This window comes from Pogoniulus pusillus, chromosome 39, assembly GCF_015220805.1.
Source record: "Pogoniulus pusillus isolate bPogPus1 chromosome 39, bPogPus1.pri, whole genome shotgun sequence".
Classification (NCBI taxonomy): Eukaryota; Metazoa; Chordata; class Aves; order Piciformes; family Lybiidae; genus Pogoniulus; species Pogoniulus pusillus.
The window spans coordinates 6457181-6526762 of record NC_087302.1 but is presented as its reverse complement, the minus strand read 5'-3'; the positions used below and the strand labels follow the sequence as shown (position 1 = coordinate 6526762).

At 54.2% G+C, this 69582-nt stretch overlaps 1 protein-coding gene across 2 annotated transcripts; it reads right to left on the bottom strand.

Annotated features, from left to right (window-relative positions):
• Window positions 1-25679: 25679 nt before the first annotated feature.
• Window positions 25680-55416, bottom strand: CTTNBP2NL (CTTNBP2 N-terminal like). 2 transcript variants are annotated; one of them, XM_064173765.1, is made up of 5 exons: window positions 55334-55416; window positions 44796-44903; window positions 34297-34527; window positions 31426-31533; window positions 25680-29729 (listed from the first exon to the last, which is right to left on the bottom strand). In XM_064173765.1, exons 2-5 carry the CDS (start codon window positions 44892-44894, stop codon window positions 28263-28265), a joined length of 1905 nt encoding a protein of 634 aa, XP_064029835.1. In that variant the 5' UTR covers window positions 44895-44903; window positions 55334-55416; the 3' UTR covers window positions 25680-28262. The 2 variants fall into 2 exon arrangements, with proteins under 2 accessions (XP_064029835.1, XP_064029834.1); XM_064173764.1 differs by lacking the exon at window positions 55334-55416 and adding an exon at window positions 51789-51890.
• Between the last annotated feature and the right edge of the window lie 14166 nt (window positions 55417-69582).

The following is a 69582-nucleotide window of genomic DNA, read 5'->3' as shown; positions in this document are numbered from 1 at the left end:
CTGGACCGCAGCAGCTTCCTGGTGCTGCCTGGGGAGATGCTTCGGGGGCAGCTGGAAAGCCGGGATCAGCAGGAAAGCCGGGATCAGCAGGAAGCCCAGAGGAGCCCAGATCCCCGCAGCGGATGGAGAGCTCAGCCCGCTCCCTGCACAGGCGTGAGGGGTTCATCCCCGACACTTTACCATGCCATTCCAAAGGGAAGAGGAGCATCTCCCAGCCCGTGCGGCCCCTGGGGCTGCTGTGTGAGCTGGGGGGGGGCCTGCAGGCAGCGGAGCCGCTCCGCGGGAGGGTGTCCGGATTTTCACTGGAGTTCCCGGGAGCCTAATCCTGTTAAGGGCTGAGCGTCTGATTCAGCTGTCCTGCTCTATGGCTAATCCTGCCAGCAGGAGCCTGCATTATCCCATTGCTGGGGGAGGCAGCGTGGCCCCTCCAGGCGCTGGGGTCACTGGGGGGTCTCTAGCCCCTTCACCTTCCCTGCAGGCAGCCCAGGAGCCCCCCCCACCGGCTCTGCTCCCCTCCTTTTGGGAAGCGAGCCCCCGGAAAGCCTGGGAATTGACTACAGTCCCGGGAGCCCTGCAAGGCTGTGTGGGCTCCTTTGAACCTCCCTGAGCAGCTTATGCCCACGGGCGTCCCGGGGGGCACCAGCCTGGCACCCAGCAGGCACTCCATTGAAGCTGAGCCCGGAGCGTGGGCAAATCCCAACTTTGATCCCATTGTCCACTTCGGGGCTGCAGCCTTCAATAGCTTCACAGACAGGGGAGTTAATTTCACTCATTACCTGCACACTGCCAGGCTCCCAGTGCCGCTCTGGCTCACTTCTGTGACCTCCCCTTATTTTGGGGGGGGGTGGTTTCAGCCTGCTGCTCTTGCTGGCAGGATGCAGGCTGCTGGGGTTTGTGTCAGCAGAGGCTGCCTGGGTTGCTCGAAGGATTGAAAATGCTCTTTAAAAAGAGGATTTCTACAGAGCAGTCCATTTGAGTTGAAAACCCCTTTGGGCAAAATGTGGCTTCACCTCTCTCTCCTCTGCAAACAGGGAAGAAAATGAATCCCAGAGCTGGTGAAGAGAGCTGGTGAGAAAGGTGTGGATCCTTCAGCAGCTCTGAGAGGAGGTGAGGAGACTCTGGGGAGCCCCCAGCACCAAGGCACAGCCCATTTCAGTGTGCAGCTGCCCTCCTTCTGGTCCACTTTGGACCATTTCCTTACTTCAGTTTCGGCCACAACCCATCCCCTGAGCAGATGCCAGCGTTCAGCCCCAGCCATACCCATTTCATCACTCTCTGCTCTAACCTGAGACAGTGAATCTGGGGTTAAAAGCCTGAAGGAAAGCTGATAAATGTGTATAACATAAACTAGTGAAGAGGAAGAAATTCTGAAAACACTGCAGAAAGTAAATACAATAAATTTGGGGTGACATTTCTCTCCCTAACTCAGGTTTTCCAGCAGCAGCTGCCCAGCCCTCTAACAGCTCAGAACTCCACATCACCTCCAAAACATCAAGGAAAGAGAGACTTTGGTGAAACAGTTTTTGCTTGACCTAACTAAGCATAGGCAACCACAGCTCCTTCCTCACCTGGCTGCCTCACAGAGCCTGGCAATGGTGTTGGTGGGGGCTGAGAGCTGTGAGTTCCTTCCCAGGACCTCCTCTTAGAATCATAGAATGAAGCAGATTGGAAGAGGTCTCCAAGCTCATCCAGCCCAACCTAGCACCCAGCCCTGCCCAACCAACCAGACCATGGCACTAAGTGCCCCAGCCAGGCTTGGCTTCAACACCTCCAGCCACAGCCACTCCACCACCTCCCTGGGCAGCCCATTCCAGTGCCAATCACTCTCTCTGGCAGGAGCTTCCTCCTCACATCCAGCCTAGACCTGCCCTGGCACAGCTTGAGGCTGTGTCCCCTTCTTCTGTTGCTGCTTGCCTGGCAGCAGAGCCCAACCCCACCTGGCTACAGCCTCCCTGCAGGGAGCTGCAGACAGCAATGAGCTCTGCCCTGAGCCTCCTCTGCTGCAGGCTGCACACCCCCAGCTCCCTCAGCCTCTCTCATAGGGTTTGTGTTCCAGGCCTTTTGTTATGGGCTGGCTGCCTGCCCAGGCTCAGTGCCCTGTTTATTTCTTGTCTCTTCCAGTTTGGCTCTTGAAGAACCTTGCCCATCACATCCACATGCCCCTGAACCAGCTGCTTGGTCAGGAGGGTTGGAGATTGTAGCCAGACAGGAGTTAATCTTTTCTCCCAGGCACCCAGGGACAAAGCAAGAGGACACAAACTGCCCCAGGGCAGGTTTAGGCTGGATGTTAGGAAGAAGTTCTTCACAGCAAGAGTGATTGGCACTGGAATGGTCTGCCTGGGGAGGTGGTGGAGCCACCGTCCCTGGAGGGGTTTAACAGGAGGTTGTGTGAGGCACTTAGTGCCATGGGTTAGTTAATTAGGAGGGTTAGGTGCTAGGTTGGACTTGATGATCTCAGCTCTTTTCTAGCCTGATTAATTCTGTGATTCTGTGATTTCCAAAGGGAGAGGTAGGTTGAGCAGGAGCCAGAAGTGTGCACTCTTGGCCAGGAGGGACAATGTCATTTTGAGGTGTATTAGAAGGGCTGTGGTTAGTAGGTCAAGAGAGGTTCTCCTGCCCCTCTACTCTGCCCTGGTGAGACCACATCTGGAGTACTATGTCCAGTTCTGGCTCCCCCAATTCAAGAGGGACATTGAACTGCTGGAGAGAGTCCAGCACAGAGCCACAGAGATGCTGAAGGGAATGGAACAGCTCTGTTAGGAGGAGAGCCTGAGGGAGCTGGGGCTGGGAGCTTGGAGCAGAGGAGACTGAGAGGTGTGCTCCAGGTGCTCTCTGATGGTGGGTCACTTGCAGGGCACAGGAGAGCATGCTGAGGTGCCCACAGAGCATGCATTCAGGGCCCTGTTTATCTAACAGCGCCAAGGCACTTAAGCCCTTGATGAGGGTGAGAGCTGTGCCATGTTTACTGGCTGCTGTGTGACAGAGTCTGCTGAGGTGACACTGGAATGGGTGCCCACAGTGCCCAGGCTGAGCTCCCCAGGGCCATGGGGTGAGCATGTACCACCCATGTGACCCATGAGAGCACAACTCCTGCCCAGATCCAGCTGATGGCTCCTCAGGATTTTGCCTACACATTTTGCAGATCAGGCAGGGACCAACTCATCCCCTGAGCCTTCTGGAGATGGCACTGCCAGGATGCTGCTGGCACCTGGTGCCCGAGGTCCTGTGTGCTGGAGGATGCCTGGTGTGTGGTGGGGGGCTTCTAGGGACAGTGATTTAGGCATGGTAAGGTACCTTGGCTGTCAGACCCTGCTTACCCCCAGTACCAACTGGGGGAGAGCCTGAGCTGGTGAGGATTTTGTGCTTCAAACTTGGCTTTGAGTGGGGCTGGTGAGCCCCCATGTGTCCCCTCCCCCAGCAGAAGTAGGGCTGCTTATTGGAGCTGACAGCAACAACACAAGCAGTTGTCAGTGGCTCCTGCAAGAGTGGTGGCTACCAGCAGTGGAATGAAGACGATGGAGCCAATGACTCAAGCATTGGCTTTGGACCTCATATGCTCCCAGCTAACAGCTCCCAGATGTTGCACCGCTGCAGCCTCAGCTGGGTCCGTGTGGTGCTGGGCCCCAGGGTCCTGCTGGCTCTGGGACCTGGCTCTGAGGAGCTGACTGTGGAGCAGGGACAGGATCCATGACCATGCCAATGCCCAGCTCTGCATCTGCCAGGGCAGGGGTGGTGAAGGGGCTCCTGGTCCGTGGCTGACTCAGAGCTCACATCAGAGCACATCCTCCTTGCTCAGCAGCTGGAGCCCTGCTGTGGATGTGTTGGTGTGGCCCAAGCCTTGGGGGCTATCGGGAGGTTGTAGCTGCGGGGCTGGAGCTACCGGCAAGCTTTGCAGGCAGCGCTGAGCCAGACTCAATAGCTTTATGAAGAGATCAAAGCTAACCTGGATCTCTCTCTCTGCAGGAGGCTGTCATGAGCAAATGGTTGCCCCTGGCTTGGAGCTCTCTCTGGTAGCCTGCTGGGAGGACCAAGCAGGAGGGGAAGTGTTTCCTCAGCAGGCTGCAGGCTCTCTAAAGCAGCCCAGCTCTTGCAAATTGTGCACAGTGCAAACGTCTGCAGCTGCACTGCAAGAGGTGTGACAAGAGCCCAGGGTGGTGGGTACCAGGGCGCTCTGGGATCATGAAGTGGGAATGGGTCACAGCGCAGGGTGCTGGGGGAAAAACCTGTGCTGGGAAAGTCCCAGGCTGATTCCCACTGGCTGCAGAGATCCTTGGGTGGGGGCTGGGGGGATGCCTTGGCTGGCAAGAAGGGTACCCAGCCAGGGTGGAAACGACCCTGCTCGGCTGTCGCAGCTCGGACTTCGCTGCAGATGGGTTCGGGGGATGCGGGAAGGGGACGGAGCCGCAGCGCGACCTGCTGGTACCGGTCGCTGCTGGAGCGGGGACACCGGGGACAGCCAGCGCCGGGGACAGCCAGCACCGGAGACAGCCAGCACCGGGGACCGCCAGCACCGGAGACAGCCAGCACCAGAAGGAGGGGACAGAAAAGGGCAATGAAGCTGGTGAAGGGCCTGGAGAACTTGTAAGGGGCAGCTGAGTGACCTGGGGTTGTTCTCCTGGAGAAAAAGTAGGTGGAGGGAAGACCTTCTGGCTCTCTGCAGCTCTCTGAGAGGAGGCTGGAGCCAGGCTGGGGTTGGTCTCTTCATAGGATCAACCAGGTTGGAAGAGACATCCAAGATCATCCAGTCCAACCTATCACCCAGCCCTGTCTAATCAACTAGCCCCTGGCACTAAGTGCCTCATTCAGTCTTGAACACCTCCAGGGACTGCAACTCCACTTCCTTAGGTGGAATATATTAAATAGAGAAGTACAAAAGAAATGTTAAAGTCCTTTCAACATCAACATTCAAAACAGCTTTAAAGTTAGAAGCTAGAACAAAAAAAACTTGAGCAATTATTCATTCAAACTCAACACAGAGCAAACCTATCAGTGACAAAGGCACAAGGTATGCTGTGAGGATGCAGATCATAGAATCATAGATCCATAGAATAAAGGAATCAACCAGGTTGGAAGAGAGCTCCAAGCTCATCCAGCCCAACCTAGCCCCCAGCCCTGCCCAACCAACCAGACCATGGCACTAAGTGCCCCAGCCAGGCTTGGCTTCAACACCTCCAGCCACAGCCACTCCACCACCTCCCTGGGCAGCCCATTCCAATGCCAATCACTCTCTCTGGCAGGAGCTTCCTCCTAACAGCCAGCCTAGACCTGCCCTGGCACAGCTTCAGGCTGTGTCCCCTTCTTCTGTTGCTGGCTGTCTGGCAGCAGAGCCCAACCCCACCTGGCTACAGCCTCCCTTCAGGTAGTTGATGCCCATGGCTGTGAAGGAGCTGCTTGTGCCAACCCAAATATCTGCTAATGCCCATGACCAGAAGGGTCCCAGGGTTCTGTTGCCATATGCAGCTCTTGACTCCTTCAAAGGCAAGGAGAAGATGTTGCAGCTTCTCCTGCTGCAGGCTCCATGGGGACTGTGCTGGCTTAGTGTCCCTGCCTGGAGTGAGGATGCTCCAGGGATCAAGTCCCTGTACAAGGTACTTTTCAAGACAGCCTTTATTTTTTTCCTCCCTAGAGCAGCTGTGGCACATTTCAATGCATCAAACATTCCCACCCCACATCCCAACCCCCCCCAGCTTTTTTGGCAAAGAGAAGTCTTTACTATAGGTTCCCTTCGCAACATTGAAGAGCTTTTCTCTTTCCCCCCTCCCCTTTCAGTGGAAGCAAAGTTACTTCCTGCTCTGGCACTCGGTCCTCAGAGCCTGGTTCCAGCTGGGATGGCTCTCCCACACCCAGCTCCATCCCCTGTCAGCAAACTGTCCTCTGCTTGATCTTCCCAGGGCCTTTCCCAGCCATAATCTGTGTTTACTCAGCGGTGCAGCATTCACCGTTCCTTGCTGGTAGGCTCATGTCTGCAGGAGATAAAACCTGCCCCAGCACAGCCAGGACACTGCATGTGGCTGCTCCTCCAGCTGCCCAAGGCTCCATCCCAAGCTATCCAGGAGTTAATGTGGGTATTTTTCTCCCCATTCTTACCCTTCCAGGATGGCTTCCCAGGTGGGTGCCCAGGATGGCTTCCCAGGTGGGTGCCCAGGACTGGGTGCTGTGCCAGGATGTGCACCCTCCTCCAGCCTCACTGCTGCTTCTCCTTCACCTCTTGCCTGCAGAGAGAGTGATTTGCCATTGGAATGGGCTGCCCAGGGAGGTGGTGGAGTCACCATCCCTGGAGGTGTTTAAGAAAAGCCTGTCTGGGGCACTTGGTGCCATGGTCTGGTTGACTGGCTAGGGCTGGTGCTAGGTGGGACTGGATGATCTCGGAGGTCTCTTCCAACCTGCTTGATTCTATGATTTTGGGAAATGGTGAGAGGTGAGGAGAGCCCAGAGGAGGTGTCTCCAGGGGCTCTGCTCTCACACAGCAGTGCTACACTCCCACAGCACATGGGAAGGTGTAAGCAGGGGGCAGGATCCCATCAGGGCGGCGGGCTGGAGGCGCAGCAGTCCGCAGCCGTCACCGCCGGGCGTGAGCTTTGTGTTTGTTTTTGTTATCCCTCCCCACACTCCCCTCTCTCTTTCCCCCCCCCCCCCCTTCTTTAATTGTGATTTTAGTGGTGGTGAAAGGTGCTGGATTGACAAGCCCTGGAGACGGAAGGGCCTCTGGACTCCACTGAAGTTTACATTTACAAAGGACACAGAGAATAAATAGAAGACAGTGTTTAGAGTCCTCTGTAGACACTTCAGACTTGCTTATAATTCTGCAGCAATTCCATCACCTCCAGGGTGATTGATGCTCTCTATAAAGTCTTTGCCTTAAAACATTTTCCTATGTGTCAGGGGAAGGAGTTTATTACACTTTAGGAAAGGGCAGGATTTGTGTTGTGCTGAGTCCTTCCCAACCTCATCCTGGGGAGAAAAAAATAATAATCAAGAGTGCTGGGGAAAAGGAAACACAAAGAGAGTGACCTGAAGCAGGTTTGGGGGCTCATGGCCAGCCAGGTCTGGTGCTGGGTGCTGAGCTCTCTCCCTGGGTGCTGCAGACAAGGTGGGTTGAAGAGGTTGTCATCCAATTGGCTTTCCCCTGAACGTTTTGCCTTTTCATGCAGTGGCAGCACAAAGTTCAGCTGCTCTCAACACAGAGGCTCTCAGGTTTGTCATTGAGTCACCCAAAATATTGACATGCTGGAGCTGCTCATGCTCTGGCCTAAACACAGCAGACCACAGGCTCCAGGGGGAGCTTCCTACAGAGAAAATGGTTTGGTTTGGTTCTAGTTAGAAAATTCAGGCCAATGGCATCCTGGGCTGGCTCAGGAGCAGTGTGGGCAGCAGGACAAGGGAGGTTCTTTTGCCTCTGTGCTCAGCACTGCTCAGGCCACACCTTGAGTGCTGTGTCCAGTTCTGGGCTCCTCAATTCAAGAGAGATGTTGAGGTGCTGGAAGGTGCCCAGAGAAGGGCAGCAAGGCTGGGGAGGGGCCTGGAGCACAGCCCTGAGAGGAGAGGCTGAGGGAGCTGGGGGTGTGCAGCCTGCAGCAGAGGAGGCTCAGGGCAGAGCTCATTGCTGCCTGCAGCTCCCTGCAGGGAGGCTGTAGCCAGGTGGGGTTGGGCTCTTCTGCCAGGCAAGCAGCAACAGAAGAAGGGGACACAGCCTGAAGCTGTGCCAGGGCAGGTCTAGGCTGGATGTTAGGAGGAAGTTGTTGTCAGAGAGAGTGATTGGCATTGGAATGGGCTGCCCAGGGAGGTGGTGGAGTGGCAGTGCCTGGAGATGTTGAAGCCAAGCCTGGCTGGGGCACTTAGTGCCATGGTCTGGTTGATTGGCCAGGGCTGGGTGCTAGGTTGGACTGGCTGAGCCTGGAGCTCTCTTCCCACCTGCTTGATTCTGTGACTCTATGATTCCAAGTTCATGCTTTTTCTCCCCAGGGTGGGATGTCTCTAGGCACTGTGAGGCTCTAGGGGGACAAGTGCAAACAGTGGTGTGGAGGCAGCTCAGACTGCTGCAAACACTGGGTGCCCTTCTATTTGCCCTCTGCCAAGTGGTTTCACCGTAAGGGACATGCACTCCTCCAAAGGCTGAGCCTAAACCCACCCCTGCTTGCCCTACCAGTGCACTCTGTGTATCCTCCTAGTAAACATTTCCAGTCAGGCACGCTCCTCGTGTGCCTCCACCCAGCCTGCTCCACCGAGCTGTGAGAAGCAGCTTTTGGTGGTGGTGGTGTTTAAAGTGGGGAGAAGCAGTGGGAAGGGTTCCTGGGTCTAGTCTGGGTTGCACGGAAAGGTGCACTTGCTGCCAGGGCTCAGGGACTGCTGGAAGGTCTTCCACGGGCATTAACACCTTGGCAAGTGCCAGGTGGTCCTGGGTATACAAAGAGGGTTGTAGAGCTCCGAGCTGGACCGATGTGAGCGGCGGAAAGGGAGGAGGTGACAGGCAGCGTGAGCTGCAGGCAGCTGCCAGCTGCCCCGCGGTGCCAACCTTCCCCAAGCTGGGGCTTCGGCTTGGGCACAGAAGCCTCTGAAACCCCTGGGGGCTGTCAGGAGCTGCTGAGCAAAGCCAGCCCACCCTGCGCAGACAAAGCCTTTTGTCAGGGGCTGTGGAAGCAGGGAGCAGATGCTCTAATGAGGCTTCCTCTGCTCAGCTCTGCTGCCCCAGACCTGCTCGGTGGCTCCGGGTGGTGGCACAGCCCTCGCCCTCTGCCTGCCTGTTTGCTGTGCTGCCAGTTTACGTCGTGTCCCTTCCTTGGCCTTAGAAAGTAAACTGGGATGGTACTGAGGTGAGGCTGGTGGTGCTGGTGGGAGCTGGGGGCTCTCCTGTCCTGCTCCTGTCCTCTAGCATCGCTGGGATCAGAGCTGTTCCCCCGCGGGCTTCTGGCGCGCAGCCACAGGCACTGATTTATCACCAGAGCCACCGGTAAGGACTCTGCCTACATTTGATCTCCACGTAGAGGCTTTAGCGAGTGTCTGAAGTTACTTCAGCTAATTGTCTGCTAAAGACTCTGCTCCTTCCCTGCTTTCGTGCTCGATTCACCTTTTCCCCCTACCCCTTCCTTTCCACAGTGCCCTCAGGTAAAAGACAAATGGCAGCGTATAAAAAATGACCCCAGTCGCTTAATTTGAACCAGAGGAGATAAACTCAGGCTGGATGTGGAGCTGGATTTATGCTTTTCTCTCTGAAGGATCTCCCCCCCCCAGCGATGGCTGCCGAAGGGGGCGAGCAGCATCTGAAGCAAATTGAGGGGAACCTCTGGTGCCGCATGGATCTTCCTGCAGGGTTTGCTGGTCCCAGGGACATCTGCGAGCCTCATGTTGGGTTTTGGCAGCTGCCGAGCCCATTGTCAGCCACTTCCATCGCATGAGCTGGTGGGAACGGGTGGGAAGCTGCCTGCCAGGTCAGCCACGCGTGGCTGGGAGCATCTCCCCCCACACCCCCCAGCTCTGCCCATGGCAGTGGGAGCAGGGATGGAGATCAGAGCTTTTTCAGCTGCATCTTTGCGTCCTGCTCATCCACTCTGAAGTGCAGCAGTGCTCCTCGCCCCACCTGTCGAGCTCCTGGGCTGAGCAGGGGTGTGCAGGTCCCTGGGCAGCCATTTGGACCTGACATGGGGAGGAGAAGGGAAGGCAATTAGAGTCTCACCCTAATTCAAAGAGATTTCTTTAGGTCTGTTCCCCCCCACCCCAGTGCCCAACAACATGGAAAAATGTGAATGATGCAGATCAAAAAGAGGAACTGGGAGGCTTAACCTCTGGCTTGAGAGCTGTTGGACCAGCAGCTCAGGGATGAGAAGCCAAATGTCAGCCACGTGATGCCTGTGCTGCACTTAGGGGTTTTTAATTAGCTTTTCCAAGCTTGGAGGTATTTGGCTGTGCCTCAGCCACGGCTGGGGGCCACTGTCACAAGCTGCCCCTTACACCCACTCCGTGCTCCTGGGGTTGAAGACAGACCTCCAGTGCTCGGTGCCAGGGCTTGCAGGTTCTTCTCCAGCAAAGCAGAGGGTTTGGTTTCCTGGGTAAGGTGAGAGGCAGAGTCCCAGTGCTGGCCACTGTGGCTGGGAGGATACAGCTCAGACTGCCGCGATCAGCTCTTGGCCAGCCCTGCAGCAGCTGTCCTGGCCCCTGGTAAACACCGACCACGGCTGCTGCTGTGAGGCAGTGAGCTGCAGCCTGAGCTGGTCCCTGAACCACACTCCTCAGTGTGCTTCCATGTCCACCCCTTACTGCTCACTTCTCTTCTGTGGCCAACCTCCCTCTGCTGCTCGCTGGGTGCCAGGGGCTGGCTGTTTGTCACAGCCGTGTGCCCAGCTGCCACCGTGCCAGCGCCACGGAGCCACTACGGGTGATGGAGCTGTTGTGCTTGGTGTGCTCCTGCAGGGGAGGTGCCAGTGGGGTACCCTCAGCCCTTGCTGCCCACTCAGCCCCTTCACATCCTGCAGGTTACCTAAAGGGTGACAGCCTGAAAGGCTGTACAGTAACCAAGCAGCCCCGGGCAGGGCTGGGGCTGCTGAGCTGTGGGGACCATCAGCACCTCCCAGGAGATCCTCTCCTACTTGGAACTGATTCCCCCTGAGGTACTTCCCAAAGCACGAAGGTCGCAGCAGCAGAACAAGTGCTGAAGAGACCTCCAGGTTGCTCCGTGTCTCCCCTGCTCATCCCATCCTCCAGGGCTCCAGCAGCAGCTCATTTGCTGATTTATGATCAAAATCATCCAGTGACCCAGGAGTTCAATCAGGACACTTTATAAAACATTTAATTGCATTTCATAACCTCCTTCCATAAACCATCCCCAGGCTGTTTATAAACTTCCCAGCTCTTCTTTCCCTGCTCTCGCAGCAAGCGCCGGCGGAGCCCTGCGGCTGTGGTACCTGGGGGCAGCAGTGGCTGGAGCAAGCCTGGGCTGCTCTTGCTGGGGCTCAGGGCTGGGATGGTCTTTCCAAGGGCAGGAGGAGCTGCAGCAGCAGCATGGATGACAAAGTAAGAAGATCCTCTAAGTTTAAATTCCTGTTTTCTAAAGATACAGACCTGTGAGGTGCAAAGGAATGGTCAGCTGAGGGAGCTGGGGGGGTGCAGGCTGCAGCAGAGGAGGCTCAGGGCAGAGCTCATTGCTGTCTGCAGATACCTGAAGGGAGGTTGTAGCCAGGTGGGGTTGGGCTCTTCTGCCAGGCAAGCAGCAACAGAACAAGAGGACAGAGTCTCAAGGTGTGCCAGGGCAGCTTTAGACTGGATGTTAGGAAGAAGTTCTTCACACAAAGACTGATTGGCATTGGAATGGGCTGCCCGGGGAGGTGGTGGAGTCCCCATCCCTGGAGGTGTTTCAGAGGAGGCTGCATGAGGCACTTAGTGCCATGGGGTAGTTAATTAGAAGGGTCAAGTGCTAGGTTGGACTTGATGATCCTGGAGGTCTTTTCCAACCTGGTTAATTCTGTGACTCTGTGATTCTGTGAACTGTGGAATGGTTTGGGATAGAAGGGACCTTTAAAGCTCATCCAGTCCAACTCTCCTTGCAGTCAGCAGGAACATCCCCGACTAGAGCAGGTTGTTCAGAGACCCAAACAACCTGACCTGGAATGGTTCCAGGAATGGAGCATCTCTCTGTGCAACCTGGTCCAGCATTTCACCACCCTCAGTGTCAAACATTTCTTCCTTCTCTCCAGTCTGAAGCTCTTTTGGTTTCAAACCATCACCTCTTGTCCTGTCACAATAGATCCTGCTCAAAACTCTGTCCCCATCTTTCTTACAGTCCCCCTTTAAGCAGTGACCTCCATCATCCTGTCCATCCAACCATGACTGTCCCTTGTCCTCTGTGCACCCCTTGCACTTAGAGGTGTCCCTCAGCCAGCTCAATGACCTTGCAGGAGCTGTGCTGTGTCCTGTGCTGAGGCCCTGATAGATCCTTGCTCCTTTCCTCAGCTCAGCAGATTGCTGTAGCTCTCCAGGGCTTTTCAGGGTCTGTTTGTTTGGTTTTTAGCACAACATAAGCAAGCTGGAGATTGCAGCATCCTCAGCAGAGCGCCTGACTCCCCAGGAGGAGGTTTTCCACACAGAAAGTAATGACAAAGTAATGGCTTCATTCCCTGGGATGTGAAATGTGCACAGAGCAGGGGTTTTTTTTGCCCAGAAGGTCAACAACTTTTAACTTTCAGCCATTCAAACCCAAGTTGCTTTCCCAAGGAAGTTCAGGAGGCTGCAGGCACTTTGGCCAAGGAGCTGCCAGAGGCTGCTCTGTGCTCCAGAGTATGTGCTCTGTTCTCTGCTCTGCTGCTCCATGCTCCATACTCTTTATTTCCTGTTCCATACTCTTTGTTTCCTGCTCCATGCTCCATATTATTTGTTTCCTGCTCCATACTCTTTGTTTCCTGCTCCATGCTCCATATTCTTTGTTTCCTGCTCCATACTCTTTATTTCCTGCTCCATACTCTTTGTTTCCTGCTCCATGCTCCATATTCTTTGTTTCCTGCTCCATACTCTTTATTTCCTGCTCCATACTCTTTGTTTCCTGCTCCATGCTCCATACTCTTTATTTCCTGCTCCATACTCTTTGTTTCCTGCCCCATGCTCCATACTCTTTGTTTCCTGCTCCATACTCCACGCTCTGTTTCCTGCTCCATTCTTCATATTCTTTGTTTCCTTCTCCATGTTCCATACTCTTTGTCTCCTGCTCCATGCTCCATACTCTGTTTCCTGCTCTATACTCTGTGTTTCCTGCTCCATGCTCCATTGCTCCAAGTTCCTTACTCCATATTCCACACCCCACTGTTCCATGCTCCATTATTCTATGCTTCATCTCCACTGCCCTGCTGCTCTATTGTTCTCTGCCCCATAGCTGCACTGCTCCCTGCTCCATGCTCTCTACTCCACAACCTTTGCTCTCTACTCATGCTCCATTGCTGCCTTTCTCCACTCTCCTTACTCCATGATTCCTGCTCCACTGGCTGCAGGGTTGGCACAGCTGCATCCCCTGGGCACCGCGCTCTGATACTGCTCTTGCTCCTTGCTCTACAAACGTCCCCTGTGCTGCCTCTCTGGGGCAGCCTCAGCTCAGGGCAGTGGGCACAGGTAGATGGGGTGGCTGGTGGGGCTGGAGGGAGGGCAGTGAAAGCCTCAGCCCCAGGGTTTTGGCTGCTGGCACCAAGTCCTGGCAGGCTGCCTGCTTGCCCAGCTGAGCCCCAGCACATCTCAGCGCTACTGGCGCTGCAGCAAGGCTGTAACATTATCAGCAGCAAATGGCTCTCAGTGTGTCACTTGTAGGAAGCAGAAAAACAAACAAACCCTGAATGAGAGCCAAAACATCTTCTGGGGAACTTGCAGCTTTTGGACTTGAGTTGGAGGGGAAGAAAAAAAAAAAAAAAGGGAAAAAAAAAAGAGGAAGGAAAAAAGTAAATTTGCCTGCCAGAGACTCCCTGGCAGCAGGCAGTGGCACTTAGCAAGGTTATCAACTGCTCGGGCAGGTGATGGGCTGCAGCTCACACAGCAACTCTCTCCTCTCCTCTCCTCTCCTCTCCTCTCCTCTCCTCTCCTCTCCTCTCCTCTCCTCTCCTCTCCTCTCCTCTCCTCTCCTCTCCTCTCCTCTCCTCTCCTCTCCTCTCCTCTCCTCTCCTCTCCTCTCCTCTCCTCTCCTCTCCTCTCCTCTCCTCTCCTCTCCTCTCCTCTCCTCTCCTCTCCTCTCCTCTCCTCTCCTCTCCTCTCCTCTCCTCTCCTCTCCTCTCCTCTCCTCTCCTGACAGGACTGGGAGGGATGGAACAAAGCTGGAAATGGGGAGATTCAGACTGGATGTTAGGAAGAAGTTCTTCAGCATGAGGGTGGAGAGAGCCTGGAATGGGTTGCCCAGGGAGGTTGTGGAAGCTTCATCCCTGGAGCTGTTTAAGGCCAGGCTGGATGAGGCTGTGGGCAGCCTGCTCTAATGTGAGGTGTTCCTGCCCATGGCAGGAGGGCTGGAACTGGCTGATCCTTGTGGTCCCTTCCAGCCCTGACTGATGCTATGATTATGTTTCTATGATTGATTCTATCATTGATTCTATGATTGGTTCTGTGATTGATTGTATGTTTGTATGATTGATTCCATGATGGGTTCTATTATTCCATGATTGATTCTATGATTCTATGATTGGTTCTATGATTCTATGTTTCTATGATTGATTCTATGACTGATTCTATAATTCCATAATTGATTCTATGTTTCTATGATTGATTCTATGATTCCATGATTGATGCCATGATTGATTCTATGATTGATTCTATGACTGATTCTATGATTCCATGATTGACTCTATGATTGATTGTATGTTTCTGTGATTGGTTCTATGATTGATTCTATGATTCCATGATTGACTCTATGATTGATTCTATGTTTCTATGATTGATTCTATAAACTCTGCTCCCAGCCTGCTGCCCAGCACAAACCCAACAGATCCCTGCCTCGTGCTGTGGGACCTGTGCTGGGTGGGATGCCCAGCTCTGGTTTTTCACCCCTGTGGTCCCTTACCTGGCAGATGGAAGGTGTAAGGCAGCCCCTGCCCTGCTCTCCCACGGCGCTGAGCAAGATTTATAAGGCCAGCCCGTGACTGACAGCTGAGGGACTCCCACAGAGCACAGCCCAGAGCTCTGAGCTTGGATGGGATTCAAGGAATTTGCAGCCCCTCTTCTTGGGGCAGGTTTGAAGAGAAAGAAGAAATTGCCAAATCAACCTAACACCGTGAAAATGGAGCTGGGAGGAAGAAAGCTGGGGCAGAGATGGGTTTGGAGAGACACCACCCCCCACTCCTCCCTCCTCAAAAAGCCTCATATCCCACCCAGGGTTTATAAAACCCCTCCCCTCCAAAAAGCCTTGTGTCCCACCCTGGTATTTATGGGATGCACACAGAGGGTGTTGATAGCAGAGACATTTTTGTAAGTCAATAAAACGAGGGGGGTGGGGGGAAGAAAAGAGATTCCACTTGGTCGGGAGGGTGGTGACTGAGCACATCGAGGGCAGTGGAGGAGATCATTCCATTGTTTTAAGATTTCCATAACTCACTCTGCTTAAGCACATAAAAATGTAGACATTCTGGCAATAAAGGTTGGGTAATTTTTTGAGTATGAATCAAAAATCTCTCCCTCGTGCTCCTCTCCCCCTTCTGCCTTTTGTTGCTGCTGCTGCTGCTGCAGGCAGCTGCCTCTCCCCCCACCCCCCCACCCCACCCCATCCCCTGCTCCTCCTGCTCCACCCCATGGCCTCACCAACGGAAAAATATCTTCAGCAGAAGCCTCCCAGATTCGCAGTTTCTCATCTTGCAGCATCTGTGCCCAGTCCTGGTGCTCCTGTGGGATGCCATGGCCTTCTCTCCCTTCCCTTCCCTTCCCTTCCCTTCCCTTCCCTTCCCTTCCCTTCCCTTCCCTTCCCTTCCCTTCCCTTCCCTTCCCTTCCCTTCCCTTCCCTTCCCTTCCCTTCCCTTCCCTTCCCTTCCCTTCCCTTCCCTTCCCTTCCCTTCCCTTCCCTTCCCTTCCCTTCCCTTCCCTTCCCTTCCCTTCCCTTCCCTTCCCTTCCCTTCCCTTCCCTTCCCTTCCCTTCCCTTCCCTTCCCTTCCCTTCCCTTCCCTTCCCTTCCCTTCCCTTCCCTTCCCTTCCCTTCCCTTCCCTTCCCTTCCCTTCCCTTCCCTTCCCTTCCCTTCCCTTCCCCTCCTTTCCTTTTCCTTCTCCCACTTTCCCCTCCCTTCCCTTTCCCTCTCTCTACCTCCAGCTTCGGCTCCAGCCCCACATCCACTCACCTCCAGCCCCATCTCCAACTCATCTCCACCCATCTCTGCCCACCCTCACCCACCTCCAACCCATCTCCACTGATTTCTGCCCACCTCTAACCCATCTCCACTCATCTCTGCCCACCCTCACCCACCTCCAACCCATCTCCACTCATTTCTGCCCACCTCTAACCCATCTCCACCCATCTCTGCCCTCCTTCACCCACCGCCAACCCATCTCCACCCATCTCTGCCCACCCTCACCCACCTCCAACCCATCTCCACTCATTTCTGCCCACTTCCAATCCATCTCTGTCCACCTTCACTCACTTCCAGCCATCTCTACCCAACTCAAACCCATCTCCACCCATCTCTACCCACCTTTGCCCACCTCCAGCCATCTTCACCCACCTCCTAACCATTTCCACTTATCTCCACCCATGTCTGCCCACTTCCACCCACCTCCAGCCCCCTCTCCACCCTACCTCTGCCTCACCTGGCTGCCTCCCAGCGCTGTCCTGGATCGCTGCTGTGTTTGCTTGCGCTGCTCACGATGGATGTTACAAGAACCAGATGATGGCAGGGCCAGGAATGTGCTCAGCCATCAGTCACTGCAGATAAATAGAGTCATCTGTTTCAGCACCACGAAGCCTTCCAAGACGAGCCCAAGGGCTGCATGTGTGCTCCCGGCAGGAAAGCTGCAAGGCAGGAGCTGGAAAGGCCATGGGGACACTCACACTGTGTCACTGTGACTTGGTCCTGTGCTGTGCCTTAGCCTGCTCCAGGAAGGAAAAAGCTGCAGAGCCTTCAGAGAAGGCCAAGTCCAGCAATGAAGCCAGCACTGCCAGGTCACCACCAGACCATGCCCCTCAGCTCCATGGCTTTGAAACCTCTCCAGGGATGGGAACTCCACTACTGCCCTGGGCAGCTTGTTCCACCCATGGCGTAGGGCAGGTGGCAGCACTGGCAGAGCCATGGATCCTGTGGCACCAACAGCACAGAGCTGGGACTGGCAGAGCCATGGTTCCTGTGGCACCAACAGCACAGAGCTGGGACTGGCAGAGCCATGGTTCCTGTGGCACCAACAGCACAGAGCTGGGACTGGCAGAGCTTTCCTGATGTTCCATGTCTGGATCTCCCTCACCTCTGCCCAGCCCCCTCACACTGCACTGCTTCAGCTTCCTTTTTTCCCCTTTCTCTTTTTCCTCTCTCCTTTTTTCTCTTGTTCCCCCAGCAAACAACTTTATTTCCCACTTTGACATTCTCCAGAGCCACCTGGGAGCCTGCCTGCCAGAAGGAGGAAGGGCACAAGAGGAAATACATCTTCAGAGCCTCAGAGAGCAGAGGGCTGGAATCCACAGCGGTAAACAGCTCTGCAGTGCAATGAGCAAAGGCAGAGCAGGTTGGGCTCTGGAGAGTGTAACCCACCCTGCCTGCTCCCCTCCCCAGTCCAGAAAGAAAGGGCAGAAGGAGACCTGTTTGTTTGTCCCTCTCAGCTGGATGCTGAGGGCTGGGGGATGTCATCTGGGTCTTTTCCTCAGGGCTGCTCTCAGCCATTTCTCACCCAGCCTGGAGCTGTGCTTGGGATTGCACCCACCCAGGTGCAGGACCTTCCACTTGGCCTTGTTGAATGGCATGAGGTTGGCTTGGGCACAGCTCTGCAGCCTGTCCAGGGCCCTCTGGATGGATCCCTGCCCTCTAGCAAGTTGACTGTGCTCTCCACCTGAGGCTGACCTAGGTGGCCTCCACCACCCTCCTGTGGGGCAAGTGCTGACCTCGCTGAGCTCTCCTCTCTACTGACACAAAACCTCAGCCACTTACAAGGAGCTTACACCACGCCTGGAGGCTTGGCCTTGAAAGAATTTGGCTGTGGAGTAGCTGCTGCACAAGGTTGTGCTTTCATTGGCAGCAGCTCTTGTTATGAAATCCTTTACAGGAGCTCATCTAAACCCAACAAATTAACATAAGGGAAGTGCTGTGGCCCATGGCAACCCCCCCTCAAATCACCCAAATCTGCAGTTACAGCAGGGAAGGCATCAACATGGCCTAGGAAGAACAACTGCTGCCTCTTCAGCTTCACCACCTGGGCTGCTGCTGCTGCTGCTTAGAGAGCAGCCTGAGGTCACCATGAAATAACCAGGGGAGAGGCAGGTGCACACCCAGGGATGCCACCATGGGACCACACTGGGGACACCTCACAGCATGGGCATCTTCTCCCTAGGATCAGGTGATAGAACAAGAGGAAATGGCCTGAAACTGTGCCAGGGGAGGTTTAAGGTGGATATTAGGAAACATTTCTTTGCTGCAAGAGTGCTCAGGGATTGGAACAGGGAGGTAGTGGAGTCACCATCCCTGGAGGGGTTCAAGAGATGCGTGAATGTGGCTCCTGGGGACATGGTTTGATGGCCATGGTGGGGCTGTGTTGATGGTGGGACTCAGTGACCTCAGAGGCCTTTTCCAAACCAAACCAGTTCTATGATTCCATGAGGCAGAGGCAGAACCCCCTGCAAGCCAACCTGTCCTCACCTCTGCTCACATCATGGGAAGCCCAGAGAGGGACACGGGGCAGAACCAGCTCCAGCTGCCTGCACTCTCCACTCAGCCTGGGCCAACTGATGAGCAGCAGCTTCATGTGGCAGGGCAGCACCGAGGCAGCCTCTGCTTGCCCTCCAAGCACTCAGCACCTCTCGCTCTAGGAGTGCTGGAGGACAACACCAAGATGTGTTCAGGAGAGATAAGACCTTCCCTGTTCCCTTGCAGTCATGCAGCTGTGGTACCTGCTGCTGGCTCGCTCTGGATGCTCAGCATGGCCACCACAATGCTGCTGGGAAGGAAACCCCCAGCAGCCTCCCCTGCTTTTTGGCAGGTTGGTTTGGCTTTCCTTTAGAAACCCCTAAATAAACCCAGCAGAACCTGCAGAGCTCCAACACAAACGGGAGAGTGCATTGAGAAAAGGCTCCTAAAGGCACAGGCAGCCTGAGGCTGGGCAGCCTGCAGGTTCCACCCACCTCACCCCAGACATGACAGTAGGGTCTGTATCACACATGCAGACACCACTATTGTGGGTATTAAAGAGCCTAAATCTGATTAAAGCCTTTTCTATCCCCACCAGTGGTCAATTCCAGAAACCAGCTCACCCAGGAGGCCGAATTCATTTCATCCCCCAAGTCTAATTAAAGCCATTAGTGTATTCCTTGTCTTTCTGATAAGATCAAAGCATTCCAAGAGGCAGTCATTACCTTAGTTTTGAAGACAATTATACAATGTACAGCATCGATTTGTTCAGCCTCCAGCTGGATGCATTTATCTCTGTCTATCAGGGCTAATCGGTACCATCAGCCAGGCTCTCAGCTGACAGCTCTTGCTCCCCGTGCTGGCTTCCACCCTTGCCTTCAAATTCACACCCAAGGCACTGTCAGGTGTCCAGTCCCTAATGCCCCTGGCCACGGTGGGACATCTGGCACATCAGGGTGTCCAGGGGCAGCCAGCAGTGACCTGCTCTGACAGCAGGTGTTGGGTGTGTGGGAGAAGTCAGAAAATCACAGAATCCAGTTCTGGGCTCCTCAATTCAAGAGAGATGTTGAGGTGCTGGAAGGTGCCCAGAGAAGGGCAGCAAGGCTGAGGAAGGGCCTGGAGCACAGCCCTGTGAGGAGAGGCTGAGGGAGCTGGGGGGGTGCAGGCTGCAGCAGAGGAGGCTCAGGGCAGAGCTCATTGCTGCCTGCAGCTGCCTGCAGGGAGGCTGTAGCCAGGTGGGGTTGGGCTCTGCTGCCAGACAAGCAGCAACAGAAGGGGACACAGCCTGAAGCTGTGCCAGAGCAGATCTAGGCTGGATGTTAGGAGGAAGTTGTTGTCAGAGAGAGTGATTGGCATTGGAATGGGCTGCCCAGGGAGGTGGTGGAGTGGCTGTGGCTGGAGGTGTTGCAGCCAAGCCTGGCTGGGGCACTTAGTGCCATGCTCTGGTTGACTGGATAGGGCTGGGTGCTAGGTTGGGCTGGCTGAGCTTGGAGCTCTCTTCCAACCTGCTTGATTCTGTGGTTCTATGAATAGTTTCACTTGGAAAAGACCTCCAAGCTCATCCACTCCAACCATCAATTTCACTGACCCAAGCATCACTTGACTGTGAGGGTGAGAGAGCAGTGGCACAGGCTGCCCAGGGAGGTTGTGGAGTCTCCCTCTCTGGAGATATTCCAGACCTGCCTGGATGCATTTCTGTGTGATCTGCTCTGGGTAATGCTGCTCTGGCAGGGGGCTGGAGCAGATGATCCTATAGGATGCACTGGGTGATCTTGGGGGTCTCTTCCAGCCTGGTTGGTTCAATGATTCTGTGATCTTTTCGGTCCCTTCCAGCCCCTGACATTCTATGACTCTAACCACCATGGCCACTAAACCATGCCCCCAAGTGCCACGTCCACATCTTCCTTGAACACCTCTAGGGGTGTTGATTGAACCATCTCCCCCGGCAGCCTGTTCCAATCCCTGACCACTCTCGTTCCTAATATCCTCTGCCTAGACCTCCCCGGGTGCAGCTTGAGCCCATTTCCTCTCACCCTGTCGAGAGTTACTGGGGAGAAGACGCCAACAGCAGCCTCGCTCCGACCTCCCTTCTGGTCCTTGTGCCCCGTGTCCCCCATCCCTCCTGCCTGCCCCCAGCAAAGCCACCGCTCCGGGCTCTGCGGAGCCTCCGTGGCTGTCCTTGCCGTCGGGTCCCGCTGCCGGCCCAAGGCGCTTCGGGAGCTGCGGTTCACCGGGGCGGCGGCGCAGCGGCGGCGGGGGGCGGGCGGCAGGCACGGCGGGGGTCGAGCAGCAAGCACGGGGGTGCTTTCCCCTCGCGTAAACACATCTCCAGCAGCTCACGGCCCCGCTGAGGGCAGAGCTGTGAATTTTCATCTCTCAGCTAATCAACTCGCCTGCTAGTCCAAACTTGTCAGGAGCTTTATCCCTGCCCTGCCAGCCTCCTCCCCGGCCCGCGAGTGACAGGAGACGTTCCCATCCCTCCTCGAGACACATCCAGCTGCTACAAAAACAAACACCTTCCCCACGGCCATTCCTCCTCGTCAGACAGCCCTGACCCCGCTCCCCTGCAGCAACATCTGCGCCGCGCCCGTGCCCGGCCCTCGGCACAGCTTGCGGCGCGGGCAGGGGCAGGGCACGGCAGCGCCGTGGTACTGCCTGGGCAGGGGCTTTATTAATGGCTGCTTCTCCCTGGTCCTCTGTGACTAAAGATTAATCACCCACTGCCCGTGAGGCTCCTGCAGACGAGAGGCAGCTGTGGCAGAGATGCTGGCCCCTTTGCTATGCCCGCGGACAGACGCTGGCCTGGCCTGTGGCAGAGATGTGCTTTTGGGAAGCTTGGTGTCTCTCTCAGCCCGTTTTGGTACCAGTGCTGCCTCGTGTTACATGCCCTGAGCTCCTGTTTGGCCCCACGTGTGGCCGTGGGAGCTGTGGCTCCAGGACACCCTAGAGACTCTGTTCTCCATCCTCCATCCTCCAAGTCACCAGGATTCTTCTGGGGTTTGCAGCCCTGCCCACCCCATGCACTGGGTAATGTTGCACCACTTTTGGCATCCATCTGCAGCTGCAGATCTGTCCCTGGCTCAGGCAGGCAGCACTGGGCACTGCTGGACAGTGTAGGGGAGCTCTGGGAGGTCTCTGCCATGATGTGTGAGGGCAAGGGGACCTCATGCCCAGCGAACGTGCTGCTCCTCCAGCTCTTCCCCAGCAGCACAGGGAGCTGCCTCATCAGCATGTAAACAGCTCTTGGACTCCACACGAAACAAATTCCCCCTTCTCTCGGGACAGGATGAAAACCATCAGAATCAGCTCTTCAGCTGGCTTGCCTCTCCCGCACAGCTCTCAAGAGCCGTTCACCCCGTGGGAGGGCAGCGCAGGGGGACTGGAGCCTGTGGCAGGGCAGCCCCCAGCCTGGGAACCAGCCCTGGGTGGCCTGAGACTCTTTGGGACCAGAGCGGCCAGACCACATGCCACATCCAGCACCATTTTCAGCCTCTAAATGACCACCCAGACACATCCAGTGTGGCTCTCCACAGGGCTCAGCCACTCGCCTGCCCCACCACAGCAGCTTGCTGGCTGCAAAGCTGGCTCCTCACCACCACCATCACCTCCAGCCAAGGGTCTCCCAGCCAGACTGGAGGCAGATGGGGTGTGGGAACTAGTGGCCCAGTGGAATCCTGTGGCCATGGGGCAATGTCCTCCCAAATGGACACTCAAATTCCTGATGAGCTGAGCCCAGCTTAGTTTGTGTTGCAATGGCACCTCCAGAGCCAGGGCTGCAGTTGTGCCCACCGAGGTTGCACAGGCAGCTTGCATCCCTGTGGCTGCAGGGCAGGAGTTGCCTGTGACCACTGAGCAGGTTCAGATGCAGGGCTCAACACTGAGCAGCACTGGAAGGCACTGCCGGTAAGATGCACAAACTGGAAGCAGAGGACTGAAGCCCAGGCAGGTGGCATTTCACCCTCTGAATCTGGCCCTGTGTTTGCTCCTTCCTCTATCCACAGCCCAAAAGAGACAACTACCCACGCAGTGATTTTTCCAGCCCCTTTTCCCCGTGGCTTTGGCCATGGTGGGCTGCTGCCTGTGGCTGGCAGCTGGCTGGTGATGGAGCTGCGGCGGCGACTGTGGCGCCTGGACGGCACCCAGGGGTTATCAGCAGTGGCGGCCGAAGCTGAAATAGGCAGGCAGGAGAGCAGGGTGAGTGGAGCTCAGCCCCTTGGCGTGTTTGCTTGTGCTAAACCTGCGGGTGAACGCTTCTCACAACAACACTCAGCGGCTGAAGCCTCCCTTGGCCCAGGGCGAGAGCCAGGTCCGGGTTGTGCAAACAAACCCTGCCCGAGGCATCGCAGAACGGCCCCGAGAAGAAGCTGCAGGGCTGCTGCACACCCAGCCAAGGCTTGCTCCTGGCAGAGCTGCAGGGTACAGAGGCTGGGGCACAGTCACGCTTCCCCAGGGATGCTCCTGCATGCTGATGTGATGCGGTCATCCTGGCCTGCTCTTGCCACCACCCAAGAGAACCTCATCTGCACCCTGTGTCCCCCAGCACCCCCCGGCTGATGTGGTTCGTTGCCCCAACACTGCTCCGGGGTTCTGGATGTCCAGAACACCACGGGGGAAGCCCTGAGTGCTTTTCAAGATGCTCCAAGATGCTCCGGAGATGAGAGAGATGGGAAAGCTGGGAATAGGTTCTGTGACAGGCAGCAAACCCGTGGCTGTCCTGGCGAGGCGGCCCGAGGTGGGGCATGGCTCCAGATGGGGGATGCCCTGCAGTGGAGCAGGCAGAGCTCGCTGCCCTCTCCCAGGTTCGATCGGGGATGCGAGATGAAGCAGCCGCACGCAGCCGGGAGAAGTGCGAGTGCCGGAGCCCGCCCAGTGCCCTCCGATGCCCGCCCAGTGCCCTCCGGTGCCCGCTAAGTGCCCTCCGGTGCCCGCCCAGTGCCCTCCGGTGCCCGCTCAGTGCCCTCCGGTGCCCGCCCAGTGCCCTCCGGTGCCCGCCCGGAGCCTCCCCGGCCCATTCCCGGCAGGTTCCCGGGCGCAGGTCTCCCTCTAGCGGCGCTGTTCCGTATAGCAACGCCCGCGCCGGGGGCCGCTCCTTCCGCTCCCGCTCCCGGAGCGCCGGGGAGGAGGGCTCGGGGCCGTCCGCACCCGCTTGTGCGAACCCAGCACCTCCGTACCGACTGGCCCCGGGGCGGCGGCAGGGAAGAAACAGCGACTTGGCTTTTGCCAGCGCTGCAGCGTCTGAGTCTGCACCGGGAAAAGGAGGGCTGGAGCGCCACGGGAGCAGGGCAGGCAGGCAGCTGCCACCACAGCACTGCCAAAGCACAGGGATCCCCTTGGCACATCCCATCGGGGCTGTGACTCTCCCCTGTATGATGGAGAGATGGCAAAGACCTCCCTGATCCCTCTCTTTGCCCTGCCCCTCAGAGCCCCACGGAGCAGAGCTGGTGTGGAGAGTCTGGGGGTGACAGGATGGTGGCTTGGGGGGGCTCTGACTTGCTCTGCTCAGAAAATGGGGCCAGGTTGGGCTCCTGGCACTGGGAACAGGCTCAGGCTTCACCCCAGCTGGGATTGACGCTCTCAGCCACTGACCACTGGCATGGTCTGGGCAGGGCCCCACGCTGTGGGTAGGGCAGGGTTTGGGGACATTCCAGGCTTGAGCCTCCACCTCTGCTACTATAAAGAGCACCTGGGGCTGTGGCCCAGACTCACCAGTCCAGTTCCAGCCTGGGCCAGGCTCCTTGGCTGCGGTGGAGATGGTGGCAGCAGGATGTGGAGCTTGTTTGGTGGCTGCTGCTTGGGCTGTGCCAAAGCAGGGACCCAACACTACTGCAAAGTGGCACCAAGCCCAAGGAGACAAAGAGCTTCTGCCCAGGTTGCTGCAAAACCTGCTCAGCTGAGCTGATGTGAAGATAAGAAAATCAGGTCAGAGCCGAGGTGTGCGCTGGAGATAACACAGCTGTGGCCTCAGCCCGGAGGCTGGGCTGGGAAGCACCTGGAGCAGCCCCAAACTCTCCAGGGAAGCCAAGTGCTGGTTCCCTGCAGAGACATCCTGCAGCTCGGGCAGAGGGGACCTTGCTGGAGCCAGTGGCCCTGCTGGCTTGGAACAGTTCTGACACAGTACTCTGTGGCATCCCTGAGCTGTGCTCCTCCACAGTACCCAGGGAACCTCCACCAGACATTCTGTGTCCAGCCTGAAAAGATCAGCAGGGCCCTGGCACCTCACCCCAAAGCCCAGGGGTTCATTTACCCCCGCAGCAGCCAGGGCCACGCCAGAGCACTGCAGCAAAGAGCTACATCTGGAAAACTGCTTCTGCTTTAAGCAGGCTAAAAGCCTCTGTGTCGTGCAGAGCTTGCTGTGCCCTGGCACCTAAACTGGCCTTTCAGCACAGGGTTAACCCTCCTGGGAGGAGTGGTCTTGAACCTGACTTCAGGTGGTCTTGAGCCCTCCCCAGGGGTGGGTCTGAACACTAACAGGTGATGGTTTAGCCCACTCCTCCTTCCTGCCTAAAAGCAGGGGGACAGCTGCTCCCTCTCCCCCCCCATGCCTGCCTGCATCCCCATTCCTGTTTTCCTGCTGCTCTTTGTCTCACCACATGGACATCATCACCACAGGTGCACAAAACTCACTGCCATCAAATCTGGTTGTATATTTACATGTTCTGTCCCTTGTTTCCCCTCCCTTACACCTTTGTAACTTCCCTCCCTCAGATACCTTTTCTTTCTTGTTAAACTTTTAACTTCCAAATCACATTGAGATTATTGATTTGGGTGTGCAAACCTCTCCTCTCTCTCCATCTAATTCCTTTTCTTTTGGGAAAGAAGGGGGAAGAGGGAAGGGCATCCTATAAATTCTTATTGGTTCTAGGGCATCCTATAGATTGTTATTGGTTCTATCAAATATATTTGAGTCTCTGGGAATTCCAATTAGAACCTAGACACAGCACCTTAAGGGAGCTACAAGAAAGCTGGGGAAGGACTTTTGAGGCTGTCAGGGAGTGACAGGACTTGGGGGGTAATGGAACAAAGCTGGAAATGGATAGATTCAGCCTGGATGTTAGGAGGAAGTTGTTCAGCATGAGGGTGGAGAGAGCCTGAAAAGGTCCCTAACCTAGGGAGGTGGTGGAAGCCTCATCCCTGGAGGTGTTTAAGGCCAGACTGGCTGAGGCTGACTGAAGGTAGGGTGTCCCTGGGCATGGCAGTGGGGTCGGAACTGGCTGACCCTTGTGGTCCCTTCCAACCCTGACTGATTCTAAACCATGGCACTGCCACCAAGAACACCTTTCAGGTGAGGTATGGACAGCAGACTGCAGCCTGTTGGTGACCCTACCACAACCTGAAGGAATTTGCTGTCTCCTGCCACTTGACCACCACCTCCTGGGCTGTTTCCTGCTTGCTCCCCACACATCCAAAGGACTTCTGAAGCCATTTGCACATCTGAAAAATAAAATCCTTTATTGATAGTATGAATGTGTAACATGTTTAATGCCATCAGCTATAAAAAAACGATTAAAGACTTCAGCTTGGTACATTTGGCTTTACAAATTTACAGGTGTTAATGAGTTAATACTTAGTGTGTACGTTTTGCACTTCATCAGACTCCATTAGCCAGTGACAAACTCTGCAGCCACATCTGCTTCTGACAGGTGGCAGTTGAGAGAAGAAATACTTAGTTGCTTCCACACAGAATCTACATCAACAGTTAAATCCTAACCCTAAATGTCTTACTGAATTAGCTGGATCCATCTGAATACCTTTGTGCTTAGTTTCTCTCTGATCAGCTACTAGCAAAAAAATACATTCCTCTGCATCCCCCCTGACTGGAGAAGAACAGAACTCAGTGCATCTCCTAACAGACTTCACCAGAGGGCACCTCTCTAGAGCTATGGATAAAGAAAGGGGCTAATACCTCTTAGATTAATGTAAAAGCAAAGAAACACCTTAAAGCAGTGTATACAAAAGCCTCACGTTTGAGTCCCAGGTGATACAGGGGCCAAAAATCCACCTGCCTGTCAGATTTTCTGTTTCCTCTCCTCAGGAGGAAGAAGTCTGCTCTGAAGACTTCAAACAAAAGTGATAGATGTGCTTCCAGAAGCTGCTGCCCAGGTCTCTCTCAATGCCTGTCTCACACACAGCCTGTTCCACTGGAGCAGGAGCAGCAGCACAGCAATCACAGTGTGATTTGAAAAGGCTACCAAAAGGCCTCTCTAAACCTCTTGTTCTGGGACAGGACAGCAGGGTCACCTCACACAACAGCCACCCCAAAGCAGCACACAAGCTCTGATGTCCCCCAGAACCAGGCTCAAAGCCAGAAGGAACCTTCCAGGCCACGTGCAGTGGTGCACCCTCCAGCTGCAGGATGTTCCACCAAGGTGGAAGTGTTCTGTCCAGTGAGACATGGAGAAACCAGGCAGGACAGAGTGGCTCTGGCAGTGGGGAGCTGCAAAAGTGACCCTGATGCAGAGGGCACTGCTGGACCTTAACCCACACCGAGCAGCTTCTACACTGAGAATCTAAATCAGATCAGTTCCTAAGCCCCACTTAAGAGCAGGACCCTGGGGGCTGTGCTCCCAGCCCTGTCCCTGGCCTGGGCTGCCTTAGCCCAGCTCTCCTCAGTACTGGCTCAAAACCAGCCATGCCACCAGTGACAGGCAGCACCTCTCAGCCAGCACAAACCCTTCGGCACAGCCATCAGCTGCTCCTCCCCTCTTGGGCCCAAGACATTTTTCACACACAAGAATTGCCTCAAACTTTGCCAGCTCCTTGCAAAGTCTTTCACTTAACCTCAACAAACTCCCACATTTTCTTCCTATTAGGCAGAGCATTGAGAATAGCTCAGGATTTTCCTACTACACTGTGTATTTGGTGTGAAACCACTTAGAAACACACAGTCCAACCACACAACAGCAAGGGTTTGGTTCCATATTTGCAGCCAAGATCCCAGAGCTCACTGGTGGGGGAAAATCCAGCTCAGCTGCACACAACTGAGAGCTGAGGAAGGGACAAGATTATTGCTTTTGTTTGGAGCAGAAGATCCCATGGGAGTAAAATCCTGTGCCACGTGGAGGAGTGATGGCTGGGGCTTTTTTCAAGTAATAGCAAGACCTCTGTCAAGTAACAGCAAAATCCTTCTCTCAGAAGTTCACACAATAGTAGAGTGCTTGAAGAGCTTGGAAATTGGAGGTGATGAAGCAGAAGCCAGAGTTCAGCCACCCAGGGCACACAGGCACCTCTGCAGAGCCTTATAGGGAAGGCAAAAGGACTGCATGGACGATGGACACCGAGAGGAAAGTGCCCTGGGCTGTGGCACAGCTCAGTTCTACCCCAAGAAACTTGTGTGTGCTTCCTCAGAGAGCCAGGAGCCACCTCCTGCAGGCTGAAGGGTAGCTGCAAGCCTCAGCATGGCACTCACCTCCCAGAGCTGGCAGCACATTTGCTAAACTCACCTCAGCAGATTGCCAGAATGCAGAAGAAACCCAGGGCTGGCTTCAGCATTCAGGACTCAGAGGAGAACTCCTTTCTGCAGCTGGAGGGTCCCCACCCCTCACCGTGCTGAGAGAATCACATTCAGATCACAGGCTTAGTTCAGGCACTTGTTAGAGAAGGTTCATCTGGAGTTAAAAACACCAAAACAACCCCAAAAGTCTGCAAAAGTGATTTCTGCATAATATAAAAGCAGCAGTTCAGTCCCATCAGAGGCTGAGTTAGGTCCCACCACTTGATCATGGTTCTCCTTATCCCTAACGATTTGGCTGCTGCCAGAGACATTCTGAGGCTGCTGTATAAGCTGTAGGTAAGGTTTTCTTCCACACCAAAAAATAGTTCCCTTCCTACCACAAAGAGAAAAACCCAAAAGGAGAAAAAACAACCCCAAACCCAACCCCAATATACTAAATGCTTTATACAGACAGAATCTGCTCCTATGGAAATAAATTAACTGGAGTGGAAATCAAACAGTGTCTGAGCTGTAGGAGGCTAAGCTGTGGAATGTCACATCCCTGTCCCTGGAGACTAGCTGCTGGTTGGCAGGAGGATCTCCAGGTCTTTGCCGTTTGACACCACAGTAGTGTTAGAGCAGCTGCTGGCCACGTCCATGGAGGCACCCAGGGAGGGTCCCTGGGCAGAGGTTTTGGGGAGAGCAGTGGGAGCAGCAGGCGACTGAGCGAGGCCAGGCTTCTTTGGAGGGATGGGTGGAGGGTTCCCTCTTTCTGCTCTGGGAATGGTTGGCGACTTAATTCCGGGAGACAACGGGCTCAGAGGGCTGGAAACCTTGGCAGGGCTCGGGGAGTGGCCAGAGTCGCTCCTGGGGCTGGCAGCGTTTGCCAGGCTGCGGTAGTCCGTGCCAAAGGGCGAGCTGTTGGGGGACACAGGTTTGATGGCCCCCTGCTGGCTGGTGAACCTGGAGAGCACCTGCGTGACCGTGTTGCGTGCCAGCTGCTTGGCAGCGGAGTTATCTGCCAGAGTGGGAGAGAGGTCCCGGGAGGGAGGGCTCTGCAGCCCGCTCGCCTGATGGTCCTGCTCGGCTTGCGCCTGGAACTTGTGCCGAGCGGCGTGGAAGCGCTGGTTGATGCCCACTTGGTAGGAGGACTGGTAGCCAGGGCTGCTGGCCGAGCCTCCCGCCAAGCGCTTGGTCAGGACCGGGGAGGAGCAGGGAGAAGGAGTCAGCGAGGAGGCAGCCGTGCTGCTGGGGGACAGGGAGGCGCTGCCGGAGGAGAGCTGGGCCGCCAGGGGCACGGGGGACTCGGTCCGGACGGGAGAGCCGTTCTCCACTGCGCCGTCCCAGGCTGCAGCTGCAGCCTTCTCCCTCTGCGCCTGGCCCTCCGCTGGGCTGGGCGGCAGCGGCTCGCTGCCAGCCTGCGCCTCACCCTCACAGTGCCCGTTGGATTTTGCATAGGAGAGAGGAGGTGCAGTGGGGCTGGGCACGGCCTGGGCAGCTCTGCCGGCACTGGCAGGCACTGCCTGCAAGCCCTCGGTCTGGCAGGACACAGACCTCACCGGAGGGCTCTCAGTTGTGACACCTCTGGACATCAGCGAGGGGCTTGGCTGCGAAGGCTCGGGAGGACTCTGCTCCTGGCAAGAAGCCTCCAGCTCTTTGAGGACTTTCTTCAGACACTCCACCTCCTCTTTGAGAGCTTTGGTACGGTTCTCCTCTCTGTTCAGCTTGGCTTTCAGCTGCTCTCTTTCAATGTCAAACTCTGAGAGCTGCTTCTCTACTTGTGCTTCCATCTGCAAGCCCCTCTTCCTCTTGGACGCCAGCTCCTCTTCCAGTTTACTCACCTTGCTCTTCTCCTTTTCCAGTTTCAAGCTCAGCTCTGCTGTCTTCTGCCCTTCTTCAGCTGCTTTGGCAGTGGCTTTCTTGCACTCCACTACAAGCATGGAGGAGAGCTGCTTGTGCCGTGCCCTTTCCTCCTCCAGCTGGCTCGACAGCTTCTTCTGTTCCTTTTCAAACTTCTTCACTTGGGACTTCTCAAACTCCAGCTGGAAGATGAGAATGAAAAGGGCTGTAAGGGGAACTGTGAAACCTCCTGGAAGTAAATGAAGTGTGACACCCCAAGGGGGGATGGGGTTGCTATGGATCTTGAAGAAACTCCCCAGCAAAAGATGGCAATGGCCAAGGAACATCTTTCTTATGAGGAAAGGCTGAGGGAGCTGAGCCTTCTCAGCCTGCAGAAAGGGAGACTGAGAGGTGATTCATGTTCAGAGAGATGTAAAGGGAGAGTGCTGCCCAGAGGGGTAGTGGAGTCTCCTTCTCTGGACACATTCAAAGCTCACCTGTAGGTGTTCCTGCGTGCCCTGCCCTGGGTGATCCTGCTCAGGCAGGCAGCTTGGACTCGATCTCCGGAGATCTCTCCCAACCCTGAGCATTGTGTGATTGTGTGAAGGAGTTCCTACCCCAGGAACCTGCGAGGCCCTGCTGAGTGACTCATGCTGCACGTACTAAGAGCTGTCACTTAGCAGTCGTTTGCTCACAGCTGACCTTTGGTGAGATCTACACCCAGGCTGCCCAGTGCTGGCTGAACCAGCGACCTGGAGCAGAGCTTCCTTCTGCCTCATTTGCTGCTTTGTGGCTTTGCCTTTTCAAGGCATGGCCTCTCTAAAACGCTGATGTGTTTTGTCTGCTTACTAAAGACTACTACAGCGCTTGAGTAACACAAAACAGTAGCTTAAATATTTATTAGCAGCTCTGAAGCACTCCCCCAGGAGATCTTTCATGACTTATTCTGTATTTGAGGACTGGAGAGCCCTGTCATTTGCAATTGCAGCCCTGCTCTTGAGGACTTCTCAGCTTTCAGGGCTGAAGTAGGATTTCAAAGCATCTGATTGCCTATTAATGACTTCAAGCACTGCTCAGCTACCAAAACACCAAAACACCTCCAAAAAATACAGGTTGGTTTTTGGTGTGTGCCCAGGTGGGCAGCAGAGCCAACGGCATCCTGGGCTGGCTCAGGAGCAGTGTGGGCAGCAGGACAGGGGAGGTTCTTTTGCCTCTGTGCTCAGCACTGCTCAGGCCACCCCTGGAGTGCTGTGTCCAGTTCTGGGCTCCTCAATTCAAGAGAGATGTTGAGGTGCTGGAAGGTGTCCAGAGAAGGGCAGCAAGGCTGGGGAGGGGCCTGGAGCACAGCCCTGTGAGGAGAGGCTGAGGGAGCTGGGGGGGTGCAGCCTGCAGAAGAGGAGGCTCAGGGCAGAGCTCATTGCTGTCTGCAGCTGCCTGCAGGGAAGCTGTAGCCAGGTGGGGTTGGGCTCTTCTGACAGACACTCAGCAACAGAAGAAGGGGACACAGCCTCAAGCTGTGCCAGAGCAGGTCGAGGCTGGATGTTAGGAGGAAGCTCCTGTCAGAGAGAGTGATTGGCATTGGAATGGGCTGCCCAGGGAGGTGGTGGAGTGGCTGTGGCTGGAGGTGTTGCAGCCAAGCCTGGCTGGGGCACTTAGTGCCATGGTCTGGTTGGTTGCGCAGGGCTGGGTGCTAGGTTGGGCTGGCTGAGCTTGGAGCTCTCTTCCCACCTGCTTGATTCTATGGATCGAACTGATAAAAGCTGGGAGTGGCCCCACAGAGGAGGGAGGTGCCTACTTCTCTTTCAACACCAAGGTGCAATTAGACATCAACTACTGAGTTCACCACCCAGCAACCCCAGGTTTGCATGGGCTGGGTCGTTTCCAGCACCCAAACCCTACCTGCTGGGTGAGCCTCTCCCGCTCCTTCTCCAGCATGTAGGTGACATCATCGCCCTCTGCCGTGTCCTGGGCGTGCCGCTGCCGCTCCTCCTCCAGGTCCAGGATCACCTGCCAGGCAAACACGGGGCACTCTGATCAGACAATCACACAACACAGTCACAGGATCGACCAGCTTGGAAGAGACCTCTAAGATCATCCAGTCCATCCTACAGGATCATCTGCTCCAGCCCCCTGCCAGAGCAGCATTACCCAGAGCAGATCACACAGAAATGCATCCAGGCAGGTCTGGGATATCTCCAGAGAGGGAGACTCCACAACCTCCCTGGGCAGCCTGTGCCAGTGCTCTCTCACCCTCACAGTCAAGTGATGCTTGGGTCAGTGAAATTGATGGTTGGAGTGGATGAGCTTGGAGGTCTTTTACAAGTGAAACTATTCATAGAACCACAGAATCAAACAGGTTGGAAGAGAGCTCCAAGCTCAGCCAGTCCAACCTAGCACCCAGCCCTGGCCAAGCAACCAGACCATGGCAATAAGTGCCCCAGACAGGCTCTTCTTGAACACCTCCAGGTATGGTGACTCTACCACCTCACATTGGGTGGTTTTGTGCTCCACAATCTTCCTGGAGGTGTTCAAAGCCAGGCTGCATGAAGCCTTGAGTGACCTGTTCTAGTGGGAGGTGTCCCTGCCTTTGGCCAGGGGGTTGGAACTGGCTGAGCTTTGAGGTCCCTTCCAACCTAAACCATTCTATGACTCTAGGATTCTATAATTCAGCTCCAAACTCCCAGAGAGCAGTGTTGGGACATGTCACAGGATGTTGTTATTGGGTATGGTTGAGTCAGTTCATGAAAGGACTTGGGAAAGCTTCACTTGGCTACTGAATAGCTAAGTGACACATTTCTCCTCCAGGCTGCAGAGCAGCCCTGAGCAGCTGATGCAATCCACCCCTGGCTGCATGATGCCCTCACAGATTGATAGAACAGGTTCACAGAATGGTTTGGGTTGGAAGGGACCTTAAAGACCATCTAGTTCTAATGCCCATGCCATGGGCAAGGGACACCTCCCACTAGCTCAGCTTGCTCAAGGCTTCATCCAACTTGGCTTTGGGGGCATCCAAAACCTCCCTAGGCAACCTGTTCCAGTGTCTCCCCACCCTCCCTGTGAAGAATTTCTTCTTAATCTCTAGTCTCAGTCTCCCCTCTGCCAGCTTTTAATCACTGCTCCTCATCCTATCACTGTAAACCCCCATAAAAAATTCCTCCCCAGTTTTCTTGTAGACCCTTTCAGGTACTGAAAGGCCACTCTAAGGTCATCAAGACATCCCAGCAGGACCATGAACACAAAGCCCAGAGGAGCAGAGGAAATGCCCCAGAGCCTACCCAACCTGGGCAGAGAGGCACTGACAGCTCCAAGGAGATGCTGTGTCCCCTTGCTCTATTGTTCTATTGCTGGTTGCCTGGGAGAAGAGGCCACCCCCCACCTGGCTACAGTGTCCCTTCAGGTAGCTGTACACAGCCATGAGGTCACCCCTGAGCCTCTTCTTCTCTAGGCTGCACACCCCCAGCTCCCTCAGCCTCTCCTCATAGGGTTTGTGTTCCAGGCCCCTCACCAGCTTTGTTGCCCTTCTCTGGATGCCTTCCAGCACCTCAACATCTCTCTTGAATTGAGGGGCCCAGAACTGGACACAGTGCTCAAGGTGTGGCCTAAGCAGTGCTGAGTACAGGGGAAGAAGAACCTCCCTTGTCCTACTGGCCACACTGTTCCTGATGCAGGCCAGGATGCCATTGGCTCTCTTGGCCACCTGGGCACACTGCTGCCTCATCTTCAGCTACTACCTATCTCTATGCTCTCCTCACTCAGGTTTCAGCAGCAATTCAGCACCAGGCTTTGCCCCCACTTTCTTCCAGGGGATTTAAGGACTGCAGTGCAAAGTTTATTTTAAAGCACATCAATTTGTTCTTCCACTTAAGAACAAGATGAGCTCTTGAAATGAAGCTGCTTGCCATAAGGACCCTGTGAAGGAGCTCCTTCAGCTTTGATGCTGAATTACAGGAATAACTGAAATTCTATTAACTCAACCAGAAGAAAAAAACCCAGAACACAAACTTCCTGAGAGGTTTTCTGTCCTGTTTCACCACCAGAACTCCTGCCCCTCACCCCCCCACAGGCTCAGCTCCTCAGTCTTCCTGAAATTTAGGCTTCCAAACACTGTTTAAATATCTTTAAGTACACAAGGGCCAGTTCTGCACAAGGAGAGGGGGGGAAATACCTGGCTTTAATAGCATGACTTAGTTGGATACTTGGCTGAGAAGTCACCCACAGCCTTGCTGATACTTCCAGTGACTTAGAGGACAACCCAAAAGCTGAAAATGCCTCCAGCTGCCTACCCTAAGCACAGTGTTTGGGCTGCACAAGCCAGGCTGGTTGGCTGCTTATGTCAGATTCAAGTTTCTTTAATGCCTCAGACTCCTCACAGACTGGAACTGGCTCTGTCTTATCCCCATCAAAACAGGCTAAGGGAAAAGAAATTAACCCATATCCATGAGCAATGAAACAAGAGGGTTCAGCTCTGAACCTCTTGATGAGAAACAGAATGTGACTCCTTGCACTTGAGGTCTCTGCAGATGATTTGGTTAAGGTTTAATCAAATCAAGAGAGATAGCTGAGAAAAGACAGGACGGTGGTGGCCCAAGCACCCAGCAAACAGACCTGACATTGGAAAAGGCAGCTTCTAGACACCAGTGGAGGAGCTTACAGCTGCATCTTACTGTGTGAGAGGTTCAGACAAAGGTGCAAATTGCTTTTGGCTACCCAAACTCCAGGTATTTAAGTCGACCTTGTGACCAAAACGCGACTCGTCTGAACAGAACCTACCTTTCTGTGCCTGCTCTCGGCAGCAGCCAGTTGGGATAACATCCTCTCCTGCATGTTCTTGCAGTGTTTCATCACCACTTTCAAGATGGATAAGGGATTGGAGCATACTGGCTGCTTTTCACCGTGATTTCCTTCTTTCAGAGTCTCAAAATCTCTCTGCAAAGCCATTAGTGGGTCGCTGATGTTGTACTTCCCATAGCGCTCCTCAATGAAGGTGTCTCTGTGCTGGGCCTGCAACACAAGGACAAAGCTGCATTTCAGGAGAAGGAAACAGCAAAGCAGCTGAAGAAGGAAACCATTTGCAGTTGAGTATCCCTCTTCCCCAGCTTTCCACTTGCAGATAAAGAGATCTTAACACAGCCTGATTCATACCCTGCTGTCTGCCAGGAGAAGAAGAGCATTCTGAAGGAACCCAAGTGTCACGTTCAAGGTTAACAGACAAGAGACAGGAATTCATAACAGGAACCAGTGCAGAGAGGTTCCTGCTGCACAGCAGGGCAGGCCAGGCCACCAGTGTGACCTTCAAAGCCAAGCTGGATCAGGCCAGTAACAAAGGGACCAACACCAGGTTCTTCACATACTCTTCCTGTAATCATAGAACGGGTTGGGAGGGATCCCAAAGATCATCCAGTTCAACCCCCTGCCATGGGCAGGGACATCTCCTACTAGACCAGGCTGCTCAAGAACCCATCCAGCCTGGCTTTGAACATTTCCAGGCTCGGGAGTCTCCACAAATTCTCTGGGCAACTTGCTCCAGTGTTCCAACTTGTTCCTCACCACCCTCCTGGTGAAGAACAGCAGACTCTGAGCCAGGAGAGCAAGGCTATAAAAAGCTCCCAGTGAGGACAATAAACCTCCTGCCATCAGAAAGGATTTTTAAGCTGTTAACATCTAAGGCTTCAGTTTGGCTCCCAGCTAATAAAACTGCTCATTAATGCATTCAAAATGGGCAAGAGGTGATGGGTCCCTCACTAAAACCAACCCCACACTAACTAGAGACAAAGGATGCAAACACAGCATCCCCGCTAACATCCTCATACCACAGCTACCTGCTCCCTCTGCCCTGACATTCCAGGGGTGTGCAAAGGAAAAGAAGGCAAACATCAGTTCTTGCTCAGTTAATCATTGACTGCTGCTCTGGTGGAAGAGCAGTGGTGTGCTTGGCTTGAGGTCACCATCAAAGAATTTCAGGTTGAGCAATGGAAGAGTTTTACTCTTGCAAGAGCCTATAAATCTCTCAATGGTTCATAAAAATCCCTTTGCCTTCTCATCCAGACTAAACAAAGCTTCGTTTCTCAAGAAGCAAGATCAGAGTGATTAGGGGTTTTTTTTGTTGGTGACACATAAGAATTGCTGCCTCTTGGGGACACACAAGAACCAAGGAGGCTCACATCTACTAAGCTTTACGGTTAAGAGGGTTTGGAATCAACCATTCCAGCTGGAGATGTGTTTGTTGGGATACCAACAGCCTTATCCTACTGAACAGCTGTTGTGGAGGTCTAAACAACAGCACTACATAAACCCACAAGATAGAACAGTATTATCTACATGTTCCCCACCAGGATAAGAAACCACATGGAAACAGATAAGCAAGCAACAGAAAGCACAAGTGGGGGGGCAAATAGATCCAGCCTGGAAAGAGTCCTCAGAGCTGATCCATCTTGGTTCCAAGAGATTTAATCACTGATTTCAGCTCACAGGGTCGTGGGGTAAATGCTGAGCATGAGAGACCTGTGCTGGTGTCTCACTGTAGAGTCCTGGCAGGGCTGAGGCACCCAACACCTTCAAATCTGAGGCATCCAACACTTTCAATTTGAGGCACCTAAACCCTTCAAACCTGAGGCACTCAACACCTTCAAACCTGAGGCACTCAACACCTTCAAACCTGAGGTACCCAAACCCTTCAATCTGAGGCACTCAACACCTTCAAACCTGAGGCACCCAACACCTTCAATTTCAGGCACCTAAACCCTTCAAATCTGAGGCACTCAACACATTCAAACCTGAGGCACTCAACACTTTCAAACCTGAGGTACCCAAACCCTTAATCCAAAGCACTCAATATCTTCAATTTCAGGCACCCAACACCTTCAAACCTGAGGCACCCAAACCCTTCAGGATCACCAAGCCCAACCTAGAACCTCACTCTACAAGATTCACCTTAATCCACATCCCTCAGCACCACATCCAAACCACCCTTAAACACATCCAGGGTTGGCAGCTGATTCCTTCTGCTTCTTTATCAGCAATGCCCACCAGGAGCAGTGGATGACTTTGATGAGAACTTAAAGGTATTGTTCTAACTTCACACACACACACACACAGAAAGAAGAGGAAGGAAAAGATCAGCCCTGGAAATGGGAGGGTGGCCCTGACTAATGGAGCTGCCCTGGCTTAATGAATCACAGGAAAAACTGCAGGCTTTTTGTTGGGTTGGGTTTTTTTTGGGGGTTGAGGGGCAGGAAATCTTCAGCTTCTCTGAACAATTTGGAAGAGTGATTCAACCAGAGCCCACTTGAAGTGTGTGTGGAATTTTCTGAGTGACTCAGGCATGGGAAAACAAAAAAAAAAAACAAAAAAAAAAAGAGAGCAAAAAAAAATAGAAGTCTGGAAATCCAAATTGGGAGCTTCATCCAGCTGGCCTTGGCTGCTCTCCCCTTACAGCCAGCCCACGCTGGTGCTGGGCACTCTGCAGCCACTTACAAGCATGGGAAAAAGCCCTGAGAGGGGCAGCAGGGCTTGAGTGGTGTAAGCAAACGAGAGGACAGCTCAGAGGTTTACTCCTGGGCAAGTAGTATTGTGCCCTGCTGGCCAAGGAGGCCAATGGGATCCTGGGTGCATTAGGAAGAGTGTGTCCAGGAGATCAAGGGAGGTTCTCCTGCCCCTCTACTCTGCCCTGTTGAGACATCATCTTGAATACTGTGTTCAGTTTTGGGCTCCCCAGTTGAAGAGGGACAGGAACTGCTGGAGAGAGTCCAGGAGAGGGCTACGAGGGTGATAAGGGGACTGGAGGGCATGGCTGATGAGGAGAGGCTGGGGGCCCTGGGGCTGCTTAGTCTGGAGAAGACTGAGAGGGGATTTGATAAAGGTTTATAAGTGTCTGAGGGCTGCCAGGAGTGGGGGACAGGCTCTGCTCACTGCTCCCTGGGGTAGGACAAGGAGCAATGGGTGTAAGTTGCAGCAGAAGAGGTTCTGTCTCACACAAGGGGGAACTTCTTTACTGGAAGGGTCCCAGAGCCCTGGCACAGGCTGCCCGGAGAGGTTGTGGAGTCTCCTTCCCTGGAGCCTTTCTGGATGTGTTCCTCTGTGATCTGTGTTAGAGAGGATTGTCCTGCTCTGGCAGGGGGGTTGGACTGGATGATGTCCTTGGGTCCCTTCCAACTCCTAACATCCTGTGAGCCTGTAACAAAATCTAGGATTAGGTCCACCCTGCACCCCTAACCTCTGAGTTCTGAGCACTGAAGGTGTGACCAAAGCTTTGTTTTCCCTCTGCTCCTCCCGGTGTCAGGCTCTGGGCTGCTGAATGCAGTGGGGTGGTTTATTTCCTGTCTGGGAGAGAACAAGAAGTTCTTCCTTGCTGCTCTGAGCAATTAAGTGCTTCCCTGAACCAGCATGACAAACAGACGAGGCTGCCATGCCACCGAGAGCCTGCTCCAGTCCAGCTCTGCCTCCTCAGCAGCCAGCAGAACATAAACATTTAATTAAAAGATGTCTAGACTAGGAAAAGCCTTCGACAGCTCAGAGCTTCACAGACTCACAGAATGGTTTGGCTTGGAAGGCACTTTAAAGGTCATCCAGTTCCAACCACCCTGGGCAGGGACACCTCCCACCAGCCCAGGCTGCTCAAGGCTTTGTCCAACCTGCCCTTGAAAGCCTCCAGGGAGGGGGCAGCCACAACCTCCCTGGGCAACCTCTTCCAGTGTCTCCCCACCCTCACTGTCAAGAATTTCTTCCTAAACTCCAGTCTAAATCTGCCCTACTGACTGAGAGTGAACTCTTGATGATCAGCAGAACTGATTTGACCTTTGAGGTCTTTTCCAACCTTAATGACTCAATGATTCTCCTTCTCTGGAGACTTTCTAGCCCTGTCTGGATGTGTTCCTGTGTGACCTGTGCTATATTCTATGCTCCTGCTCTGGCAGGGGGGGACCTAATAGCAGCCTAATAGCAGCCTTCCAGCAGCCTACAGGAAGAATGGAGAGAATCACAGAACCAAGCAGGTTGGAAGAGAGCTCCAAGCTCAGCCAGCCCAACCTAGCACCCAGCCCTGCCCAACCAACCAGACCATGGCACTCAGTGCCCCAGCCAGGCTTGGCTTCAACACCTCCAGCCACAGCCACTCCACCACCTCCCTGGGCAGCCCATTCCAGTGCCAATCACTCTCTTTGATAACAACTTCCTCCTAACATCCAGCCTAGACCTGCCCTGGCACAGCTTCAGCCTGTGTCCCCTTGTTCTGTTGCTGCTTGCCTGGCAGCAGAGCCCAACGCCACCTGGCTACAGCCTCCCTGCAGGGAGCTGCAGACAGCAATGAGCTCTGCCCTGAGCCTCCTCTTCTCCACTGTTCCTGACCCAGGCCACGATGCCATTGGCTCTCTGGACCACCTGGGCACACTGCTGGCTCATGTTCTGTTTTAAAGGCCTGCAGTGACAGGACAAGGGGCAATGGACTCAAGCTTGAGAAGAGCAGATTTAGACTGGATGTTAGGAACCAGTTCTTTACTATGAGGGTGGAGCAGCACTGGAACAGGTTGCCAAGGGAGGTGGCTGAGGCCTCTTCCCTGGAGACATTGAAGGTAAGGCTTGATGGGGCCCTGGGTGACCTGGGCTAGTGGGGATGTCCCTGCTGACTGCAGTCCCTTCCAGCCCAGACCTTTCTATGATTCCATGATCTATGGAGGTCCTTTCCAACCCCTAACATCCTCTGACTCTGAGTGATTTCACAGCTGGGCACAGACAGAGAGGGGCTGCCCAAGCCTGGCTGGCTCTTAGCTCACCTAGGGCACTGCTGGCCCAGCTGAGAAGAGCCAGTTCTGGTTTTATGGAGCAGAAGCAGAGTCTGACACAGGCAAAAAGATGTTTCCTGTGCAGACAGGCTTGGCTTTGTTAGGGAAAAGCTCTTGTTTCCTCCTGGGATCTCTAGATGCTTTTGGGATGAATCTTTTCCAGGACCCATCGCTGAAACTTCTTTCTCTCTTTCTCCTTCTTTCCCTCTCTCTTCCTCTCTTTCTTCCTTTCTTTCTTTCTTTCTTTCTCTCTCTTTCCTTTTCTATGTCTCTCTCTTCCTCTCCCTCTTTCTCTTCCTCTCTTTCTTCCTTTCTTTCTCTTTCTTTCTATCTCTCTTCCTCTCTTCCTCTTTCTTTCTTTCTTTCTTTCTTTCTTTCTTTCTTTCTTTCTTTCTTTCTTTCTTTCTTTCTTTCTTTCTTTCTTTCTTTCTTTCTTTCTTTCTTTCTCTTCTTCCTTTCTCTCTCTCTTTCTTCCTCTTTCCTTCTCTCTTCCTTTCTTCCTCTTTCTTCATCTCTTTCTCCTTTCCTCTTTCTTCCTTTTTCTCCCTCCCTCCCTTTCTCTCTCTTTCTTTCTTTCTTTCTTTCTTTCTTTCTTTCTTTCTTTCTTTCTTTCTTTATTTATTTCTTTCTTTCTTTCTTTCTTTCTTTCTCTCTTTCTCTCTTTCTCTCTTTCTCTCCTTCTCTCCTTCTCTCTTTCTCTCTCTTTCTCTCTCTCTCTCTCTCTCTCTCTCTTTCTCTCTCTTTCTCTCTCTCTTTCTCTCTTCCTCTTTCCTTCTCTCTTCCTTTCTTCCTCTTTCTTCCTCTTGTTCCCTTTTCCTCTCTTTCTTCCTTTTTCTCCCTCTCTTTCTTTATTTCTTTCTCTCTCTCTCTCAAGATTTCCTTTCACTGAAGCTTTGTTTCTGTGACACCACCATCCCTCTCCCATCAATAATCTTTACAGCTTGTTTTACTGGAACATCAAACAGGGAATTTCCAAGACTCGTTTCAAGTGGGGTTTTGTTTTATTTTGCTCACAAAGCAGAGCATTACTCCTGCCTGTGACTCCAGAGGCCAGGTTTTAACCCTGGGCACCACACAAACATGCTGCTAATTAACTGCAGCTCCTGTGCACGCAGCCTCCCCAGTGACAATCTGCACACAAAGTTCCTCCTTCGTGTTGCAGAGAGTGGGGATAATCTTTAAATAGCTTCTGCCTGCCTTCAACTTCCTTATTAGCTTCTCTCCCCAGAGACAGCTATTGGGAATAAAGCTGAGGTCACAGCAGTGGCTGACAGGAGGGAAATGGGGGTGGGGAAAGAAATAAATGTCAAAATGCTGGAGTGGGATCTTGAGTTTTGCTTCGTCTCCAGCTCTACAGCAGAGCCCAGCAGCCACAGCAGCAACTGAATTGCTCAGATGCAGGATCTGTCTTAATTGCCATCATTATTTCAAGTGAACAAACCAGCCAAACGAGTGCTGCCCACAGGAAACCTGTTATCAGCTTCAGAAACCATCAGAAATTTCCTTAGGAGGGAAAAAAAAACATCAAGCAGCACAAAACTGCAGCTTCTTTCGCTGGGAGCTCCTGCTCTGCAGTCTGGGTGGCACCAATGCCAGTGTGAGCCTGGCCATGCTCTGCTCCCAGCACGGGTATGATGGTGGCCTGGGGACTGTGCTCACCACCTGCACCTTGGTCAGCCTTAAAACAGCCTGATAATACCCAGACACCTCGAATCCAGTGTGGAAGCCACTGCCACACCTCTCTGCTCCTCCTTGTCCAGCACCTATCTGGATACCAGGATGGTGCAGAGAATTAGGCTTTCAAAAGACACTGGCACACACTGCTGCTTCAAGCAAGAAAGATGCAAACATTTCCCCAACCCTGCAGGAAAAGCCAGGAGAAAATCCTGCACTGCAGCAGCAGAGGAGCAGGGAGCACTGCTAGCTGGAAGCTGCTTCACAAGGGATGCAGGAGCTCTCTTCCAGCCTGGATGATTCTATAATTGAAATGGTCTCTGCAAAGCCAGGCTCAGCAGCTTGATTCTGACACACAGGGGCACCAGGCCAGTGCCAGGCAACAAGTGGCCTGATACCATGAAGGAGAAGAAAACTATTTTAGGCTTTGCTCCCTGCACACATGGATTCTCTCTGTTAAATGCCACCTGCTAAATGTTTTCCCTAAGTGTGCAGGAATACCAGCAGCAGGATCAAATCACATGTTTACACAGCCAGGTTTTCTCTCTCTGCAAGTGCTGCTTCTTTCCTCCAATGCTCCAAGGCCTCTGCCTAAAACATCCAGAGCATTTAAATCTGATTTAGCTGCCAAATTAGTCCATGAGGGGAAGTGCATTTTTCTTACTAAAAGGGAAGGAACTGGCAGACCAACCCCTGATTTCTAACCACTGCCATCTCCATGTCTAAGTGGCCTGCTGGAGACACACAGCACTCCAAAGATCAGCCCAGGCTCCCCTTCCACCTCTTCCCAACACACATCTAAAGCTATCACATCTCCAGAGGAACCTGGCTGCAGAGGCAAAAGATGCTGCTCATAACCCACAGGAACAGAGCCAACCAGGAGCCCACAGCCAGTTGTGTGTGGCCAACCAACGCATTTGGACTCCTCTCAGTGCATGTTACAGCTCAATCTGTCCGAGGCAAGCAAGGAAAATGAAAAGCTCTCAGAGTTTCAGGCTTTAATTCAGGCTTTTTCTTCAGGGCAGCATGTTTATATGCACAAAAGGCAGGAGCAAAGACAGCAGCAAGGTGGGCTTCCTCTCACCACAGCCACACACAATAAAACCCCTGCGGCTGCTGAAGCCCTGGGCGGCTGACAACAGGGTTACCAGCAGGAAACAAGAGAGCACAGGAAGCCAGGATCTCTCTAACTGCATGTCCCAAACAAACAGACAAAGCAAAGCCAGGAGTTTTCTGTGTCTGAAACTCTGCCCAGCCACCAGATTTAGGAGTTAGAAGGCTTTTTCCTTCCACATATTGGAAGCTGGGCTGGAGCCGTGGTGTTCCTGCACAACAGCTCCTGGACCTGAGCAAAGCCCAGTTGGAGATTTGCAGCATCCCTCCATGTGCTGGGTTTGGAGGGGCTTCATGGAATAGAATCACAGAATCAGTCAGGGTTGGAAGGGACCACAAGGAGCAGCCAGTTCCAACCCTAAAGCAGGCTGCACACAGCCTCATGCAGCCTGGCCTTAAACACCTCCAGTGCAACCTACTCCAGGCTCTCACCACTCTCATGGTGCAGAACTTCCTCCTCACATCCAGCCTGAATCTGCCCACCTCCAGTTTTGCTCCATTTCCCCTAGTCCTGTCACTGTTTGGTACCCTAAAAAGTCCCTCCCCAGCTTTTCATTTTCCTGGGAAGCTGTGCTCAGGAGGCCAAGCTGCAGGCAGCCAGAGCCAGCTCTGATCCGAAGCTTTTACTGCCCTTCCCTCCTGCCTTCAGCTTTCCTTGTAGCCTTAAAATGAAACTTTGCAGCATATCCCTTAGAGAGGGAGGGCAAAGCAGCACTAACCTTTGATTAGCTTGGTACTTTATACTGTATAATTACCAAGGATAGGTTACACTTTCATTTAATCTCTCCTCTTTTAGGAGTACTTGACAAATCGTGTCAAAGGCTGTTCTCACCAGATTAATCTCCTCATGCAAGAGGGAACTGCAGGTTAAACTTCAACAGAACAGATAATTGCTTTCTGCTTTGGGGAGGTACACGATGAGAAGCCTTCAGAAGGGAGCTGCTGCTCTCTGGGCTCCATTACACACATTTCATGCTGGAGCATTAAAGCCACACATGGTTCATAACACATCCTGACCACGCAGGGGGAGAAGAGTGAGCCCAGCACACAGCAGATAGCTGAGTCTGCTCCAAGAGAGGAACCAAACCTTCCACTGATTAAGAGTTTTAAGAGGGTAACAATATTGCTCCCAAATAAAAAGGTTGTCTAAATGCAAACCTAACCAAGAATAAACACAGAAGGATCCTGACTGCTCTACAGGGAGGGTGGCAGGGAATCTCCCTCTGCTCCCTCAAGATTTGTATTTAGAATGAAGCCACAGAAGCTTTTGCTGCAAAACCAAGTCCCTGCAGCTCTCAGGCCTGCAAGCTGCCATTCTGCTTTTGAAGTAGCCCCAAATTTAAACATGATGAGTAGTGACAGGTCAGCTTGAAAGAGCTTTCAATATTCAACCCTGTCACAAACCATTTCTTCACAACTCGACCCCTTCCATCCATTACCACACTCTGTTCTGTCCACCCTAACGAGGCTGAAGCATCCCTCAAACCCCAGCACATGGACCACACATTCTGGAAACACTTTCTAGGCTCAGCATTAACCCAAGGTGGCCACAGAGTGCCTCAGCCCACACTACACAAAAAGAGAAGCAAAACCCCAGAGCTAAGCCCACTCCACTTTGCTGTGTCCAGTTCTGGGCTACTCAGTTCAAGAGAGCTGTTGAGGTGCTGGAAGGTGTCCAGAGAAGGGCAGCAAGGCTGGGGAGGGGCCTGGAGCACAGCCCTGTGAAGAGAGGCTGAGGGAGCTGGGGGTGTGCAGCCTGCAGCAGAGGAGGCTCAGGGCAGAGCTCATTGCTGTCTGCAGCTGCCTGCAGGGAGGCTGTAGCCAGGTGGGGTTGGGCTCTGCTGCCAGGCACCCAGCTACAGAACAAGGGGACCCAGGCTGAAGCTGTGCCAGGGCAGGTCTAGGCTGGATGTTAGGAGGAAGTTGTTGTCAGAGAGAGTGATTGGCATTGGAATGGGCTGCCCAGGGAGGTGGTGGAGTTGCTGTGGCTGGAGGTGTTGAAGCCAAGCCTGGCTGGGGCACTTAGTGCCATGGTCTGGTTGGTTGGGCAGGGCTGGGTGCTAGGTTGGGCTGGCTGAGCTTGGAGCTCTCTTCCAACCTGGCTGATACTATGATTCTCTGATTCTGTTCTATGATTCAGTGGGTTAGTTTTAGCTGGTCTCTACCCCTCTGGAAAGTCACACTGCTGCTTGTGCCAGCAAAGGGAAGGAACAAGGAGCTGAGCACACAGGGCTGCTGCTCCTTGCAGCAGTGCCAGCTTATGTGGGCTTAACACAACAGAGCCACACCTGCTTCTTTCTCACTGGGACATTATTCTCCCTGAAAGATTTATCTGTGATCCCTACTGGTGAGGAGAGCTTCTGCTTTAAGAAGCCCTCCCTCCTAGTGGGGAACAAACCCAGAAAGGAGGTCTAATGGCCCTGCTGTGTGTCTCAGGCAGGCAGAAGCCCTTGGTTCTGCACCAGCAAGGCTGAGAGCACACCTGGAACCCTGTGCTCTGACACTGACATGCTTCTTGCAGCCAGCTTTCAGTAGTGAATTCCAAGGAGTCCAATAACATGCAGCATGTATTATCCAAGGCTGCTGCCATTCCAATGGGATTCTCAGCCAGCCATAAATCTCTGAACTTCACCTCCATGCAAGCACAACGCAGAACCTAGAGCAGTGGTGTTATTTTTGTCCCTTATCAGGCTCCTTCCAACATACCTTCAAAGCTTCTATGACAAGATCTCTTGCTTCTAATTCCCCCTCAAGAATGCTAAACAGGGTCAGGAGTTCTGGTTTGCTGAGTTTTTCCAGATTCATCCTGAAAACCTGAAAAAAAACACAAAACAAAAGAGAAGGAAAAAAGGGAAGACAGTTTACTAGGTGCTTCCTTGTACATTCAAGCAGTGTGCTGAGCTCTGACATCTGATCTCCATTTTCATTTCAGCTTCCAGTTTTTCAGACTGCAAATTGCCCTGGGGAGGCAGGGGACAGCACACAAGGCAAACGTTTTCTCTTCAGCTTCCAAGACCAGATGTAGAAGATGCAATTTTTTTCACCTCTTCCCAAGGGTCACACACATATGGACACCCAGATGGTGCAGCACAACACACAGGCTAACAGGACAGTATCATCTTCACCAGGAATCAACCTGGGCTAACAGGAGGGGGAAAAAGATGGATGCTGAAAAGCCATCCTGCTGCAAATCACACATTCATTCACTCATTCATTCGTAGAGTGGTTTGGGTTGGAAGGGACATTAAAGAACATCCAGCTTCAACTCCCCTGCTGTGGACAGGGACACCTCCCACCAGCCCAGGTGGCTCAAGGCCTCATCCAGCCTGGCCTTGAACACCTCCAGGGAGGGGGCATCCACTACCTCCCTGGGCAATGCGTTCCAGTGTCTCACCACCTTCAATCAAGCTTCAACTCATTGCCCCTGGTCTGATCACCACAAGCCCTTGACAAAAGTCCTTCCCCAGCTGTCCTGTAGCCCTCTTCAGGTCCTGAAAGGCAGCTCTAAGGTCTCCCCAAAGCCTTCTCCTCTTTAGGCTAAACATTTCCAACTCTCCCAGCCTGTCCCCATAGTGGATTTGCTCCAGAGCATCTTCATGACCTCCTCTGATCCTGCTCCACCAGTTCCATGTCCCTGTGATGCTGGGGGCACCAGAACTAGATGCAGTGCTGCAGCTGAGGTCTCCCCAGAGCAGAGCAGAGAGGCACAATCCCCTCATCCTGCTGGTCACACTGCTTTGGATGCAGCCTGTCTGGATCACACAGCTGCAAGGCCTCACTGGAAGAAGGGTGAAGAGCTGGGAAGATCACAGCACACATTGATCACCTCCACCAGCACCAGGCTTCAGTGCCACAGGAGCTTCCCAGGAATGCCATAAGGTGCTCTGAGTGGAAGAGGCCCAAACCACCTCACAGCAATCAATGCCCCCAGCCAGCACACATTTCATTACTGCCCTTTCAGACTCTTTCAACAGCACCATCATTTATTAAGTATCATTTCACTGCCCTCCCAAGAATGAAGATCCACCATGGGAGCTGCATGTACAAAAAGCCTTTTCCCCTGTGTCTTTGCTGGCACACTTCACACTGCCCAGCAAGAAGCCCTTTCATGACACTGTTTTGTTAACAAGGGACATAATGTCACACTACAGCCTTGTCCCTCTCTGGTGCAGGTCCAGCCTCCTGCTTTGCCCAACAATCAAATGCACTTTTCCCTGTCCAAGTCACCTCCACGTTCTGTAGCAATCAGAGAATCAGCACAAAGAAGCTGCTCAGATCCCAAACTCCACTAGGCCAGCAAATGTCAAAGGGTTAAGTTCACCTTTACTAACCCAGCTAAAGCATCCAGCTGAACTCTGCTTTCTGAAGTCAGGGCTCCTCACGGCTGATTTGCATAACTGTGCCTTGGAGAATTATGCACCAGTTGCAAGTTCTGTCTTGTTTGTGCCAAAGCAGTTTTCCAGTCGCTGGGAACACAAAGTTCTGCTCAGAGAGAGGAGCAGGCAACCTTCCTACAGCCAGAGAAATCAGAAGCCTGTTCCATGCCTCCTCTGCCAAGCAGCCAAGTGTCTCCTCACGCAGCCACGCTCCTGCTTCCACAGTTTTTCACATGGAACTCCATAAAGCAGCAACACTTCTCACAAAGTCTCCTGCCTCACCCTACCAGTGGAGTGAGCTGCCTCAGGAAATGTCACTGGAAGCGACCAGGACTGTCTGGGCTGTCACAGCTGTTCCAAACCCAGTTTAATTGGACACCACAGACCTGTCAGCACTGCAGTTCTGGTCCCCATGGCAGAGGCATTAGCAGATGTTCAAGAGGGAAAGCACAGGAGCGGTCAGCAAAGCCATTCAGAGCTGTCAGCCCGGCAAACAAACAGGGAGCAAGACCTGACACAAAAGCATAATTGAGGAAACTCACTAATTAAATCCCATTCCACAGAATCACAGAGCCATGCAGGTTGGCAAAGCTCCTCAGGAGCACCAACTTAGAACCCTACTCTGCGTGATTCACCTTAAACCATAGCCCCCAAGCACCACATCCAAACCACCCTTAAACACATCCAGGGTTGGTGGCTCAACCACCTTCCTGGGCAGCTCAATCCAGTGCCTGAGAGGGGGCAGAAATTGTTCAGCATGCCAGGGCAGTGCTGGCACTACTCAACAAGACCTACACCTTCAGATCAGCCAGTGGACCTGCAGAGCTGTCCAGGATGTGACCCTGACCATCTCCCTCAGCTTTGGTTCTGCTACCCAGGCTAGCTGAGACTGAAGGAAGATTTACTGAAGTGTGATCTACAGCTTGTTCATCTTAGATTAAAAGGGAGAGAGTGCAACAGGAGCAGTGAATTGATGCAGGAGCCCTACAGTGTTAGCAAAGTGCAGGCCTGGATTTAGCCTTCAACATTTACCCTGCTCAGGTTGACACTTCAGTCCAACCTGCATCATATCCCTGGGCAGGCTGTAAATCAGGACCATCTCAATGTCTGCTCAGGGGATGGCACATTGTGGCTTCAGCACCATCTCAGTCCTTGCTCAGAGTAAATCCACAGGTGCTAAGACCAGATCAACACTTCTGGAAAACAGCAATCACCCTTTTTTCCCCCCCCCTGCCAAATACTCATCAAGTTCTGGAAGTGTTGTGACATTTTAAGCCAGACTTGGAAAGGAGCAGTTTCCTTTGGGATCCCAGAGCAAAGGCAGACATCCAGCCCTGCTCCCTCAGGATGCTAAATTCTGACCATGGCTTTTCAATGCGACTGTGTCTGTGCTTTTCTCTTAAAAACAGATGACATGGCAAGGTGAAGCTGCACCTCTCCATTAGCTGCTGAACACACCTCAAAGCCAGGACAACTACCAGCCGCACTTTGATATTTGGAAGCTATTCATCTGGGCACTAATTGTCTCTATTGTATATTCTAAATGCTCCCATTGTGACTGGTACTTCACACTGGCACAGAAATAAGCCAGGCTGCTCTTAAGGTGCCTCTATGGCTACAATCTGTAATCAACTTAATAACATAAACAAGCCTTGTCCTAAAATACACAAGGGAAGGAAGGTTACTTGCAGAAATCTGGTCGAGTTGGGGATGTCCCTGTTGACTGCAGGGAGTTGGACCTTTGAGGGTCCCTTCCAGCCCGATTCATTCTGTGAATGAAGAGCAGGAGCCAGCTTGCACTGCAGGCATTCACACAACACCAACAGTTACTGTCGATCCACCAGGTCCAGCCTCAGCCTCCCTGTGTGCAGCCCTCTGCTACAGAGGACCTCGACTGCTCTGCTTATCCCACGCTGCCGAAGCCACAGACTGGGAGCAGATGCAACAATGAAGTCTCTTCCTTTCAAAACTCCACCGGACAGCACTTGTGTTCCGCAGTGATTTATTGTTTGTTTATTGCTTTGTTCTGCACAGGGCACCTTTGAAAGCATTGGCACACACTCTGCAGGCACCTGTCATGGGGAACAGTCTCTAAGTGTTCCCTTTTAGAGCCTCTCAGTGCTGGGGAGATGAAAAACGAAGGGGAAAAACAACAACAACAAAAAACCCCTCTTGTCATTTGGTGTTTTTACTTTGCAGAAACAACCTCTGGACGAAAGAGCTAATAAGCACTCATTTGAGCAGCTCCTCCCCCAGCCAAATCTGGATCCCTTCTTGGCCCTCCAGCACCGCAGGTCCTGAGCTGACCTTTTCAGGACTGTTTCAGGTTACACATCCCCTGTGCCGTCCCTCATCCCACTTTTAATACCAGATCCCATCAACTCCACTCAATTCCCCAGCTCCCCAGTTTGCAGTCTTGTTCTGCCACACGGATCCCTGCTTGTCAGCTGTAGAATCTGGCCCATTATTTCAAACCCTCTACCAGGGAGATCGAGTTTCAGAGCAGGAGAAACAAGATCTGGAAATAGCCAGGGCTTATCACCCTCCTCTGTTCAGCGAAACACACTGCCCAGTCCAACCAACACAGCTCACCAACCGCAAGGACCTCGCTGTTTAGTCTGGTGGGATAAATATTTTCTCCCAGTCAGAGACAATAGCACCATTTTTGGACAAAAAGCAAGAGTTTAGAGCATAAACAAGGGTCACTACTTCATGCTTGTCTAAAGGTGAACTTCCCTTTAGCTACGCTACAGGCCACCGAAGAGTCTCCTCAGCAGGTCCATGCGTAGCCTTCAGAGGGACAGAAGCCTTCTGTTAGAAAGTTCTCTCCCAGGATTTAAGTGCAGATAAACAGCCAGAGCAGTTTAAGTGTAAGCACAACCACTCCAGCTCCTGCACCAGGGCAAGCTATCTTTGGCATGTGCCACTTGGGGCACGGGAGATAAGCTGCTGGAGCACGGCAGCTCCTCCGCACGCTGAATCGCGCTGTGGCGATTATGAAACCAGCAGAGGTTCCATTTCACTTTGGCTCACGCCCAGACAAGCACCAACCAAGCCAACCAACGCTGCCAGCCCAGCAGAACTTCACCTACCCACTTCAGCCAGCGTCTGAGTCACTACGCAGCGGGCAGGAGCTGGAGAGCGCTCGGAGCTCCCAGCCTAGGGCAGCGACAGGGAGACTCTGTCAAGGGGAAGCTTCAAGATGCTTTGCAAGCACTTGGCTCAAAACCCTTCCACTCTCTTTAACGCTGTGGTGAAGAACACAACTTGTTCCTTTTCCCCTCCGAAGCAGGGTATTTCCTTTGCTCCTTTTCCCCTTCGAAGCAGAGTTATTTCCTTTGCTCCTTTCCTCCCCCTCCGAAGCAGAGTTATTTCCTTTGCTCCTTTCCCCCTCCGAAGCAGAGTTATTTCCTTTGCTCCTTTTCCCCTCTGAAGCAGAGTTATTTCCTTTGCTCCTTTTCCCCTCCGAAGCAGAGTTATTTCCTTTGCTCCTTTTCCCCTCTGAAGCAGGGTTATTTCCTTTGCTCCTTTTCCCCTCCGAAGCAGGGTTAATTCCTTTGCTCCTTTCCCCTTCAAAGCAGGGTTATTTCCTTTGCTCCTTTCCCCCTCCGAAGCAGGGTTATTTCCTTTGCTCCTTTCCCCTTCGAAGCAGGGTTATTTCCTTTGCTCCTTTCCCCCTCCGAAGCAGAGTTATTTCCTTTGCTCCTTTCCCCCTCCGAAGCAGAGTTATTTCCTTTGCTCCTTTCCCCCTCCGAAGCAGAGTTATTTCCTTTGCTCCTTTCCCCCTCCGAAGCAGAGTTATTTCCTTTGCTCCTTTCCCCCTCCGAAGCAGAGTTATTTCCTTTGCTCCTTTTCCCCTCCGAAGCAGAGTTATTTCCTTTGCTCCTTTCCCCCTCCGAAGCAGAGTTATTTCCTTTGCTCCTTTCCCCCTCCGAAGCAGGGTTATTTCCTTTCCCTTCACAAGCCACACCAAGACAACGCTGCCTCTATGTCCATTATCCTGAATCACTTCCATCCCCCCCCTCCCCCGTCTCCAAAGAGGAACTGTTGTTTTCCAGAAGCCTGCCCGGGCAGTTGTGTCACTGCCTCCACAGCAGAGCCCCAAGGACTGCCCTGCAAGCTCCTGACAGGCAAGTTCCCGAGGCACTGCTGCCCGCACGGCGTGATGCTGGAGTCGTTAATGAGATGTGCATGTCACAAACAGGCTAACACACACTTTGTGCATTCACCACACCGCCTGGCAGTGCGTCAGAGCTGTGCTTAAACCCAGCAGCTTCACACCCACCTCGGTCTTAGAGACGAAGGCAAAAAGGTCACTCCCCTCTCCCCCCAAAGCATCCCACTCACGCCGTTATTTCCTGAAGCACTACTCGGGCTGAAGCAAAGACCCAAAATTCAGGCTTGAAACGGTGCTGAAGCCCTCGAACAGCTGCTGCGAGGCAGGTGAAAGGGAATTAAAACCATCCCCGAGATCCCCCAACCTCCAGAGCAGCCTCGGGAAGGTGGCCGGGGGCGGCCGGGGCGCAGGGACTAGGCGCAGCCCGACCAGGGGCACACAAACCGGCAACGTGCAGCTGAGTCGAGACCCCTCCGGCCCAGTCATCGACCGTACCCCAACCGCCGGACCACGGAGAGGAGGTTAACCCCGGGTCAGCCCGGGTCACGGAGCTCCGTCAGCCCCGAGTTCTGATCGGTCGCTGCCCGAGGGCACCTGCACCGCCCGTCCCAAGACGAGATGGCAGGGGCAGGGCTCGGGCTGTGCTCTGTCAGTGACTCCCGAACTGCTAAGGGCCGGTAAAGCCGTGGCCAACAAAGGGAAGAACGGCACCGGAGCCCGCGACGACAGCATCGCGGGAAGCTGCCGGACCCCGATCTCCTTCGGCTCCCGGGAGCCCTGCGGATCGACACCGCGGGTCCCAGGGTGGGCTCGGGAGATAGCAACCGACTGCGCTGTTTTGCTGTCCTCGCCCCGCAGCAGCACCCACCGGCCAGGCCCGGCCCAGCCCCGGCCAGAGACGGCCGCGGCGACGCCGAGCTCCCGGTAACGCCCCCCCGGCCTCCGCGCTCCCCCGGCCTTCGCACCTCCCGGTAACGCCCCCCGGGCTCCCAGCCACCCAGATCTCGGCCACGGCCACCCTCACCCGCAGCAGGATTTGGCCCCGCCACCGCCGCTCTCAGTCCCCAACGGACGCGGGCCGCGCCGTCCCGCACCTGCCGCGGCCCACCCGCAGACACAGTGCCGAAGCGGATCGAGCTCGGCGGTACGGAGCAGGGACCCTCCGCCCTCATACAAGGAAAGGGACCTCCCTCCCACCTCACCGACCTGGCCCGGCCGCCGCCGCCGCCACTACCGCGCCGCTCCGCTCCCCATCCAGCCGCCCCGCCCCTGCGCGCCGCCTGCGTGACGGACAGAGCGACAGCCAATCAGCGCCGCCGCAGGCCGCGCCGCGGCCCAATCCACCGCGGGGAAGGCGGGGCGAGGGCGTGGGCCGGGCGGTGGCTGCGGCGATAGCCAATCAGGCGGCGGCACCGGGGCGAGGTGGGCGGGGCGGCGGCTGAGGATCCCTTTTGTTCGCGGCGCAGCGAGCGGGCTGCCGTGATTGGTGCGTCACTTCCGCCGCGGCCCCTCCCGAGCCGCCGCCTCTGCCCCGGGCGGGGTCCGCAGCGGCTGTGCGCTCCGCGGCGAGCCAAGGGTCGGCGGAGCCCGGGGCGAAAGGGGGTCCGCGGCCCCGACAAGCCTCTGCTCCTTACGGTGCCCGCGGCACGCCTTTGCCTCTCACATCGCTTTGGCCAGGGGCAGGCTTGTGCCCCTCGCAGTGCCATGGACAAGCCTGTGGCACTCACAGGATCTTGGCCTGGAGCAGGCTTGTGCCCCTCACAGTGCCATGGGCAAGCCTGTGGCACTGACAGGATCTTGGCCTGGAGCAGGCTTGTGCCCCTCACAGTGCCATGGGCAAGCCTGTGACACTCACAGGATCTTGGCCTGGAGCAGGCTTGTGCCCCTCACAGTGCCATGGGCAAGCCTGTGGCACTCACAGGATCTTGGCCTGGAGCAGGCTTGTGCCCCTCACAGTGCCATGGGCAAGCCTGTGGCACTCACAGGATCTTGGCCTGGAGCAGGCTTATTCCCCTTGCAGCACTGCTTGGGGCTGCTCCCTTCACAGTGCCTGAGACAGGCCCAAGCCTCTCACAGCACTTCTGATGCCTGTTTTACTCACAGTGCCCTGGACAAGCCTGTGCCACTCACAGCACCTTGGCTTGGGGCAAGCCTGTGCCCATGACAGCCATTCTGAGCTCTGCTCCCCTTGTACCCATCTCCCAGCCTTGCTCTCCTCACAGCTGTGGGGCTCCCAGCTCTGCTCCCCCTCAGTCCTGGAGCTCCCAGCACCTCCCAAGCCTGTTCCACTCGCAGCCCCCTGAGCCTGAGCTTGGCCTTACTCTGGAGATGGATGTTGTGCCTCAGGGAGCTGTATAATTGTGTTTCCTTCGTGATGGAGCATTGCAGGGCACTGCTCTGCAGCATGACTCACCTGGGCACGTCGCTGCCTCTGTCACAGCTCTCCCCTGATGGTGTTTCACATGAGCTGAGCCAGGCTGGCATGGCAGAAGCAGGCACTGCACAGCAGTGCTGGGGAAGCTCAGCGTGCTCAGGTTTATTCACCTGCTGCCAGCGGAGGAAAGAGCCCAGAGCAGGCTCCTGGAGGGGATGGCCCCCCACAGGTGCCCCAGCTGGTGCTGGGCCCTGGCTGGGTGGCTGACACTGTTGAGGGCAGCAGGATTTTTTGCTGTCAGGGCTGCTTACCCAGCAGTCTGCTAAGCCAGCGTGGCAGCTGGAACCAGAACTCTCCCTTTCTGTGCAGGCTGTGGCAGATTGTCCCATCCCTGCCCTTCCCAGGAGCTGTGCTCGGCACTGCCAGTGGGCTCCATCCTGCATGGCTGAGAGCAGCTGTGACCACAGGATCAGAAGATGTTAGGGGTAGGAAAGGACCCAAAGGAATCATCCAGTCCAACCCCTCTGCCACAGCAGGACCACACAATCCAGCTCAGAGCACACAGGAACACATCCAGACAGGCCTGCAAAGGCTCCACACAAGGAGACTCCACAACTTCTCTGGGCAGCCTGTGCCAGGTTTCTGGGACCCTTCCAGGCAAGAAGTTCGCCCTTGTGTGGAGCTGCAACCTCCTGTGCTGCAGCTTCCATCCATTGCTGCTTGTCCTATCCCAGGGAGCAGTGAGCAGAGCCTGTACCCCCCTGCTGCCCCCCAGCTCTCAGATAGTTATGAACATTGATTCAATCCCCTCTCAGTCTTCTCTACTCCAGACTAAACAGCCCCAGGTCCTTCAGCCTCTTCTCGTCAGACAGTGCTCCAGTCCCCTCATCATCCTCAGAGCCCTCCCTTGTCTCCATCAGATCCCTGTCCCTCTGAAGCTGGCAAGCTCACAACTGAAGGCAGTACTCAAGCCGAGGTCTCAGCAGGGCAGAGCAGAGGCCTTCCCCAGTGCTTGCAGTCTGGCTGTGGGCAGTGCTGGGTTCAGTGGAGCTGCAGCATGGAGCTTGCTCTGCCAGGGGCAGCTTCTGGACTGGAAACTTCTACTGCAAAATGCGTTGCACAGTCAGAGGACTTTATGTGGTGCCAGTGCCAGCAATAAACCTCACCCCTAACCATTGCAATCTGCTGTCTTCTATCTTGAGAAGCAGATTTTGTCTAGACAGGGTTGTCTGAGCATTATTTGCCAGCCTGGATAAGTACAGTAACACTTGCAGTGCCTCTGGTCTAGCTAACTCAGAGCCTGGGGGAAAAGAAAACCTATGGGTTCCCTCTCCTGAGCTGTACCAGGCTGTAAGTGCCCCTGTGGCACTGCCGTGGGTACTCTGAGACCTCTAATTGTGAGTCCCTTTCTCTTGCACTGAGCTCCTCCTGGCTGCCTGCTTTTCACCTGCTGCCTCTTCTTTTATCCTTGGGATATGGTTTGAGGGCAGACGTCTTTTCATCACGTATGTGAAAAACAGCAGCAGCTCATACCAAGTTTCCTCTCCTGGGCTTCTTGTTGCTTCCTACACACCATTGCCACCTGTGCTAGAGGAGTGATGGTGCCAGTGAAGCCCTTGGAAGAACAAGGATGGGCTGGAGAGGGTGTAAGAGGAGCAGGATGCTCTAAGAAGGGCAGGCAGCAGGTGGGTGCTGGCAGAGGGGACCCTGCTCTCCGCAGAGTGGTCGTTCACTGTCTGCAGATGGAGAACTTCCTACACACCATTGCCACCTGCACTAGAGGAGTGATGGTGCCAGTGAAGCCCTTGGAAGAACAAGGCTGGGCTGGAGAGAGTGTAAAGATGCTGTAAGAAGGGCAGGCAGCAGGTGGCTGCTGGCAGAGGGGACCCTGCTCTCCGCAGGGTGGTCGTTCACTGTCTGCAGCTGGAGAAAAGGGGAGTGGGGCCAGGGCAGTGGCACGGTTGAGGGAAGCTGCTCAAAGTGAAAGCTGCCTTTGCCCACCTGCGAGCACAGGACACGGAGCCTGCTGGGGAGATGTGGGGTGAAAGCTGGCACAGCTCCTCGTCTCCTTGAAAACAACAAGGGCTTGAGGGAGAAGCGTGCGTAGAAACCGAGAGCTGATGGAGTGGTTCTGGCTGGGGGGATTAATGCTCCGACATCCCTGGGATAAGCATCCTGACCCCCCCTTTCCCAGCCACCCTCCCGGCCCTAGGCAGCCCGTGTGAAATCCAGCGGTCCAGACCGGGGGCGATCTCGCATGGGTGAGCCTGGGGTCTGCAGCCCCAGCCCACTCCGCAGCCCGGCTGGAGCCAGGCGGCAGCGGACTGGGGCTGCCCGCAGCGGGGACTCGGGAGTTCGGGAGCCGGTTGCCGGTTACCGGTTGCGTGGCTGCAGCTCCCCCGCGTGTCCACAGCGCTCGCTGCGCGGCGGAGCGGTTCCAGCGACCGAGACGGAGCTTCCAGAGCTGCAATTGCTTCTCCGAACGCCACCAAACTCAGCTAGGAGTTATTTCTGTTGGCATCGGAGCACAGCAGGGCAGGGGCTGGGTCTCCAGCCTGGCACCGACTGTCTGCGGAACAACCTCTGCCAGCTGCTCCCTGCAAACATTCCAGTTGCTGCCCAGTCCCGCACTGGGAAACACGGAGAAAGGAGACCTTTGTGTGGGAAGAGCTCTGTGTGAGGCTGAGGATTGACTGGAGATGAATGGGCCATGTAAAGGTCACAGATGCGCGAGTTACATCAGGCAACATCTGGCACCAAAAGCTTCTCTGTTCTGGAGGGTGATGAGGACAGTTAGTTGGAACCAGCACGGCTGAAGAGCAAACATCTGAGGGGACTGGGAGTCCTGAACATCCTAGGTGGTCTCAGGGAGGGCAAAGTGAACAACTGCAGCCTTGAAACCCAGCAAAGCAGTAGAGGAGAAAGAAGAAAGGTCTCTTAGCAGAGCCCATGAACCCACATGGAAAAAATGTCTTCAGTTGCTTGCTGGTCTGCCTCTGGGGGGAAAAGAAATCAGCTGCACAGGAGGAAGAGGCTTTCCAGGTCTGGAAGACATCCCTCTGCAGGCTGCTGGCCACCTTCTTTCAGTGCATTATCTTTGGCTGCCAGCTGTGTCAGGTCCTTGCCCGAGTGGCACAGTTCTGCTGTAAAGGAGAAGCAGAGACAGAGGGATGAGGGCAGACCCCAACCACTGTGGCATGTGCCCCTACCTCAGCATCAGCAGAAGCATCTGCAGGTGCTTCTGGTTGACCTGTGTCTGTTCACAGCGTGTGCCCCGAGTCAAAGATAAGGGCAAGTGGCTGTCAGGATCTGTGGGGAGCTCCCACAGGACTGAGGGGTGGGAGGTCTGAGCTCTGCAGAGAGCTGTGGGGAGGACATAGGCTGGGGGTACCTGCACCTTCAGCCAGCACAGTCACGCTGGAGAACATCAACAACCAACAAACACCAGCAGGAGGAAACAGGATGGCAGCAGAGAGGAGATTTCTCCCGAAGTACCATGGGCAAAGGAGATAAATCACAACCCCCAACAGTTAGAAAGCAGCACATCTGTCAAGGATCCATAGAATCATAGAATCAACCAGAGCAGGGTGAGAGAGAGAGCAGGATGCACTTGGAAATGAGCCTCACCTAAGAGCACAGCTTTCTGTGAATTACCCTCAGCTCCATGGCTTGGGAAATTGCTTTCCCTGAGGGATTATTGCTTACCAGAGCCCTGGGACCCTGACTGATTCCTGCCTCTGCAGTCAGGGGAGCAGAGCAGGCAGAAGGGTGAAAAATAGGAGAAAAGGAAAGGACAAATCCTGCCCGAGCTAAGGAGCAGCTGAATCACAGAATCATAGAATGAAGCAGGTTGGAAGAGGCCTCCAAGCTCCTCCAGCCCAACCTAGCACCCAGCCCTGCCCAGTCAACCAGACCACAGCACTAAGTGCCCCAGCCAGGTTTGGCTTCAACACCTCCAGGGACAGCAACTCCACCACCTCCCTGGGCAGCCCATTCCAATGCCAATCACTCTCTCTGACAACAACTTCCTCCTCACATCCAGCCTAGACCTGCACTGGCACAACCTGAGGCTGTGTCCCCTTCTTCTGTTGCTGCTTGCCTGGCAGCAGAGCCCAACCCCACCTGGCTACAGCCTCCCTTCAGGCAGTTGTAGCCAGCTGGGAGAAGAGACAGCTCTGCCTTCCTGAGAGTTGCAGGTCCTGTCTTTTCAAACCACTCTGTGCCATCCATCTCCAGAGCTGCATGGAGCTTGTGTTGGCATGGGGAGGGTGTGTGGGGTGGGTGCACTTCTGAAGGCTCCTCCTGTTAGCAGAAGGTCCAGATGCTCATTCTTGAACCGTTGCTGCAATAAACATACATTCTGATTTTGACCCAGTGGGGTTTGTTTTGTTGGGATTTGGTGGTTTCCCTCCCCCCCTCCTCCTCTGAAAATCTGGAGCTGTCTTAAATAGCTTCATAAAACTTGTTGGGCTTTTAAAAGCAGGAGTTACTGCTTTGCCAGGCCTTTAAAATTGCACCCTGGGTTTTATGCATTGGGGTGTTGCTTGCTTTTAAACAAGTGCATGCTGAAGAGATGCCATAAACATTTTTATTTGGTTGCTTATTGAGGAAAAAAAGAACCAAAATCCAATTACACCTCAGGGAAACAGGAATGAAGCATTTCATTAAGATATATGGTGTATAAGCCAACAAAGCTTCAGTCTTCCACAGCAAGTGTGCAAGAAAAAGGGCAAAAAGAAATGAAAATCCTTTCAGCATCATCCCCTGGGTACATAACCTCCCTTGGGGAGCACTCTGGTAGCTGAATTAACCATCACGAGCCTTTCCTTGGCACCAGAAAATCCTTTGAGAGGCATCAGCTTGCTCTTAGAAGGAGCAATTGGCAGTGGGAGCTATGGATCCAGCCCCTGGTTGTGTTTGGTGGTGGCTCAGCAGCTCAGCACAGAGCACCAGTAGGGAGGTGATCTGCTGGAGAGCAGCCCCAAGGAGAGGGAGCTGGGAGTGCTGGGGGAGAACATCCATGGCACAGCAATGTGCCCTGGGGGCCAAGAGGGCCAATGGGATCCTGGGGTGTATTAGGAAGAGTGTGTCCAGCAGATCAAGGGAGGTTCTCCTCTGCCTCTACTCTGCCCTGCTGAGACCTCATCTTGAGTACTGCCTTCAGGTTTGGGCTCCCCAGTTGAAGAGGGACAGGAATCTGCTGGAGAGAATCCAAAGGAGGGCTAAGAGGGTGATGAGAGGACTGGAGCACTGCCTGAGGAGGAGAGGCTGAGGGACCTGGGGCTGCTTAGTCTGGAGAGGAGAAGACTGAGAGGGGATTGAATCAATGTCCATAAGTATCTGAGGGCTGGGGGTCAGCAGGGAGGGACAGGCTCTGCTCTCTGCTCCCTGGCATAGGACAAGCAGCAATGGATGGAAGCTGCAGCACAGGAGGTTCCAGCTCCACACAAGGGGGAACTTCTTGCCTGGAAGGGTCCCAGAGCCCTGGCACAGGCTGCCCAGAGAGGTTGTGGAGTCTCCTTGTGTGGAGCCTTTCCAGGCCTGTCTGGATGTGTTCCTGTGTGCCCTGAGCTGGATTGTGTGGTCCTGCTGTGGCAGAGGGAGGGGTTGGACTGGATGATCCCTTTGGGTCCCTTCCAACCCCTGGCATCCTGTGAGCTGTGATCCTGGGAGATCTTAGCCTGAGTGCTGCCAGACTGGTCACACAGCCATGCCCAGCATCGTGATCTGGTTGATTGAACAGGGCTGGGTGCTAGGTTGGACTGGATGATCTTGGAGGTCTCTTCCAACCTGGTTGATTCTGTGATTCTATGAGGACATGGGGAGCTCCCTGCCACCTCCTCACTGGGCTACCGGGGCAGCAGGCTCCTCTTGATAGCACAATCCCCCCCCAGAAGATCTTGGGGCTGCTCCTAACCCCTTTTAGGACCTTGTGGGAGAAGATGCTTGGCAGAGCAATGACCTTCAGCCAGGGTTTCCCTGCCTGCAGAGCCAGGCTGGCGCACAGGGTGGGAGTGCTGGAGCGAGCCGTTAGAGCAGCCAAGAAGCTGCTGCAGTTCAAAGGATGTCTGGAACCTCCCTTTTCCAATCAGGCAATTTGCAATTTCAATGGCTGAGTGTTCCCCTTTCATTCTTGGCTCTCCGGCTCCAGCCGAATTGGCTTTCTCAGCACTTCAGGAAGGCTTTTGTGACATCGGGTAAGATTTAACAGCCATCACTTCTCCAGAGGTAAGGGAGAAGTGCCTGCTTTATGACACAAGAGGGAGATTTCTCATGCGGGGAAGCTGATTCTCTCTTGTTTCCTTCACACAACTTTGATTTAAGAACTAATTTTTTTTTAAATTTATTGTTTTTCTTCTATGAGAGAAAAAAAACCCTCAGGGAAATGCTGCTGATGTTTCTGCTAAGGGGAGGTGCCAGCTGAAAGGGAGGAAAATGTGCTTCTGTATCTTTCAAGGTGCACATTAGACCTGTTCCTGTGTGTATGCTGACACATGAAGAGCCCTCAGGATGCTGCCTGTAAATCTGCAGCTGAGCAAACTGGTCCTTGTCCCCCATAACGACTGGTTCAGCCCAGCACACGAAGCTGACAGATTAAATCCTCACCCAGTCCTGTCACAGACCCAGCCAGGACCCACCCCAGGCTCTCTAAGCTCTTCAGATGATTTCTGTTTCCCTCCAGGAGCGTCTCTTCATCCGTGGCCCTTTCCTGCCGACTGGATGTCCTTTAGCAGGCTGGAGGAGCAGCGCAGGGTCCCATCCATCCATCCTGGAGCTGCAGCTTCCTGGCATGTGGCAGTGAAGAAATGTCGCTGTGCTTCCCTGAGCCTCTTCAGCAATTTAGCAGGAGGGAGCACTCCAGGAGCTGCTGGTGTGGTGGATGACTTTCCTGACAGCGATGGAATGCTTTGATAAGAGCAGGAGTTTGTTTGCCAGCTCATTTCTCATGCTGGGCTCCTTCTGCAAAGCGCAGACTGCTGCTCTCACCAGAGCAGGGTGAGAGAGAGCACAGGATGCACTTGGAAATGAGCCTCACCTAAGAGCACAGCTTTCTGTGAATTACCCTCGGCTCCATGGCTTGGGAAATTGCCTTCCCTGAGGAATCATTGCTCACCAGAGCCCTGGGACCCTGACTGATTCCTGCCTCTGCAGTCAGAGGAGCAGAGCAGGCAGAAGTGTGAAAGCTAGGAGGAGAAAAGGAGAGGACAAATCCTGCCTGAGCTAAGCAGCAGCTGAATCATAGACTTATAGAATCAGAGAATGAAGCAGGTTGGAAGAGGCCTCCAAGCTCATCCAGCCCAACCTAGCACCCAGCCCTGCCCAACCAACCAGACCATGGCACTAAGTGCCCCAGCCAGGCTTGGCTTCAGCACCTCCAGCCACAGCCACTCCACCACCTCCCTGGGCAGCCCATTCCAATGCCAATCACTCTCTCTGACAACAACTTCCTCCTGACATCCAGCCTAGACCTGCCCTGGCACAACTTGAGCCTCTGTCCCCTTGTTCTGTAGCTGGGTGCCTGGCAGAAGAGACTGACCCCCACTTATAGGATGTTCTGCTTCACAGGAATGCTGCAGGATGCAGGGAATCTCTGGATCTCAGCAGTGCTGTAGCTCAAAGAGGTGCTCAGGATCTCAGGGATGCTGTGGGTCACAGGGATGCTGCAGGTCACAGGGATGCTGCAGGTCTCAGGGCTGCTCTGGATCTCAGGGATGCTGTTGGTCACAGGGATACTGCGGGTCTCAGGGCTGCTCTGGGTCTCAGGGCTGCTGCAGCTCCAACTCTCTGGCTGTGCTAAGACATCGAACAAGAGTGTAACCAGCCCCAGGCCGCCACGCCCCGTGAAGGGCTCTGCAAACAGCATCTCTCAACTGTCCTGGGAACAGCAGAACATTTCCAGAGCGTGTCAGCATTTACTGAGATGCTTTTATCTCTTTGCCAGAGCAGGAAGAGCTGCTGTGTGTCCTGAAAACCTCTTCTGGCATTTTAATTAAAGTCTCCAAGAAAACCTTCCTCCTGCCTCCGCCAACCTCCCTGCCCCTAGCACCCTGCTTGCCATTTTTGTTGGATTGATTTCCAGGCTGACCATATTTGACAGTTGGACGTTGCAATCAGGGTGATTTCCACCCCCACTCCCCCTCCTCCTCTTTAATCAAGAGGCTTATGATGAGAAAATAACCTCAGCATGTGCTGGGGGCCTGCAATCTTTACACAAGGGCCCTGCAAACACTCCCCACCACCACCTCCCCCACCCCAGGACTGGAGCAGTGCCAAGCTGGGGCAATGTCTGGCTGGGATGAGCACTTGGTAACATTTTTTCCCCCATAAATATTCCAGGCAAATGTGATTTTCAGCAGTTAACAGCCAATATAACCTTTCAGGGCTTTGCACCGTTCATCCTCTGCAGACAGGAGCTCCCTGGGGTAAGATCCCAGCCTGGATTTTCAGCTGGGAATGCTCTTGGCTTGGGCTGTGTTTGGTGGGCATCAGGCAGCTCAGTGGCATGGCCTCACCTCCCACGGTCACCCTGAGCATGTTGCGCCTACAGCACTGGCACAGCTGGGGTGGGCTGCAGCCCTGAGCAGGGTGAGCTGAGTCTGGAGCAGTCTGAGCTTGTGCTGCTCCTATCCCAGGGAGAAGTGAGCAGAGCCTGTCCCCCCCTGCTGACCCCCAGCCCTCAGAGAGTTATGAACATTGATTCAACCCCCTCTCAGTCTTCTCTTCTCCAGACTGAGCAGCCCCAGGTCCCTCAGCCTCTCCTCCTCAGGCAGTGCTCCAGTCCCCTCATCATCCTCATAGCCTTCTCCATCAGATCTCTGTCCCTCTGAAGCTGGCAAGCCCAAAACTGAAGGCAGTAATGTCAGAGAGAGAGAAGTTCTGCTGCATCTGAGGGTAGAGAAGAAGTCATAGAACCACCGAGGTTGGAAAAGACCTCTCAGATCAGCAAGTCCTACCATTAACCCAGCACCCCCATGCCCACTAAACCACAGCCCCAGGTGCCATGTCTGCACCTTTCATGAACACCCCCAAGGACACTGACCCCACCACCTCCCTGGGCAACCTGTCCAATCCCTGGCTGCTTTTGCAGTCAAGACTTTTTCCTCATCTCCAACCTAACCCTCCCCTGGCACAATTCCAGGCCATTTCCTCTCATTCTATCATCTGATACTAGGAAGAAGAGACCAATCCCCACCTCACTGCAACCTCCTTTCAGGGAGCTGCAGAGAGCAGCAGCAGGAGCAGCCTTCCTCTCAGTGGGGTTATCCCAGGACTTGGGACGTTTGGGAAGATCCCTGCACCCCTGGAGAGGAAGAACCTGTCCAGGGGAGAAGCAAACTTTGCAGCACAAGCAACACTGCCTCTGTGCTCCTCACTCTGTGCCCTGCTTGCTGTGGGAGCATGAGGAGGACTCTGCACTCTCTGTCTTCACCTGGGATAGAGCAAATACTCCTGCAGACAGCTTGGGAAATGTGTTCCATCTATCACTGAAGGGGGAAAAAAAGCTACTGCTGTGTCTTGGGTTATGCAGAAAGACACCAGATAAAGTAACACCCAGGACAAGAGCTGCCTCTCCCCAGTCTCTGTTGCTAGGCAGATACAGAGGTGCACCTCCACAGGACAGCAGCCAGAAGTTTCCATGCTTGGCTTGGGTTTTTCTTCAGAAGGAGAGGCTGAACAGCTGCTGCCTACAGCAGTGACCTTATGTTTCAGTGACATTCACACCCGGGGACAGCAGAGCTCTTGTGCTGCCAAATGCTGTTCCCATGCCTGGTTAAGAAGGTCTCAGAGCCATGTCCCACAGTGAAGGAACCAGCCCTAGGCAGCCAACTCTGGCACATGAAGCCACCTGCACCTCCCCTGGGGCAGAGGCCAGCAGCAGCAGGATGGTTCTGCAGATGTGATGCTGCTGCAGATGCACAGAGTGAGCAACAGAGAAGGATTCCAGAGGAAGCTTTAGGGCCAGCACACAGCAGCAGGGACATTTCACTTGGGAGAGCCCCCAGGGACCTGCCCCGAAGCCAACTACATTTCTTGTGTCATAGAATCACAGAATGGTTTGGGTTGGAAGGGGCCTTCAAGATTGTCTACTTCTAACCCCCCCTGCCAAGGGCAGGGACACCTCCCACCAGCCCAGCTTGCTTAAGGCCTCATCCAACCTTGAACTCTTCCCTGGGCAACCTGTTCCAGCATCTCACCACTGTCACTCTAAAGAATTTCTCCTAATCTCCAGCCTAAAGCTGCTCTTTTTCTCCAGCTCCATTTGCCTCCTTCACCCACTCAGTGGCTCTGGTTTGTGTGCTCCTGGAGCAGGGAGCACACTGCAGGGGATGTTTGTTCAGCCCTGGTGTAACAGGACCATGATTTCACTTAGGGTTCCCTAGACATTACTGTAATATAAATGTTAATTAATAATAAAGCCTCTTAAGCTCCCCCATCCTTAATGATATATGTGGCCTGACTTTAAATTTGCCTTTACAAACCACCTCACTGCATCCCCACAAGAAAGAAATTCAGGCTTCAGCTCTCTCCTGTCAGCAGCACAAGAGCTGTAATCCCACGCCTGCCCTTGGAGCAGATTATTCCTCTCTCTGCTGGAAATGTCATCTTGGGGCTTTACAAACCAAGCCCACAAGGTCGAGGCTTTCCTCCAGCCCCTTCCAGAAATCAGCTTTCCTGACTTTCCCCTCCACGAGTCCTTGAGAAGCTGCTGCCACAGGATAGGGAACAGCGCTGGGAAGAGGCTGGATCCAGCTTTGCCCCAGCATGAGAGTCTGGGATCTTTCTGCTCTGTCTCCATCCCATCGTGTGCTTTGCTCAGCCATCTGTGGGGCAGGGTAGAGTCATGTTCAGCTCTGAGTTCCTGCCCAGGCTCTTCAAAGCCACTCTCCTGTGTGACTCAGATCCTGGTGCCACATTATCCAGGTTATCCCCTTCCACCTTCACGGAGCATCTTCTGCCCACAGGAATGTGGCCTCAGCCCCTGGCTCTTAAGCTCTCCACATTAAGTCTGCCAGCACCAGCAAAATCCTCCAGCAGCTCCCTCTGACTCTGCAGTTCTTGGCTTTCAGGGGTGAGCTGTGTGCCAGCTCTGCTGTTAGGTTAATGTGCTGAGGACGGTTCTCTCTGCAGGCAGCGCCGCACCCAGGGCTTCCCTAATGGGGATCAATGGGGCAGAAAGAAGAGAGCCAGCCAGGGCTCTGCAGCTCCATCCTCCTCCTACCCTCACCTGCCAAGATCATGCCATGGCCAGAGATTCTGGGTTAATTCACTAGTGGCTACTTCAGCCCAGCACCAGTGTGGGGCAAGGTGGTCTCCTCTCACCTCTAAAGCAGTGCTCAGCTGCTGGGGGAGCAGGAGGGGTTCAGCAGAGCCCTAGGCTGGGAGCCAGGCAGCTGCCTCCCAATCTGTCCCCTCTCAAAACCAAGGCTTGCAGAAACTCTGGGAATATACAACCCCTGGCACTTCCAGCTGCCCTCCAGCCCTGCTCCTTGAGGCTGTTCAGGGCACATCCTCTGCCCTCTGCAAGCAGCTCCTCTTTGCCCACATCTTGGATCGGATGCAGGGTGAGCCATGACCTGGGCTGTGATGGATGACCCAAGCTGGCCCAGCCATGGCAGAGGAGAGCTTGTGATCAATCCAAGCTGCATACTGATTGCCCAGCAACATCAAAAGAGATACCCTGTGGCAAAACAGACCTTGGGCTGGGTCACAGAGTGGCACCTCAGGGTGCGAAGAGCTCTGTGGCAGAGAAGGGGCACTCTGAGACCCCTCTCCCTGGGAAGTCATAGCAAACATGGGGCATTTCTGAGCCATTTAAAGTGCCAGGCTCCCTCCCCCCTCTTGTCCCCAGCTTGTCTCTTACCCCAAAAACCTCAGAGAGATTCCTGTTTTCCCGAGGAATGTGGCAGGCATCAGCCAGTGCTGATGTGGCTGTGGCAGAGGAGACGGCACTGAGAACGTGGGTCCTGCTTTGATTATTTCTGAACTGGCAAAGAGAGAAGGGGAGAAGAGAAGAAAGAAGATGGGAAGGGAACATTTGAAAGGCCACGAGCAATGAAGCAAGCCCGGAGGAACGATCAGAGGCTCTGGATTAGGACTTCACTTACAAACGACTCGCAGAAGGCAGGCAGGAGATCAATGCGATTTCACAGCCGATTAAACCAGCAGGCAGAGTCCTGGGGCTGCTGGGGACCGGAGTCCTGCTCTGCACAGCTCACCGACCTCAGTGCTTTCTCTTCAAGTGCTCTCTCAGCATAGCCAGGCTCTGGCAGTGAGGCACCCAGGGCACCTCCACCCCTCTCAGCATCCTGGCTGGCACAGGAAGGAGCCATGCAGCAGCCCCAGCATGGGCGAGGGCAAGGTCAGGCTGCAGCATCTCACCTGCAGCTGCACTTGCTGCTTGGAGGAGCCCAGGAAGCAGGGGGTTGACCCTCCTCTCACACTCAGCATTTCAACAAAGGACAAAGCAAGGAGCACACTTTCACATGAAGGTTTTTTATCCCCTCCCCTCCATATTTTTAGCAGAGCCTTCTGCCATCCAGGCTGTCCTGGAACCTGCTGATGTGAGTGGGCTCAAATAGAATCATAGAATGGGTTAGGCTGGAAGGGACCTCACAGATCATCCAGTTCCAACTCTCTGCCACAGGCAGAACAGGTCACTCACATGGCAGACAGGCAGTGAAGGGGTTAGCTGGACGTGAGCGTGGAGAAGTGAGGTTGGAGCTGCTCAGCTGACATTTCTCCACCTCGTGCTTCCAGAGAGGGCCAAGAGCAGATGTGCCTCTGGTTATTGACTTTCAGAAACCTCTGACATTCACAGGCTCTGCCTTGCCCAGGGAAGGATTCCAGCAGCACTTTTTTCTGAGCTCACCAGCACAGTCTGCAGCCTTTGCTCTTCAGCTGACCTTGGGGTGATGGCCTCCAGCCCAGGCTGCTGCTCTCCTGACCCTTGGTGCCCTCACTGCTTTCCCTTCTGGGCTGGGGTCCCTTTGTCCTTCTGCCTGGATCATCCCAGCTACTTCAGGTCTCTGCATGCCCCAGAGAGCAGGCAGGGGGCTTCAAAGATCAAAGATCACATTGGGTGATTCTGTGCTCCACAACCTCCCTGGAGGTGTTGAGGACCAGGTTGGATGAGGCCTTGAGCAACCTGTTCTAGTGGGGAGGTGTCCCTGCTTATGGCCCTGGGGTTGGAACTGGCTGAGCTTTGAGCTCCCTTCCAACCTAACCCATTCTTATGATTCTATGGCTCCAGGCTGGTAGCTGCAAGGTTCAAACCTGCCTCATTAAACATGTTTTCATTTCCCAGAAAACAGCAATTACCTCTACTCCAGCAAAGGCTCAGCAGCATTAAATCAGCAAAGGAGTCAGGCTGGAGCCCTCAAACACAGGTCAGCAGATGGCTGGGGCATGGGGGGCAACTCAAATGCTGCCGTGGACAGGGAGCTGCAGCTCCCCACAGGTGATGGATTGTGTCTTGGATGCTGCTCCAGAACTTGGTCAAGCTCTCACTTTATTACCTCTGCTGAGGAAGTACAGCTGAGGTTTTATTACCCTGGAAGCTCTTTCCTGAGCACATGTAACAGTTTATTGAAAAAAAAAAAGAAGTGACTCATTCAGTTTCATGAGGACAGGACACTTCTGTGGCCACCCCTGTTAATGCCAGACCAGCCTGCCAGCAGCTCTCCAGCCTGCACTCATTCCCTGCTGGAATTTGCCAGGTTGCCTCGTGTGCATGTGGAATGCTGCTAACAGCTCTGCTGCAGCCATCGGGAGGACCTTCCTGAACATCCATCAGGGCAAAAGGGAGCTCAGGGGACAAATTTCCACCTACAGGCAGGGTCGGTGCAATCCCAAGCACATGACATTCAACAAGGCCAAGTGGAAGGTCCTGCACCTGGGTGGGAGCAATCCCAAACACAGCTCCAGGCTGGGTGGGGAATGGCTGAGAGCAGCCCTGAGGAACAGGCCCTAGGGGTCTGGGGTGATGCAAAGCTCAACAGGAGCCTGCAGTGTGAGTGCAGCCCAGACACAACCTTGTGCCCAGTGTGGGCAGCAGGGCAAGGGAGGGGATTCTGCCCCTTGGCTCTGCTCTCCTCACACCCCACCTGCAGTCCTGGGGGCAGTTCTGGAGCCCCCAGCACAAGCAGGACATGGAAGTGTTGGAGCCAGTGCAGAGGAGGCCACCAAGATGCTGAGAGGGCTGCAGCAGCTCTGCTCTGAGCACAGGCTGAGGGAGTTGGGGCTCTGCAGCCTGGAGAGGAGAAGGCTTGGAGGAGACCTTGGAGTGGCCTTGCAGGATCTGAAGAGGGCTCCAAAAGGGCTGTGGAGGGACTATTGACAAGGTCTGGTAATGAGAGGAGGAGGAGGAATGGGTTTGAAGTGGCAGAGGGGAGACTGAAAGTGGATGTTAGGAAAGGGTTCTTTGCAGTGAGGGTGGTGAGACACTGGCACAGGTTGCCCAGGGAGGTTGCCTGGACAGCAAGCAGGGGGACAGCTAAGGAAAGTGTCCAGAAGGATGTTTAATGTGGCTCTGACAGGCATCATCAGTATTGTTACAACAGGTGCAACAGCAGAGGGAACCAAAAGCTCCCTCAGCCAAGCCCAGCAGCTGCTGCTGGAGCCAAGGCTGGGGCAGAGAGCAGCACTGGGAGGCTGAGGATCTGCAGCCCACAGGAGCTGGGCACTGCCTTGGTGGTCTTAGCCCCCTTCAGCCTTGCTCCCAGTTAGCAGATTGTTGCAGAATTTGCATTCAGGCAGGGTGAGTTGAGGCAGCAACCACAAACTTTATCAGCCTAATAGATGAGCTGATTTGCATAATTTCCTATTTGCATGGAGCTCCTGGTTGATTTTTTCCTCCCCTTTCCCTCTGTGATCAAACACAGCAACTTCCAGATGAAATGTGCTCCAGCTTCTGGGGATTAACCTGCCTGCAAGATGTGACAGTGCTGACTGCTGCTGATCTGCAGAACACGGCTCCAGCATCCCTGCAGGCTGGAGAGATCTCATCTGTCTCCATCCCTTGTCACTGGGAATTGCACCGCCACCACCTCCAGGGCTTTGAGAGCGAAATCTCGTTCAACACCCGCCCAGGATCCCCTTTTCTCTCCCTCCTCTAGTGTCTGGGCCACATGGAGATGTAGATCACAGAAAGCATCAGCACATCCACTCAGAGATCCCTGCTTTGGCGTCCGCGGCTCCCAGTTCCCACAGGGGTGCAGCATTGCTCCTTCTGCCCAGGGGAACGAAGCTGCTTTGTCTCTGCCAACGTCTCAGCTCCCTCGCATGGGCAGAAATGGGATTCAAAGCTGCAGCTGAAGGAAGCAGCCCCCGGGAAAAGGGCAGCTTTGTAGCTTGCCTGTAGGGCACAAGCCTTGGGGGGCTGAATGCCTGGGGCTGGTAACTAGGGCACCACTGACTTTGCTGTGCTTTGGGGTGGACAGAGAAGACATCTTCACCTCTGCCTCAGCTTCCCCACGTCAGGGAAGGCAGCACTGGCCATGAGTGCAAGAGCAAGGGCACTGCCAAGGTGGCTTCACATCAGCATGCACAATGACTGAGCTCCTCCCACCTTAGAGTCATGGAATCAGTCAGGGTTGGAAGGGACCACAAGGATCAGCCAGTTCCAGCCCCCCTACCATGCCCAGGGACACCTCACACCAGATCAGGCTCTCCACAGCCTCAGCCAGCCTGGCCTTAAACACCTCCAGGGATGAGGCTTCCACCACCTTCCTGGGTAACCCCTTCCAGGCTCTCACCACTCTCATGCTGAAGAACTTCTTCCTGACATCCAGGCTGAATCTCCCCACCTCCAGCTTTGTTCCATCCCCCCAGTCCTGTCACTCTCTTACAGCCTCAAAAGTCCCTCCCCAGCTTTCTTGTAACCCCCTTCAGATACTGAAAGGCCACAGTAAGGTCACCTTGGAGCCTTCTCCTCTCCAGACTGAACAGCCCCAACTCCCTCAGGCTCTCCTCCCAGCAGAGCAGCTCCAGCCCTCTGCTCATCCTCGTGGCCCTTCTCTGGACACCTTCCAGCACCTCCACATCCCTCTTGTCCCAGGGGCTCCAGAACTTAGAATTTACCCTGGGCTTCTGCAGACCTGTGGTGCTGGCTGGCCAAGCTGCCCTCCCTGCACGGGCAGAGAAGCCAACATTGATCTGCTGCTAAAAATAGAAGCTCCCAGGTTCAGAGGCAATGCCACCAGCTCCCCAGCCAGGCTGCATCTGTTGCCTGGCAGAGGCCCAAAGCATTTTTCTGCTACAAGGGACCTTTTTTTCATGCCTCACCAAGAACTCAGCTGCTATTTTTAGCTCTAATCAGCATATTTAATTTCCTACCTCCTCATCTCAACTCTTTTGTGCAAGCAGTGTTTCTGAGCAGGTCTCTGGGGGGCCAGGTGAGGACCAGCCCCATGCTGCTGGTCGAGCTGAGCTTGGTGCTCCACTGCTGATTCATGTCCCTCAAGCATCCAAAGTGATGCTGCTCCTCTTGGCACCACCAAAGCCTGGGATGCAGCAAGGAACCACCTTACCAGGGTCACCCCAGTGTACCCCTGAGGATCCTGTGGGGCTGCAGGGTCTTCTGGGCAGGAAGCCCACACCCTGAGTGCCCACATTACTATCTGGGGC

Bases quoted from the DNA above. Each gene is read 5' to 3' on its own strand.
- CTTNBP2NL (XM_064173765.1), bottom strand. From the start codon at position 44,894: ATGAATCTGGAAAAACTCAGCAAACCAGAACTCCTGACCCTGTTTAGC. The intron at 34,528-44,795 runs GTATGTTGGAAG...CTTGTGTTGCAG, and splicing joins TTGTCATAGAAGCTTTGAAG to GCCCAGCACAGAGACACCTT. The intron at 29,730-31,425 runs GTAGGGTTTGGG...CTCATCTTCCAG, and splicing joins GGGAGAGGCTCACCCAGCAG to CTGGAGTTTGAGAAGTCCCA.